Source organism: Mobula hypostoma, chromosome 2 (genome assembly GCF_963921235.1).
Source record: "Mobula hypostoma chromosome 2, sMobHyp1.1, whole genome shotgun sequence".
In the NCBI taxonomy this organism is placed as follows: domain Eukaryota; kingdom Metazoa; phylum Chordata; class Chondrichthyes; order Myliobatiformes; family Myliobatidae; genus Mobula; species Mobula hypostoma.
Window position 1 is genome coordinate 145,288,303 of NC_086098.1, and position 72,089 is coordinate 145,360,391.

Consider the following 72,089-nt stretch of genomic DNA (forward strand, 5'->3'; position numbering starts at 1 on the left):
AATCATCCTTGTGATCTTCCTCTGGAGCCCCACCAATGGCAGCGCATCTTTCCTAATATGAAAGGCCCAAAACCGTTCGCAATACTCAATGCGTGGCCTCAGCAGTGACTTACGAAGCCTCAGCATCACATCTTTGTTCTTCTATTCTAGACCTCTTGAAATGAATGCTAGCATGACATTTGCCTTCCTCACCTCCGACTCAACCTGCAAGTTAACCTTCAACGTGTTCCGCTAAAGGAGTCCCAAGTCCCTTTGCATCTTAGATTCCTGGTTTTTCAACTCTTTTAGAAAATAGTCCGCACATGTATTTTGACTACCAAAGTGCATGACCATGCATTTTCCAATATTGTATTTCATTTGAACACATTCTTGCCCATTTTTCCTAATCTGTCTAAGTCCTTCTGTGTCCTCAACATTACCTGACCTTCCACCATATCTTCGTATCGTCTACAAACTTGGCAACAAAGCCATCTATTCTATCATCTAAATTAATTATATACAGCATAAAAAGAATTAGTCCCTGCAGAACACCACTAGTCACTGGCAGCCAACCAGAAAAGGGTCGTTTTATTAACACTCGCTTTCTCCTACCAATCAGCCAATGTTCTAACTACGTTACTAACTTTCCCGTAATACCATGGGCTCTTAACTGGTAAGCAGCCTCATGTGTGGCACCTTGTCAAAGGCCTTCTGAAAGTCCAAATATACAACATCTACTACATCCCCTTTATCTATCCTGCATGCAATCTCCTCAGGGAATTTCAACAAGTTCGGCAGGCAGGATTTTCCCTAAAGGAAACCATGCTGACTTTGTACTATCTTGCCCTGTGTCACCAAGTACACCAACACCTCATCTTAATAATTGACTCTAACATCATCCCAAACACTGAGGACAGGATAACTAGTCTATAATTTTCTTTCTGCTGCCTTCCTATTTTCTCCCAAGTATGTAATTGAATTGTACAATCCGGGGTATTTCATGAGAATATGGGGAGAGCAATTTGCTTTCGGTACACAGAATCTGGAGATGCCAGAAATCTAAAGTAACACACACAAAATTTAAAAGGAACTCAGCAGGTTAAGCAGCATCTATGGAGAAGAGTAAACTGCTGACGTTTCGGGCCGAGACCCTTCATCAGAACTGGAGAAAAAAGACGAGCAGCCAGAGCAAGGAACTTAGAGGCGAAAAGGGGCTGGAGGAAGAGAAACCTGATAGCAGAGGAGGAGAGGGAGGAGGAGGACGACGACGAGGAGTACTAGGGGGAGGTGATGGTCAGGTAAGGAGATAAGATGATAGGGGAAAACAGGAAGGCAGAATGGTGAGGGGGTGGCGGGCATTTACCGCAAGTTCACGAAAAACAGGTAGCTGGACTTCCAGCCAGTATTCAAATTTACTTGGTCCATTTCTGACAACTCACTCCCCTTTCTCGATCTATCTGTTTCTATGTCCGGAGACCTCTTACCTGCTGATATCTTTTATAAAACCATTAATTCTCACTGTTAGTTGGATTATACTTCTTCCCAGCATGTCACTTGTAAAAATGTCACCAGCTTCCCTCACTTCCTGTCTGTTCCTCATCTTCTCACAGAATGAGATTTACATTTTAGAACCAATGAGATGTCTTCCTTCTTCAAAGGGGCTATCTGTCCTCCATCATCAGCATTACCCTCACCGGTATCTCTTCCATTTTGCGCACGTCTGGCCAACCCTACCTCAACAACCCCACAAGGGATAGAGTTCCTCTTGTACTCACCTACCATCCCACAAGTTCCGCGTCCAGTACATAACTTTCCATACCTTCTACCAACTTCTGGTGGATTCCACCAGCAAGCACATCTTTCCCTCCTTCCTACTTTTCACTTTCCACAAGGATCGCTCCCTACACGACTCCCTTGTCCATTCATCCATTCCCACTGATATCCCTCCTGGCACTTAATCTTGCAAGCAGAACATGTGCCACATCTGGCCCGACACCTCCTCCCTCATTCAGTACCTCAAATAGTCTTTCCAGGTGAGGCGACACTTCACCTGTGAGTATGAAGAGATAATCTACTGTGTGGGGTCCTCCCAGTGTGCTCCCTGTACTTCGGTGAGGCCCGATGTAGATGGGGCCACATTCAGGTCAGAGGAGCAAGGACTTTATGTTCCGCCTGGGCAGCTTACAACCTGATGGCATGAACATCGATTTCTCGAACTTCCTGTTAATGAGCCGCCCCCCAATTCCTTCACCATGCCTATTTCTGTTTTCCTCTCTCACTGTACTTCTTTACCTGCCCATCCCCTCCCTCTGGTACTCCTCCTCCTTCTCGTTTTTGCATGGTCTTCCGTCCTCTCCAGTCAGATTCCACCTCCTCCAGCGCTTTATATTTTTTCACCAATCAACTTCCCAGATCTTCACTTCACCATTTCCCCTCTCTCAGTTTCAAGTATGATCTACTACCTTGTACTTTCTCCTCCCCTCCCCTCCCCCCACCTTCTTGCTCTGATTTCTATATTTTTTTTCAGTCCTGATGGTCTCAGCCTGAAACATCAAAAGTTTACTCTTTTCCATAGATATTGATAAAAGACTCTAGCTATATTGCCAAGTGTGAATGGTCTGTTATTTGGCAGTATATCAGAACATAGTTGATTTCTCATCTGCATGTTAGAAGTGGAAATGCCTTTGAGAGGTGCTGCCAAGATTGTCTGGGTGTGTAATTGTAATACATTCTGCAGATGGAGCACATTGCAACCACAGTGCACTGGTGGTGGATTCAATGCGTGTTAGAATGGTAAAATAAGTAAGTGCTTAAGGTGTGGAAGGAGTCCTAGGGAATGGCGAGCGGGAGTGTTTAGATAAGTGGAAAGATGAAATGTTTACTTTGGTGGAGGGGAAGAGTGCTCAGGATAGAGGAGGAAGAAATGTTCAGGGTAGTGGACGTAATGCTCATGGTCGAGGGAGAGCATTGAAGGCAAGTTTGGTGTCATATACACAAGTATATATATACCTGGGTGCAATGAACATCTGCGGCTACGTCAATGGCGTATAGTATCACATGAGCACCTTTGACGTTGGATGTTGCCTTCTTGCGGTAAAACCTCCGAAAGGTGCTGCCAATGCTGCGGAGTGGTGTACCATTGTTATATTGGACTGAGTCCACTACTTGCTGAAGCTTCTTATGTTGCTGTGCATTCAAAATGACGTACCAGACCACGATTCACCCACTCAGGCTACATTCTACAGTGCCTCCATGGAGAATTGTTAGAGCGTGTGGTTACACTTTGAACCTCCTTGCCCCGACAAGACGGTGATAGATCATCTGATAAGCTAATGCAGATGAATTTAAAATTGGCTGACTCAGCCCACCATCAATGTCCCAATACACACTGGCACATTTTCGCTCTCCTTCCTTTCCTGAATTCAACAACTAGCTCTTCAGTTTTAATGACTTTGTGTGAGACATTGCTGCAGCACCAACCGTTCTAATTCGCTGCTATATGCTGACTCATCACCAGTTGTGACTTGTCCAACAGTGATGTTATGGGGAAGCGAATGTATACATGGTATTGGATCTGTGCTCAGCCACATCTTCATGTAAATGGACATATAGACAGCAGAGAGTGTGAAGTGTGGGCGAGGGATGGAGAGTTGGGTTGATAGTGATATAAGAGTAGTCAAGTTTGTTGGGTCCTCTAACGTTAGGAGTGATGTGTTGATAGTAGATAGATAGAGACTTCTTCCAGGTAGCATGATTAGGGACTCACGATCAATGAGATAGGAGTCAGGGTACACCATTTTGTTCTTGCTGATTACAGCACTTACTTCTTTAAGTACAATGTTGATGTCTATTTGAGGTGAGGTGTAGGCTACAGTTAGGATGACGGTGGAGAATTCCTGCAAAATGTAACATTCTTGGTAATTCACGGCCAGATGTTCCATGCCAGGAGATCAGAAATGGAACACGGTGCAGCACAATGTGTTTACCATAACTCTGCCGCCTTTTCACGCTGTATCAGGTGCAGAATTGCTGACTCCATTTTAGAAGTGTCTAAATGAGCACCGGAATCACCAAAGCAGCAATGTCTTCTGCCTCGTCTCATCTGCAGGCACTTGGAACACAGCACTCCACACTTTTCTCATCCATTTATCCAACTAAACTTCTTTTAAATTTTGCAATTGAACCTGCATCTACCACTACCACTGGCAGCTGTCCTGTATTCGCGCTGCCCACTGAATGAAGTCTCCCCTTCAGATTTCCCTTAAATATTCCATTTTTCAACTTTAATCCGTAGTACAGTCTCAGGAAAGCTTGGCGGGGTGGGGGGGGGTGGTGAGCCTACATGTATTCAGCCTATCTGTACACCAAATAATTACATATACGTTGTGTAATTACAAGATCTCACCGCCTTCTCCAGCGCTCTGGGAATAAAATCTGAGCATACTCACCTTTTTCCTGTCCTCAAGTCTTTGCTACATTCTTGTAAATTTTCCCTGCACTTTGTCAAGCCTATTGATACCTTTCCTGTACGTAGGTGACCAGAACTGCACACAATACTCCAACTCAGCCTCAACATTATCTTATACAACTTCGATAAAAATCCGAAATCTTGTACTCAAAGCCTTGATTTATAAATTCGAAAACCTTCCTGATCCTACTAAATGTGAATCCACTTTAAAGGGATTATTGTGCTGTATTTCCGGTTCCATTTGACCCACAACACACCATAGTGACCAAAGGCTCACTGCGAAAGTCCTTCCCATTTTCACGTGTGTTAAAAAAAAATGTACCTCTGACATCTTCCATAAGCTTTCTTTCGCTCACCCCAGAGAGGACATCCTCTGTATTCGCTATTGCTGCTGTGGGGAAAACACGCAGCCTGTCCCTTCGATCCATGCCTATCAAAATCCAGTAGTCCTCTATCAAGTCATCTCTCATCCTGCTTCATTAGAAGCAGAAAGTCCGATCTTGTTTAACATTTCCCAAGAAGATATATTCATTCAACCAAGAAGTGCCCTGAGAAATCACCTTTCCTGAAGCTCCCACGTCCTTCCTTTAAAGAGGTCACCAGAATTGAACACAATACTCCAAACGTGGTCCAGTAGGACTTTAATACACTTCTAACATTACCTTGTGGCTGTTCAACTCAACCCCATGTCTTATGAAGTTTAACACACTATATGTCGTATCAAAGTGCACGGTAACTTTGAGAGATCTATGGATCTGAACCACAAAATTCCTATCTTCCTCCACGCCTAAAGAATCCTGAGAGTAACCACGTACTTTGTTTTCGAGATTGATCTTCCGAAGTGTATGACTTCCCACTTTTTTCTATCTGGCATTTCAGTGCCCTGTTCTATTCTATATCGAGTCTATGGCCCCTTATAACCTACGATAATCTTTCAAAGTATCCACAAGACCAACCTGCTTGTCATTTGCACATTTCCACTTCTGCATCTAAGCCATTTATAAAAATCACCAAGAATAGAGGCCCCAGAACAGATCTATGTGAAACACCAATAGTCACCGACCTCCAGGTAGAACACGACAAATTGTTACCTTCCTTTACATTCTGTCGGAAAGGCAATACACCCAGCTACATTTTTTGTATCTCCTGTCGCGTGATCTGCTAGTTGAAAGCTTTTCAAATGCAAATATAATCCAAAGATACCAAATTGGATTAGACATTGGCTTTGTTGGAGAAGCCAGAGACTGGTAGTAGATGATTGCCTCTCTATCTGGAGGCCTGTGACCAATGGAGTGCGACAGCGGTCAGAACTGAGTCCATTGTTTCTTTTCATAAAACCGGAAGACCATAAGATATAGAAGCAGAATTGAGAAAATTGGCCCAATAAGTCTGCTCCGCCATTTCGTCATGGCTGAACCATTTCCCATCAGCACCTATCTCCTGCTTTCTCCCTGTATCCCTTCATTTCCTGACCAATCAGGAATCTATCAAACTCTACCTTAAATATACGTAAAGACTTGGCATCCACACTCACCTGTGGCAATGAATTTAAGAGACTCGCCACTCACTGGCTTAAACAATTCCTCCTCATTGCAATTGTTAAAGGACAAGCCTCCATTCCGAGGCTATGTCCTCTGGTACTAGACTCCCCCACAATAGGAATCATCCTCTCCACATCTACCCAATCAAAGCCTTTCAGCATTCTATTGGTTTCAATTAGTTTACCCCTCATTCTTCTGAATTCCAGTGAGTACATGCCCAGAGCCATCAAATGCTCTTCATATGTCAAGCTATTCACTCATGGAATCATTTCGTGAAACTCCTTTGAACACTCTCCAGTGACAGCATATCCCTTCGAAGATAAGGGGCCCACAATACTCTGAGTGAGGGCTCACCAGTGGCTTATAAAGCCTCAGCATTATATTCTAGGCTTCTTGAAATGAATGTTAACATCGTATTTGCTTTCCTCACCACAGAATCAACCTGTAAATTAACCTTTGTGGAATCCTGCACAAGTCCCTTTGCCCCTCAGATTTTGGAATTTTCTCTCCATGTTTTATTTCTTCTACGACAATGCATGACCATACATTTCCCGACACCATATTCCATCTGCCATTTCCTTACCCATATATCGTCTTTTCGAAGGGACTCACCTACCTCTAGACCTATCCGTTTCGCAAGAAACTTATCACTAGTAAAGGCAAGTTCATACATTTTATGACCCTTGACACGCTGGAACTTCCACAATAATGCTAGTGCCTTCTATAGCGAAGTCTGATACAAAATACTTATTTAGTTCATTTGCTGTTTTTTGTCGTCCATTTCTACCTCTTCAGCATCTTTTTCCAACTGCCCGATATCCACTCTCGCCTCCCTTTTACACCTTATTTATCTGAAGAAACTTAGCGTATCCTTTTAATATTATTGGCTAGATTACTTTTCCTTATTAATGACTTTTTAGTTGCCTGCTGTTAGGTTTTAAAAGCTTTCCAATTCTGTAACTTCCCACTATTTTTGCTCTATTATACGCCCTTTCTTTGGCTCTTTGTTGGCGTTGACTTCTCCTGTTAGCTATGGTTGTGTCATCCTGCCTTTAGAATACTTCTTCCTCTTTGGGACGTATATATTCTGTGCACTCTGAATTACTTCCAGAAATTCCAAGCATTGCTGCTCTGCTGTTATTCCTGTCAGTGTTTTCTTTACCAATAGCTACTGGCCAAATCCTTTCTCATGCCTCTGTAATTCCCATTATTCCGCTGTAATGCTCAAATATTACACTTGAGCTTCTCCTACTCAAATTTCAGGCTGAATTTAATCATACTATGATCACTTTTCCTTAAGGGTTATGTTATTTTGAGTTCTCTAATGAATTCCGATTCATCGCACAACACCCAATCCAGAATAGCTGATCTCCCGGTGGGCTCAAAGACAAGCTGCTCCAAAAAGCCATCTTGCAGGCAGTTTGGAAATTCCACACCCCCCGCCACCTCGGAATCCTGCACCAACCTGATTTTCTGAATATACCTGCATATTAAAATCCCTAATGACTATTGTAACACTGATGTTTTCACATTCATTTTCTATGTCCTGTTGTAATTTGTAGACCACTTCCGTACTACTGTTTGGGGGTCTCTCTGTAACTCCCATTAGGGTTATTTTACCCATACAATTTCTTAGCTCTACTCTCCAAACCTACGTCGCCTCTTTCTAATGATCTGATTTCATGTTTTACCAACATAGCCAAACCACCCATCTGTGCCTACGTGCCTGTCCTTTCGACTTAACTATGCTCCTCTTTCGCCCATGATTCAGCGATGACTACAATATCATACTGGGACATCTGTAACTGCTACAAATCCTTTTTTTTTTTGCGTGCACTGCAACCATTGAAATCTAACGTCCATCAGCCCTGTATTCACCTGTTTTGATTTGGTCCACCTTTTGCATTGCAAGGCATCCTAATGACTGCAATTTTGTCTCATCATTAGCCTCTTCTTGCTCGGATCTCAATACACATGATCTTTGTTTGTTAACCAACTACCACCTCCTCAGCACTATCACACCGGTTCACGTCACCCTGCCAAATTAGTTTAAACTCACCTGAAAAAGTCTAGCAAATCTATCGGCAAGGATATTTGAATCCCTCAGGTTCAGACGCAAGCTGTCACTTTTGTGCAGATCGTACTTTCCCCAGAAGAGATCCCAACGATCCATAAGTCTCAACCACTGCCTCTGCATCAGTTTCCCAACCACATATTCACTTGCCAGATTATCTTAATCTTATCCTCATAGCTGAGTGGCACAGGTAGCATTGCAGAGATTACTACCTTGGAGGTCCTGTGTTTCAGGTTTCTACTTAGCTCCATAAAATCTTTCTCCAGGACCTCCTCACCTTGTCTACCCATGTTGTTGGTGTTGATAAGCACTCACCCGCGCGTTTGGGAATGTTAGAATGTTAGAATAGTACAGCCATGGACCCGAGCGAAGACAACCTGACATTACCGCCAGGAAACCAAAATGCCATCTGGCTGCCTCTATCGTGCCCACAGAAACTGGTCTCCGTTGCTTTGACGATGAAACTTCTATGAACACTGAAGTCCTCTTCTCGTCACTGCTCTTTTGAGCCACAGCACCAGTTCCAGAGACCTGGTCATTGCGGCTCATCTTCCCCCACCCCACTCCAGTAGGTCCAGTATGTCATCCCCACAGCAGTATCTACAGTTGTATAATTATTATTGAGGTGAATAGCCAGCATTTTGGAAGTATTGTTTGGAGTATTGTGAGAAGTTTTGGTCACCTACCTGCAGCAAGGATGTAACTAAAGTTGAATGTCTAGAGACAATATTTACAAGGAAGTCTCCGCGTTTGGAGGACCTCAGTTACAAGGGACGATTGGATAGGTTAGAACTTTATTCCTTGGAACATAGACGATTGAGAGGAGTGTTGACAGAGATATACAAAATTACGAGGCGTTTGGGAAGAGTAAATACCGGCAGGTGTTTTCTAATCTGGTTGGTTTTCACAACGACCAGTGGTAATGGGTTAACGGTGAAATTTGAAAAATTTAAGGGGAACATGATGGGAAACCTCTTCCTTCAGAGGATGGTGAGAGAGTGGAACGAGCTGCAAGTCCCAGTGGTATGCTGCTCGATTTCAACATTTAAACTAAGTTTGGATAGTTATGTGGATGATACGGGTATGGAGAGCTACAATCGAGTACAGGTCGATGGAACTTGGTAGTTTAAGTGGTTCAGCACGGGCCATATGGGCCACAGGGCCTGTTTCTGTGCTGTGCTACCTCTCTTTGTAAAAATGGTAGGAAAATACTCGATGAGGTATAACCTAGAAATGTCTGACTTGTTTGAACTTAGGGAAGTTAAAGGAAAGGGGAAATACAATGACACGACACTCAACAGCATTGATGTACAGAAGGATTTTGCGCTTAAAGTCAATAACTCTCTAAAGGTGGCCATGCAGAATGATAGGACTGTAAAGAAGATGCGTTACATGCTAGCCTTATTCATTAGATCATGGCGCACATGTGTCAGGAACGTATGTTGCAGCTATGTATATGAAAATTTAATAAGGCTGTACTCAAAGTATTGTGTGCAATTATGTTTACTCCATTTCAAAGAGGACGTGGAAACTTTGGGCGGATCACCGAAAAAGTTTATCAGGATGCTGAGTAAATTAGATATCGTTGTTTATACAGAGACAAACATGGGTTGCTTTCTGTGGAATTTCGGAGCCTGGATGGACATGATAAAAGTATATAAAATTATGAGAGAGACGGATAGTATAGACAGTTGGAATATTTTCCCATGAAGTATACGTCGCATGCTAGGGGGCATGCATTTAAGGAAAGAGAGAGACGCTCCGGGAAGTTTTGTAGCACAATATTTTATGCCGGCAGCTGCCTGGAATGGGCTTTCAGGTGTGGTCGTGGAGCTATATATGATCGTGGTGTTTAATACCCTGTTACAAAGACGCGTCCTAATGCAGGTAATAGACGGATATAGATTATGCCAAGTGTCAGATCTTTGGCAGGTGGGAAGAGTGGGCTACATCACCTCTATCCCTCTGACCTCAATACAGGAAGCCCTGAGGGCTCTGTACTAAGTCTCCTCCTTTACTCCCTGTATACCCATATCTCTGTCGTTACCTGGAGCTCCAGTCTGCTGATTACATTTGCCAATGACACTACATTGATTGGCCTAATGTCAAACAATAACGATGTGGCCCACAGGGAAGAAGTCATCTCTCTGACACAGTGGTATCAAGAAAACAACCTGTCCCTCAATGACGCAAAAACAAAGCAGTTGGTTGTGCTCCCTCGTGTTAACCATTTAAGCCCTGGGAAAAATCCTCTGACGATCCGCACGATCAAAGCCTATCATCATCTTATATAGCTCTATCAAGTCATCTCTCATCCACCGCCGCTCCAAGAGGAAAATTTCACTCAACCTATTCTCATAAGTCATGCTCCCCAATCCAGGCAACTTCCTTGTAAATCTCCTCTGCACCCTTTCTATAGTTTCCAAATCCAAAGAACTTTCTACAGGGCCACGATTGAGAGTATCCTGACTGGCTGAATCACGGCCTGGTCTGGGAATTGTACCTATCTTAATCGCAGGATTCTTCAGAGAGTGGTCCACGCAGCCCAGCGCATTTGTAATTGTGAACTTCCCATGATTCAGGAAATTTGCAAAGACAGGTGTGTAAAAAGGGCTCGTAGGATCAATGGAGACCCGAGTCACCCCAATCACAATTTATTCCAGCTGCTACCTCCGTTAAATCGTACGACAGCATAGAAGCCAAGACGAACAGCTCCGGGACAGCCCCTTCCACTAGGCCATCAGACTGATTCACTCACACTGATTTGAGTGTATTTCTATGTTATATTGTCTGTTCTATTTATTATAAATTCTTATAAATTACTATGATTGCACATAGCACATTTAGATGGAGACGTAACGTAAAGAGCGTTACTCCACATGTATGTGATGGATGTAAGAAATAAAGTCAATTCAATTCAATTCAGTTCAGTAGAAGAGCCTACTTCAGCTTGGCATTATGTTCGGCACAGGCAGACTGGGCGGAAAGGCTCTTCGCTATGTTGACATGCTTTATGTTCCCATGTCTGTGACATGCGACAAGGGAAGAACAGCAATATATATTATTCCGGGTAGGAGCTGATTGTCAATTGGCGATAAGTAACAACATTATTTTGAAATACCATGGTCTCCCTAACGGACGTTCGTTCTCTGTACCTGAGAGAACTCGGACATTACTTGATACCGTGGCTGGGACTATGGTGAGATCGTGCCGACACGATGTTGTCTCCAAATGGCCATTTTGTGTCGCAAAGAAAATTTTTAATTAGATCTCATTGCATCATTGACCATGGAATAAATGCCTGATTACCTCCCTGTTCAGATAACTGTGACTAATCTAATTCATTACATTGCAAGTATAATCGTCTCACCGGAGGTTAGTTCCCAATATAAACGGTGGTTCTCGGAGCAGGGATTGATCGTTGGCCATTCAGAAACAGCGAGTCCACCACACAAGGCATTTCTCAGCGAGAATGGGATACTCAGTAATCTTCCAGTTCAAGTGCATTTACTACCCAGTTCTTGCGGCCATTGGAGTTATTGGTAAGGCGCTGATACGGGATAGACCACGGAATGAATGCTTTCTTTGCTGCTCTGCTCGTTGCGTATAGGTACATTTTCAGTGTTACCGCTGCAGTCAGGGGCATTATTGCCCAGTGAGGTCCACCTGACAACTTTCTCAACTTCTTGTTTGTAAGTAAATTTGCTCAATGTTTCGCTTTCAATGTCCACTGTGTCATCGCAAGTCGAGAGAAGTGTTAACAAATCATAGATTAGGTGAGTCAATGGGTCGTATGCTTTCACGAAATATACACGAATGGGGTATGATATGGTGTCACCGTACATCGGACCACATGCAAATAATGAACGGTATTGTTATTGAAATTGAACTGCGGTTGCTGGAAATATAAAACACAACCTGAAACAGTAGAAGTAATTAGACGTTTAGGAAACAACTACGTTACAATTCCTCGACCATTTCGGACTGTACAGATAAGAAAACCGAATTAGTTTTCACTTGCAGAGTTGGAGCGCGAGTATGAGTAGAACAAACAACATTTCTCTGCTGGCTGAAATCCAATAGATGAATGTGACAGTTTTAAACAAACTGAGTATCTTTGTACAGCATGTTTCATGACAGATGTGGATGGAGAGCTGCTGACCTACGGATTGGTATTCCAGATTCAATCCTGACGTTGGATGCTGTCTACAGTATGTGAAGGTCGGTCTGGTTGCGGTGTCCCAACTTCTGATCTGACGTTGGGTGTTATCCATGTGAAGGTAGATGTAACTCCGTTGTCCCTGCTTCAATAGTGACATTGGTTGCTATCGATGTGATGATTTCGCAGAGCCATAGAATTATACGGCATGAAAGCGGCTGCTGTTTACCAATATGTCCATGCCCACAAAGCTAAGCTGCTTCTATTGGTCCCATTTGACCATATGCCTGTCTATACCGTGTATACCCAGCGGATAGTATATAAGGTATATGACGTATACACAAGTTATACCCGGGGTATGCAGCATATACCTTGTGAATGCATCATTTAACTTGTGTACACTATTAATACCAAAAAGATCATAAGACCTTAGACAAAGAAGCAGAATTAAGCCATTCACCCCATCGTGTCAGCTCCGCTATTTCACCGTGGATGGTTTATTATCGCTCTGAAATCCATTCCACTGCCTTTTCCGTGTAACCTTTGAAGCCTTGACTAATCAAGAACCTATTGATCTCCGCCTTTTCCATACTCAAAAAAGCGAGAACTAGCTCACTCGTCCAGTGTACAGACATTTCAAACAGAATAGAGGAGGATGTAAAAGTGGTAGCAAATTTGCACTGCAGGTCGGGGAAAATATTACAGCTGCTCGGAGAGACGACATCCAAAAGGCTCATCGAGCGAGACAGAGCTCAGGGATATCAACTATATATTCACTCTAGATTGTACATAGGTGTCGGAATAGCCAGCGGGAGACAGATGAACAGAATTGTAGGTGTAAAAGCAACGATGTAGTTGTAGATATTGCACCGAGAAATTCCCAGATAATTCCTGGAAGGAAGACCCTTCGTGCCTGATTGTTACAGTGATGTGAACCACGCATGGGTAATTTGTCCGTTCCGAGAATCCGACATGATGGGTCGAAGAACATGAACAATCGCAGGACACTTCCATTTTATAAAAGTCCAGAAGCAAATAAACTAACATCTATTTTTACAATTATGGATATTATACAGTTTCCAATATGTCTATTCTGTAAACTTGAAAAGTAAAACGCTCTTTTATTTTATTTCTTTCAGTTAACTTCGTGTCCATTGTGATTCTGAATCGGGGGAAGTGTGGACTCTCCAAATGCATCACCTCCTATTTAGTGGCAATGTCTGCTGCGGATCTGTCACTTGTCATTCTTAATGTGATATTGACCCGAATTAATAACATCTATTTCCCAGTTAATTTCTTATTCATCACTCCAGTGTGCAAGATTAAGTTTTTCTTCTTTCAAACAGCTTTGGACTGTTCCGTTTGGTGCACTGTCGCTTTCACCTTCGACCGATATGTGGCAATTTGTTGTCAGCAGCTCAAGCCAAGATATTGCACCGAGAAAACAGCGGCTCTAATTTTAGTAATAGTGAGCACCGTCGCCTGTTTGCGATCGATCCCCTGGTACTTTGTATTTGTACCCTCGCTTATTATTGACAATGTCCCATGGTTTTGTATCGGAAGGCCAGACTATTACACATCACACTTATGGACTGCATACGAGTGGATTGACAGTTTATTAACACCACTACTTCCATTTGCATTAATCCTGGTGTTTAATGCCTTGACTGTCAAAAGCATTATTACAGCCAATCGTCTCCGAAGGGGACTCCGCACCAACAGTAAGGGAGAGAAATACGTTGACCCAGAGACGGAGAACAGGCGGAAATCCATCGTTTTACTCTTTGCTTTGTCTGCTAATATTATACTGATGTGGATACCATATGTTATGCATTCCTTAAGCTGGCCGGTTGTAAACTTTAACTATACAGACAAAAATCTGAGCAACCCCATATATATTGCGCAACAGTCTGGATACATGCTGAGGCTGCTCGGTTCCTGTACCAACACGTGTATTTATGCTCTAACTCAGACTAAATTCAGAGAGGAGTTAAGAAATGGATTAAAATATCCATTTGTTTCAAGTATCAGGTTATTTAAAAAGTAATATAAAACCGATTTTCAAACAAGTGCTAAGATTTCCGCCTCATTTATTGCTATTTGCTCCCAATAAGTTTCGCAGAAGGAACATTGTGGCTCTCACCCGGTCACGTCAGATCGCAGGCCGTTGCTAGAAACATAAGGTTCTGACCGTAAGTGATTTTCACTTTCTACACATAGGCTGCGCCTTCTATATTGTAAAAGGGCTCGACTGGATTTACAGAGAACCCAGGAAATTACAAGCCGGTGAGATTAATATCAGTCTTGTATAAGTTATTGGAAGGTATTAGGGACTGGATATATGACTGTTTAGATAGACAGGAATTGACTACGGATAGCCTGCAAGGCTTTGCGTGCGGTAGGTCATATCTAATCAGCGATAGAGTTTTCGAGGATTTTAGCAGGAATGTTAATAAAGGCAAGGTAGTGGATGGTATTCACCTCAGCAAGGTGTTTGACAAGGCCCCGCATGGGAGGCAGGTCAAGATGGTTTAGTCACTTGGCATTCAAAATGAGATAGTAAATTGGTTTGGGCATTGGCTTTACAGGAGTAGCCAGACAGTGGTAGGAGATGATTCCTTCCCTGACTGGATGCATGTGATTATAGTGTGCCACCGGGTTTGGTGCCGGATCGGTTGTTGTTTGTCATGTATATCAACCATCTGGACCAGAATATTTGCGGCCGCCACCAAGATTTGGGGTGTAGTGGACAGTAAAGAAGACTATCAAAGCTTGCAACGGGATCGAGTCCGGCTGCAAATCTGGTTGGAAATTTTGCAGAATGAACAAATTCAAGCGTGGCGTGTTGCACTTTGAGAGGACAAAACAGTGTAGGTCATTCACAGTGCACGGAAGGGAACTGCGAGTGCAGTAGAACAAAGGGTTTTGAGAAACAAGTTCCTAATTCATTGTAAATTTTCAGTGAACTCCTTCAACCGTATTTACATCCTTCATGTACGTAGGTGACCACAGCTACACACACTGCTCCAAATGAGGCCTCATAAACGTCTTAAGTATCTTCTACATTACATCTTCATTTATTCAACACTTTTATTTGTGAATGCCAATGTGCCAAAGGTATGTTTGCGAACTTATCTGCCCGAGACGCCACTTTCAATGAACTATGAACTTGTATTCCCAGACCCCTTTGATCTACCGCATCCATTATTGCCCTACCGCTCACTGTGTAAGACAAACCCTTGTTGGTCCACCCACTTGTCTGGATTGAATTCAATCTGCCATTTTCAATCAATTTTTCCAGTGGTCCAGATGCTGCTATAAGCTTTGAGAGTCTTCATCATTGTCCACGAGACCTCTAATTTCAGAGGCACTCACAAATTTGCTAATCTAGTTAACGACGTCGTTATCCAGATCGTTGAAATGTATGACAAACTGCAACAGCCCAGCACTGACCCGATGGCACTTCACTAGTCTCAGGCCTCCCGTCAGAGAGTTAACAATCTACTTCCACTCTCTGGCTTCTCCCGCAAAGTCAATCTCCGATACGTCGTGAATGCAAGCGACTGAACTTTCTTCACCAACTTCCCACACGGGGATTTATCAAATGCCTCGCTGTAGTCTACGCGGACAACTTTACTGCCTTGCCTTCATCATCTTTCCCGGTAAAATCCTCGAAAAACCCTATAAGACTGAGGATAAACGATATGCCACACACAAATTTATGCTCCTCTATCCAAATACTCATATATCCGGACCTTTAGAATAACTTCCAATTATTAAATACTGATATCAGGCTCACTGGCTTATAATTTCCTGCTTTATTCTTACAATCTGTCTTAAAACGCGGAGCAATATTAATTAACCTCCAGTGCTGCATTATCCGGTACCTCCGCTGACGCTAAGGATGACTTAAATCTCTCTGCCAGACCTCCTGCAATTTCTACGCATCCTTTCCACAGGATCCAGGAGAAGGAAGACCTTATCAGGCCCTGAGAATTTGTCCACCCTACTTCGTCTCAAGGCATCAAGCACCACCTACTCTGTAATAGGTATAGGGTCCATGACTTCGCTAATGCTTCCCTCACTTCTATAGGTTCTTTATCTGTTTCCCGAGTAGACCGAGTGAAGGAATCCATTTAAGCTGTCTCCTGTATCTTTTGGCTCCGGGCATAGATTACCATTCTGAATTTACAGAGGATCAATTTTGTCCCTTGCAATCCGTTTGCTCTTAAGATAACTGTAGAAACCCTTAGGCCTCTCCTTCACCTTGTCTGCTAGAGGGATCCTTGTGGTTATATTAGCTCTACTGATTTATTTCTGAAGAATTCGCTTGCATTTCTTATGCTCCTCATTTGTTCACAATTGCCATAACTGTTAAGTACCTCCTTTTTTTTCTTAACCAGGACCTCAGTATCTATCGAAAACCAAGTTTACCTAAACCTCTTATATTCTGACAGGCACATGCAAGCTTCGTACTCCCAAGGTTTCAATTTTGAAGGCCCCTCATTTAGTAAGTATCCTTTGCCAGAAAACAACCTGTCCAAATGTATATTTTCTTGATCCTTTCTGACACCTCAAAATTGGCCATTGTCCAAATTAAAATCACAACTCCACAATCAGACCTATCATTTTCCTTGAAAGTAATGACATTACGGTCAATACATGCAGAGTGTTCCCATTCACAGACTTCTGTCACTTGCCCTTTCTTATTCCCTAACAGAAGATCAACTACTGCAATTTCACGATGGGACTTCTACGGAGTAAATAAAGGAACTTTGCTTAACACATTTAACAAACTTTATCTGGCCTTCTCCTTTTACGGTCTGAGATTCCCAGTCAATACATTGGATTTAAAAGTCAGCTGCTGTCATAACCTTATCTTTATTGCAACCGTGTGTGATCTCTCTACAAATTTGTTCCACTGAATCATGCAGACTGTTGGGCGTCCATATTACACGTTCCAAGATTGTAAAGATCGCTCCAGTTCAAGGTAGCTCGATCAATCAGAATAAGTCCAATTCACACCAGCCAATCAATAATAGGCAATTTAGATGCATTAAGCCCCACTCACGTCCTGCTCACTTGAAAGCGTATCGAAAGAGGAGTATCTAGAGGCCCTGTCATTTGACTAACTTGTACCTGAGGAGGACGGTACGTCAGGTTTATCGTTGAAACATTTCAGGCAGTATTTGTAAGTGTGTGACTGTTCAGGGCAAAGGATAGAATGGGTAGATTTTATTACCAGTCACAAAGCCTCCACAGTCAGTTATAACGTCTCAACTCATGTAATCAATATACTGATTTATGAAGGGCAGTCTGGTAAAAGATACCTTTACCATCGCATTTCCCTGTGACGCCGCTTTCAGGGAATTATGCATCTGTATTCCCAGATCCCTTTGTCCTACCGCCCACTTCAGTGCCTAGCGATCACTAGGCAGGTCCTACCTTGGTTTCCCCTGCAGCAGTTGAGCAACTCATACTTGTCTCTACTGAATTCTATCTGTCACTTTGCAGCCCGTATCTCCAGTTGGACCAGAATGCGCCGCCATTCTTGAAGTTAGAGGCGGAGTTAAAATTACGCTAAACGGCCACTCCTTCGTTGCATCTTAGGAAACAGTTTTATTTCCACCTGTAATGTCATTGTTCTTTCCTTTCAGGGTTCTTTTGAAGACCCTGACCTGGAGTTACACGCAGACTTCGGTTCTTTGCGGGAATGGGACCCGTTCTCGTGGTTTCAGGACCGCCCGTTGTTGCTCGGCACGAGAAGGGTTCGGTCTGAGAGTCCGGCTCGAATTCGAAAGCCTAAGATCTCGGCGCTCTGGAGATAGGCGAATCGATGGTCGGCGTCACCGCAGGAGACTCGTGTATCGTCGGGGAGGCCGTAAAATCTTTCGCAGTGGGCCCGAGGACCCGAAATTTTGCGATTCCCATGCACAGAGCTCGTATAAAGCGACAAAATGGACTTTTTAACATCGCATACAAGCGGGTTGTTGTTATGTCTCCCGCTCGCTGTGAAAATGGGGGACGCCTATCTCTCCCTTATTAGGGAGGGAGGGAACCTGTGGTTTGTCCAATGCCGGATGAAATGCAACAGACTTTGGGGTAACTGCACGGTCTGCGTCTTTGTATTTGCCTAGTTGACGCTTGTGCTCGGTAACGGTTGCGTTTATTTTTTTTTGCTGGGACGGCGGCGGAGAGCTGATCGTTGCCTGCTGCCGCTTTCGCGCCGGAGGGAGGAGCTGGGGGATCTTTAGGTTTATCACGTTTAACTGTCGTTCATTCTTTATGGCTCTGCTCTGTTTTCGTGGAGGTTTGTGAAATAAAAGCACTTCAGGATGTCCATTGTATACATTTCTCTGACATTAAATTGGACCTTTGAACCTTTGAACTTTTGAAGTTGTCACAACCCGATTGCAGCGGCACACCACGAGCTACAGGGCTCCAGTCTAATAAATAACCATCTACAAACAATTTTTTCCTGCTAAAGCCATTGTGGGTCGGCCATTGTCTGACTGGACCAGTGTTAGATTGCGGAGTGGAGGCTTAGGCTTATCAAAGCTTTAGCAAGGTAAGGTTTAGGCAGATTTTATTCCTTAATTAATGATTCTTTCTTTCTTATAGCACATTTTTCGAGCTGTCGGGATGTTACAAAAGGTACTTGAATGCTCCCCTTGCGGGATGTGGGAATGCAGGGAGACCTTCAGTGTTCCTGACGACTACACCTGCAAGTCGTGTACCCAGCTGCAGCATCTGACAGTCTGCATTAAGGAGTTGGAGCTAAAACTGAATGCACTTCAGATCATTTGGAAGGCTGACGGGTTGATAGATACGATATATAGGGCCGTAGCTAGACCCCAGCCATGATACAGGAAACAGGTATCTGGGTGACTGTCAGGACGAGTTAAGGGATTAAGCAGTCAGAGCTGAGTGTCATTGCGACTGTCCCCTCAGGAACAGATAGACGCTTTGGATACTGTTGGCCTAGAAGAGGAAAGCCACAACGGTCAGGTCTCTAACACTGTGTCTTGCTTTGTGGTTCAGAGGGAGGTCGGGAGAAGTGGCGAGCTGCATTGATAAGGGATGCATTCGTTGTTGGTACCGAAAGGAGGTGCAGTGGACGAGAACTAGTTTCCCCCGTGGTATGCTGCTTCCTAGGGTTCCAGGGCCAAGGACATATCGATCGACACTATAGCAAACTAAGTAGCTAGACGAGGTGGGAGGGCTGCAGTCAGATGTCGTGCTCCACGTAGGTAGCAATGACACGTGAGGATGGGCGACGAGGTCCTGCAAAGTGAGTTCATGGAGTTAGGTGCTAAGTTAAAGGACATGAACCCAAGGGTTCTGATGACACGATTGCTACTCGTGCGACGTTCTATCGAGGCAAGAAATAGAAGGTTCAAACAGCGTAACAAGTGGCTAAGGAGTTGGAGCAGGAGGTGGAAATTCAGACTTTTGGATCATTGGACATTCCTCCACGGAATATGGGGTCTGTACAAGTGGACCTTTTCCATATGAACTGGATGGGGTCTCATCTCCTACTGGGAAGGTTTGCTTTTCCTGACGCGGTTCCGTGGTGGTATAATAGAGTTACAGAGGGATGGGAGTCAGGTCGCCAGAACACACAGTGGAACCGTAGCCGAGAAAGACATTGTTAATCCTGCATACAAAGTCAGAAATCAAAAAGTCGCAACACCTTGTATTCCGTCGGGGTAGTTTCCAACCTGATGGCATTAACATTGACTTCTCTAACTTCCGTTAATTCCCAACCTCCCCTTCGTACCCCATCCCTTATTTATTTATTTGTTTGTTTGTTTGTTTGTTTATTTATTTTTTATTATTATTATTATTATTATTTTATTTTTTCCTCTCTCTTTTTTCTCCATCTGTCCCTCGCACTATAACTCCTTGCCCATCCTCTGGGGTTCCCCCTCCCCCTTTCTTTCTCCCTAGGCCTCCCGTGCCATGAATCTCTCCCTTCTCCAGCCTCGTATCCCTTTTGCCAATCAACTTTCCAGCTCTTAGCTCCATCCCTCCCCCTCCTGTCTTCTCCTATCATTTCGGATCTCCCTCTCCCCCTCCCACTTTCAAATCTCTTACTATCTCTTCTTTCAGTTAGTCCTGATGAAGGGACTCGGCCTGAAACGTCGACTATACTTCACCATATAGATGCTGCCTGGCCTGCTGCGTTCACCAGCATTCTTTGATTGAATTTGCAGCATCTGCAGATTTTCCTGTGGTGATGGGTGATTTTATCTTTCCAGTTATCGATTGGAGTAGCATTGTATAAAAGGGATGGATTGGAAAGAGTTTGTCAAATGTGTTCGAGGAGCACATTTCAGGACATAGAAGTCTCATTACGACATAGATCTCCTAGTGGGAAGTGAAGCATGGTAGGGAAACAAGGTAATTATGGAAAAGGATAGTTCTGGTCCTCGGGTTCAGATTCTAAATTGCAGAAAGTCCAATTTATATGGTACCTGAATGGAACTAGCTCGGTTGGATTGGGAAAGGTTGGTTTCTGGCAAAGATGTATCTGCCAAGTAGGAGGTAGTCAAAAGTGACATTTTAAGAGTAGAGAGTTTGTACCCTCTTCTCAGAATAAACATGTTTAGTGAACCTTTGATTTCGAGAGATATTGAGAGGAGTCGAGGGTGCATTGTAGTTGCAGGCTGGCAGCAACAACTGAGGCACTTGAGTAGGATACGGAAAGCAAGTGAACACTTCAGGAGAGAATCAAGAGGACTGAAAGAGATAAGTTTGCTCTAGTAGTCAAACTAACGTCTTCTACAGATATTTTAAGAGCAAAGGGATAGCAAGATTTCTTTTACCCATGCAGTTCCTTAGCTCTACCCACAGTGATACAATACCTTCCAAACCTATGTCGCCTCTTTCTAATGACTGATTTTATTTTTTTTATCAACATACACCAGCCATCCTATCTGCCTACCTGCCTGTCCGTTCGATTCAATATGTATCCTTGGACATTCAGCACCCAGCTATAAGCTTCTATCGGCCATGATTCATTAATTACTACAATATCATGCACGCAAAACTGCTACAAGTTTATATTCCTGATTCCGTGTACTGCACCCAATTAAATGTAACAACATCAGCCCTGCATGCACCCTTAATGATTTTATACGCCTTTTGCTTTGCAACTCATCCTAATGACTGCAATTGTGTCTCATCATTAGCCTCTCCTTGCTCAAAGTGTCATTGCACATGGCTTTTGTTTGTTAACCAACTAACTGATCCTCAGCACTATCACCCTGATTCACATCACCCTGCCACCTTAGTTTAAACCCTCCTGAAAAAGTCTAGCAAACCTTTTCATAAGGATATTGGAGCCCTCGAGTTCAGACGCAAGCCCTCCCCTTTGTAAGTATTGCACATTCCCCAGAAGAGATCCCAATGATCCATAAATCTGAGCCACTAACACCTGCACCTGTTTCTCAACCACGCATTCACCTGCCGTATCATCCTATCCTTATTCTCACAGCCGTGTGGAAAAGAAGGCTTTCCAGAGATTACTACCTTGGAGGTCCTGTTTGCCAGCTTTTTACTTAGCTCCTTAAAATCTCTCCTCAGGACCTCCTCAGCCTGTCTACCCATGTCATTGTTTCAATATGCACTATTCACCCTCGGCCTTGTGAATGCCATGGACCCTGATCCGAGACATCGCTGACATTGCCACCAGGGATCTAAGAGGCCACCTAGATCTCCTAGTGGGAAGTGAAGCATGGTAGGGAAACAAGGTAATTATGGAAAAGGATAGTTCTGGTCCTCGGGTTCAGATTCCATTGTGCCCATTGAACCTCGTCTCCGTTCCCTTGACTATGTAACCTTTTATAAACACTGAAGTCCTTTTCACCTCTCTGCTCTTCCAGGGACCCGGTGGCTGAAGATCCCCGTCCCCTTCCCCTCCTCGGTAGGTCCAATAGGTCATCCCCGCAGCAGTATCTACAGTTGTATGCTTATCATTGAGAAGAATAGCCAGCATTCTGGAAGTGTTGCTTGGAGTATTTGAGAAATCTTTGTCACCTACCTGCGGCAAAGATGTAATCAAAGTTGAAAGACTACAGACAAAATTTACAAGGGTATGGTCTGACCATATCTTCAAGTAATCTATATTTCATATGCACTTCAAAAAGCTATTAAAGAAAGTGGCTTATGGGAAGCTGATCCAGTAGTTTAAGATGCAAGGGATCCAGAGCGACTTGGCAGCTTCAATTCAGATTTGAAATGTCCACAGAAGACGGAGGGAAGAGGTGAACGGGCTTTATTCTGACTGGCGCTCCCTGACCAATAACTGTCTGCAGGAACTGTGGTGCTACTTCTGTTTGTAAAAATGGAGGGGTATAATTTAGAAATATCTGAGTTGTTTGAACTTGGGGGGGGGTCAAAGGAGAGGAGAAATACAATGACAGGATACTCAACTGCTTTGATATACCGAAGGATTTTGCGCTTCAAGTCAATAACTCTTTGAAAGTAGCCATGCAGTGTGATAGCGCGGTAAAGAATGTGCGTTGCATGCTTGCCTTATTCATTAGAGCGTGGCGCACATGAGTCAGGAATTTATGTTGGACCTGCGTGTATAAAACTTTAATTCGGCTGTAGTCAAAGCATTGTGTGCAATTACATACACTCCATTTCAAAGAGGATGTGGAATCTTTGGGCAGGTTATCGAAGAGGTTTATCAGGATGCTAAGTAAATTGGGTGTTGTGGTGTATACAGAGATGACATGGGTCGTTTTCTCTAGAATTTTGAACACTGTGGGGACATGATGAAAGTTTATAAAATTATAAGTGACACGGACAGACTAGACAGTCTGAACATTTTGCCATGAAATACACGTCGTATGCTAGACAGCATGCATTGAGGCAAGAGGAAAACGTTTTGGGAAGATTTGTAGCGCATCATTTCATGCTGTCCACTGCCAGCAATGGGCTTGCAGGGCTGTTCGTGAAACTATGTATGATAGTGGTATTTAATATTCTGTTAAAAGGTCGCGTCGACATGCAAGTAGTGGGGGTATATGGATTTTGCCAAGTAGAAGAAACTACTTCAACTTGGCTTTATGTTCGTCACAGGCATCCTGGGCGGAAGTGCCCTTTGCTGCGTTATCACGTTCTACGTTCTCTTTTCTGTGACATGCGGCACGGGAAGAACAACATTATTAATTCTGGAGAAGAGCTGATTGTCAATTGGCGATAAGTGACAATATTACCTTGAAAAATCCATCGTCTCCCCAACAGACGTTCGGTCTCTGTATCTGAGAATACTGGGTCATTACTTGACTCCGTGGCTGGGACTGTGGTGATATTGTGCCTTTCTGATGTTGCCTCGAACTGGCCAATTATATCACAAAAAAAAAATCTTTAATTAGATCCCATTGCATCATAAACCTTGGAATAAATGCGTGATTACCTCCCTGTTCAGATAACTGTAACTAATCCATTTCATTACATTGCAAATATATTCGTCTCACTATAAACGGTGGTTTCTTTGAACAGGGACAGATATTTGGCCAGTTGGAAGCAGCGACTCCACCACACGAGGCATTTCTCAGAGAGAATGGGATACTCAGTAATCTTCCAGATCGAGCGCATTTACTATCCCGTTCTTGCGGTCATTGGAGTTTTTGGTAAGGGCGTTGCTCCGGGATCGATCGCGGAATCAATGCTCTTGAGTTGCTGCTCCTCTCATTTTGTAAAGATATATGTTTAGTGTTCCTGTTTCAGTCGGGGGGATTATTGCCCAGGGAGGTCCAGCTGACAACTTTCTAAGCTTCTTGTTTGCAAATGAATTTGCTCAATGTTTCACTTTCACTGTCCGCTCTGTCATCGCAACTCCAGAGGGGTGTTGAAAAATCATTGATTAGGTGAGTCAACGGGACGTATTGTGCTTTCACGAAATGTAGAAGAATGGTGTATAATAACACGTCACCGTACATCGGACCACTTGCAAATAATGAACTGTGGGTGCTGGAACTATGAAACAAATCCTGAAACAAAACACGTTCAGTACAAAACCTGAAACAAAACAAGTTCAGGAAACAATTTACCTTTCAGGTCCCCGACCGTTTCGGACTGTACAGCTAAGAAAACCGAATGAGTTTTCCCTCGCAGTGTCGGAGCGGGAGGATAAGTAGAACAAACAACAGCTCTCTGCTGGCTGAAACCCAATGGATGAATGTGGCAGTTTTAAGAACACTTTGTGCAGCATGTTTCATGACAGCAGTGGAAGTCGCGCTGCTGACACACAGATTGGTGACACAGCTTGAATCCTGACATTGGGTACTACGATTGTGAAGGTAGATCGAGCTCCGTTGTCCCTGCTTTAATAATGAGCCACAGAATCATACAGCATGAATACGGTTGCTCCTTACAAATATGTCCATGACGGCTAAACTAAACTGCTCCCATTTGCCTATTTCACGATATGCCTATCTATACGGTGTATACCCAGCCGTCGATAGACAAGGTATATGATGTATACATAATGTATGTGCCGGGTATGCAGCATATACCCTGTTAATACATCATATACCTTGTGTATTCAGTTAATTACAAAAGATCATAGAACCTTAAGGGAAAGGAGCAGATTTAGGCCATTCACCCCATCGAGTCTGTTCTGCCATTCCACCGTGGCTGATGCATTACCCCTCTAACTCCATTCTCCTGCCTTCTCTCTGTACACTTTGATGCTCTGACTAATCAAGAACCAATCAACCTCTGCCTTGACGAGACTATAAAGCAGGAGTCTGCGCACTATTCCAGTGTTCAGACATTTCAAACTGAATAGAACGGGATATAAAATTTGTACTGCTATTCAGGGAAAATATTACAGCTTCTCCTGGAGACGGCATCCAAAAGACTCATCGAGTGAAACAGAGCTCAGGAATGCGAACAATGCATTCACTCAAGACTGTACATAGGCCTCCGAATAGCCAGCGGGAGACAGATAAACAGAAATGTCGGCGGACTGTCAAAAAAATCTAAAAGCAAGTTTGTAACTGTAGTATTGACTTTAAATTCTCAGATACTTCGGAGAGTCACTTCATGCCTGGATTTTATAGTAATATGGACCACACACCACACTTCAATAACTCTTGCCAGTCTTGGAACAGACATGATGGGTGGAAGAATTTGAACAGGCGCTGGACTCTTCAATGTTGTAAAAGTCGGGAAGAAAATAAACTGAAATCCACTTTCACAAACATGAATATTATACAGATTCCAATTTATCCAATGTCTGTTCTGTAAATTTAGAAAGTAAAACGCTTTTTTGTTTTATTTCTTTCAGTGAACCTCGTGTCCATCGTGATTCTGAATCGGGGGAAGTGTGGACTCTCCAAATACATCACCTCCTATTTAGTGGCAATGTCTGCTGCAGATCCGCCACTTGTCATTCTTAATGTGATATTGACCCGAATTAATAACATCTATTTCCCAGTTAATATCTTATTCATCACTCCAGTGTGCAAGATTAAGTTTTCCTTGTTTCAAACAGCTTTGGACTGTTCTGTTTGGTTCACTGTCACTTTCAACTTTCACCGATATGTGGCAATTTATTGTCAGAAGCTGAAGTCAAGATATTGCACCGAAAAAAATAGCCGCTGTGGTATTAGTAGTAGGGAGCACCGTCGCCTGTTTGCGATCCATCCCCTGGTACTTTGTATTTGTACCCCGGGTTATAATTGACAATGTTTCATGGTTCTGTGTTGAAAGTCCGGACTATTACACATCACCCTTATGGACTGTATACGAGTGGATTGACAGTTTATTAACACCACTACTTCCATTTGCTTTAAACTTGATGTTTAATGTCCGGACTGCCAGGAATATATTTACAGACAAACGTCTCCTTAAGGGACTCCGCACCAACAGTAAGGGAGAGAACCACGCTGACCCAGAGACGGAGAACAGGAGGAAATCCATCGTTTTACTCTTTGCTTTGTCTGCTAACTTCATACTGATGTGGATAACATATATTGTGCATTCCTTAAATTGGCCGGTTGAAAACTTTAATTATACAAACAAACATCTGAGTAACCCCATATATATTGCGCAACAGATCGGACTCGTGCTGAGGCTGCTCGGTTCCTGTACCAACACGTGTATTTACGCGCTAACTCAGAATAAATTCAGGGAGGAGTTAAGAAATGGATTAAAATATCCATTTGTTTAAGGTATCAGATTACTTAAAATATAATATAAAACCGATTTTCAACCAAATGCTAAAATTGCCTCCTCATCTATTGTCATTTGCTCCCAATTATTTTCGCAGAATAAACATTGTGGCTTTCACCAGGTCATGCAAGATCGCAGGTTGTTGCAAGAAACATAAGGTCCTGATAGAAGGCGATATTCACTTTCTACATATTGACCGTGACTCCTCTAATGTAAAAGGACCTGATTGGATTTGTAGAGAAGCCAGGAAATAATAGGCAGGTGAGCCTGATATCAGTCGTAGGTAAGCTGTTGGAAAGTATCAGGGACCAGATATTTGAGTGTTTGGATCGACAGGGGTTGATTATGGGTCGCCTGCACTGCTTTGTGCGTGGTAGGTCGTGTCTAATCAACGATAGGGTTTTCCAGGATTTTAGCAGGAAAGTTGATAAAGGCAAGGTGGTGGATATTATGAACATACACGTCGGTTCTGGTACGTCTTCTCCCAGAATGGCTACCCAAAATAACATCTCCTCCAAAAAAATACGTATTTCGCCCCGTTAAACCGCCAGATACAAAATCTCTCTATAATACTTGAACTGGTAAGGGGGACAAGAATGGGGAAAATGGATGGAAACAAAGAAGCGCCATTGCAGAGCCTGTAAACGAAGCAAATACGGAGAACAGCTCTCCTACACAGGCACAAGGTGTCGAAGTTAACGCTAACGCTCATTCAAACAAAGAGGCCAGTTTAGCAAAAGTTCTGAAGGAGATGCGGGACTTCCGTAAACACATAAAACAACAACTAAACGATATTAAATCTGAGCTCGCAAACGTTAATCAGAAAACAGCGGAAGCCGAGACACGAATTGAAAAGCTGGAAGATCGCGTTCAAAATGTGGAACACGAGCTAAGCAAAATGATAAAAGTGATGAATCCACAAGAAAATAAACTACTCGAGCAAGAAGAGTGGTCTCGACGGAAGAATGCAAGAATATATAATGTTACCGGAGAAAAAGATGGGTCGTCTATGGTGGAGTTTGTGGAAAGATTACTACGGGACGTGCTGGAGATTCCGCCGACTACGGAGCTTGACATCGAGAGAGTACATCGGACGCTCGCCCCGAGAACCTCCGGGGATAGGGAAGACCAGCCACGGTCAATAATTAGATTAGATTATGACGACACACAGTTCTCTTTTGTTGTAATTTAGTAATGCATGCATTAGGAAATGATACAATATTCCTCCAGTGTGATATCACAGAAACACAGGACAGACCAAAAACTGAAAAACTGACAAAAAACACATAATTATAACATATAGTTACAACAGTGGAAGCAATACCATAACTTGATGAAGAACAGGCCATGGGCGCGGTAAGAAAAAAAGTTCAAAGTCTCTCGAAAGTCCCACATCTCACGCAAACCGGAGAAGGAAAAAAAACTCTCCCTGCAATTTCCGACCACAGTGTGACTCTGAGTCCTCCGAAAACTTCAAGACTCCGACCAGCCCTCCGACACCGAGCAATCGAGTCTGAGTGCATAGGTCCCTAACAGCTTTCTACACCTAGACACTGTAATATTGTCCTATCCTCGTTTACTAAATTTCTCAAGCTCTATCAGATTACCTGTGATGCCACTTGCAGAGAATTATCTATCTGTATTGTCACGTACCCCGTGACGGGTTAAAGAACCAGCGGAAATGGAAAACACCTTGGAGTTTGGTATTACTATTACCTATCGCTATTTCATTAGTAACTACGCAAAACAGTAACATAAAATCAGATAAATCAAACAGGTTAACAATGATTATATATGTAAGAGTGGAAATATAAAAAACAAGCTTCTTCAAGCCTAGGGGTAGGTGGATACAATCTTACGGTGATGGGTAAAGGGAATCAGTTCAGTTCGTGGTATTCATTTGAGTAGTGATGGAGAGAGAGAGGTGTCTAGTTCTTCAGGTGAGCTGATGCCGTCGATCTTCCCGTTGTCCTCCAAAACTTCTAAGTTAGCCAAATTTCACCAACTTAAAACACCGTCTTCAAGTGATAGTATCCCAACCCAGGCAAAGGTTAGACACACAGGTCGCTCTTTCACGCACTAATAATCACAGATCGATCCCTCACAATCGACGCTCAGTCCCACACTCATGGGCACCTGTACAGAATAGTGGTAACTTCACCACATCTTAGTGAGTCTGCGTGACCTGTAAAACAGGCAAGTACACTGGTTTAAATACTGTTGTGCTGAACACCAACTGTCCATTAAGTAGGGCAACAACTCACACTTGTCTGCGCCAAGTTCTATCCGCCATTTTGCTGCCCAGTTTCCCAGTTAGACCAGAACTCGCTGCAAGTTTTGATACCTTCCTCGCTGTCCACTACGCTCCCAATCTCGTTGTCATCCGCAAGTTTGCTGATCCAGTTCACCATATTATCATTCAAACCATTAATGTAGATGACAAGTTGTAGGGAACGCATCACCTATCCCAGTGGCACACCACTAGTCGCAGGAATCCAATCTGATGGACAACCATCTACGAACACATCTCGGGCCTTTTCTACTAAAGTAACATTAAATCGAAATGTACTACTTAATCCTGAATGTCTTCTTGATCAGCCTCTTATGCGGGTGTTTGTCAAATAGTTAACTGAAGTCCATGTGGACAACATCTGCTGCCTTGTCTTCAGCAATTTTACTGCTGATCTCCTAAAAAAAAATCTTAGATTGGTCAGTCACAACCTACTGCGCTAAAGCCATATTCGCTGCATCTAATCAGATCTGACTATTCAAATATTTATATATGCTGTTCTTCAGAATATTTAAAAATAGTTTACCCACTCCTCATTAGGCTCACCGGCCTATAATATATTAGGTTATTGTTAGAGTGTTTCTTGAAGAACAGAATAACAATAGCTATATTCTAATCCTGCAGTGCCTCAACTGCACCTAAACAATTTTGAAATATGTCTGCTCGCTACCCTGTAGTTTCTGTACTTGCCTACCACAGGGTCTGGTCATTCTGTTCGCTGAATTCTCTAAGTGCGGGACAGCAGCAGTTAACGGAGGGTTATGTTTCTTTAACAGGTGATAATCAACCCACATCCTCCAGCCGCCGTCCGATTTCTTCACTAACCAGCACTGTTAAACTCGGAGGTTGCAAGCATGATCACACCCTGCTTTAACAACACTGCTACGGTGTCTGAGCGCTCAGTATATCTTCTTGGTATTCTGTACAGTTTCACACAAACCACGCCCCTCGGTAGCTATATACTAATAGGTTCCGTTTCAGTTTCCATCTGATTTTTCTTAGGGAAACCATGTTGATATCAGCATATTTGATCATGTACCCCAACTACCTCAAAACCTCGTATTTACTAATGGACACCAATGCCGTTGACCTGAAAACCTACACAAAATAGTGAACACGGGCCGGTCAATCACGGGAAAAGCCGTCCCTATTATTGAGCACATCTATACAGAGCCCTGTCACAGGAAAGCAGCATCGATTGATAAGTACTACCGACATGCAGGCAATACTTTCTTCTCTTTGCTGCCGTCAGGAGGAAGGTACAGAAGCCTTAACATCTGCACCATTGGGTTCGGGAACAGTTATTGCCTCTCAACAATGAGGGTCTAGAAGCGGAGGAGATAACTTCACACAACTTCACTCAACCCATCCCTGAAACGTTATCACAACCTATGGACTCACTTTCAAGCACTCCTCATCTCATGTTCTCGATATTTATTGCTTATTATTTTTATATTGTTATTTTTTTCTCAGCTTAAACTAGTAAAACCTAAGGTAAGAACATTGCCAAGCACACCCATTGCTCAATTGCTAGGAACTTTCAATCTATTCTAGTGATGTTTAGCATTGTTGCTTTCTGGAGATTTACACAAATATTCATTTATAGGCCTAATTGTGTAATGATATTGTGTCATGAGCCCTGCGGGCCTCTGCACTTGTATTTGCTCATTGTCGTCTTACCCAGCTGGTGCCGTAGTGGTATCAGCACTGGACTTCGTGGCAGATGTTTCTGAGTTCAAACCTAGACGGGTCCCAACTTAGGCAGCAACACTGTCTGCGCGGAAGAAAGGTACGGCAATGTACTTCCGTATCTTGCCACAAAAACCCAATGGAACCTTGAAAAGCTCAAACAAATAAAAAGAGGGGTAGCCCAAGCAGAGCGGCCAGTGGAGAGCGTCCAGTGAGTGAGTGGGCCAGTGGAGGAATGGAGCTTTGAGGCTTTGGCTCGAGAGGCATCGGCGAAAAGAGGCGAACAACGAGCTTTCTCCTAGAGAGTTAAGGCCGGGTAAATTTCTTTAATTAATCTAATTAATTTAGGAGTTGGTAATGGAGGCAGTAGATAGGGCAGTCCAATGCTCCGATTGTAAGATGTGGGAAGTCAGGGACAGCACAATGTCTCTGATGACTACATCTGCAATAGGTGCATCCAGCTTCAGCTCCTGTCAAACCGAGTTAGGGAACTGGATCTGGAGCTGGATGAACTTCAGATCATTCAGGAGGCAGAGGCAGTAATAGATTGGAGTTTCAGGGAGACAGTCACCCCTAAAAGTCAGGAGACAGGTAACTGAATGACAGTCAGGAGAGGGAAGGGGAATAGACAGAAAGATCAGAGCACACTTAAGGCTGTTCGCATCAACAATAAGTATACTGTTTTGTATACTTTTGGTGGGGACGACCTACCAGAGACAAGTTGTAGTGGTCGCGTCTCTGCCACCGAGACTGGACCTTCTGCTCAGAAAGGAAGGAGGGAAAAGAGGAGAACAATAGTGATAGGGGATTCGATAGTTAGAGAACAGATAAGAGGTTCTGTGGGAGAGATCGAGAATCCCGGATGGTCTGTTGCCTCACTGGAGCCAGGATCTCCGATGTCTCGGATCGAGTTCTTGGTATTCTCAGGAGAGAGGGTGAGCAGCCAGATATCGTGGTCCACGTTGGGACCAATGACATAGATAGGAGTAGGGATGCGGTCCTGTAGAAGGAATATAGGGAGTTAGGAAAGAAGTTAAAAATGCATGGGTGGTACTCTCGGGATTGCTGCCTGTGCCATGAGACAGAGAGGGTAGGAACAGAAAGTTATGGCAGATGAATGCGTGGCTGAAGAGTCGGTGCAGGGGGCAAGTATTCAGATTTCTGGATCATTAGAATCTTTACTGGGGAAGGTCTGACCTGTACAAAAAGGATGGGCTGCACCTGAACTGGAAAGGGACCAATATCCTGGCGGACAGGTTTGCTGAGCTGCTGCACAGGGTTTAAACTAGTTTGACCGGGAGTGGGAATCAGAAGGTGAGTGCAGAGATTAGGGTAGAAGGACAAGGGCATGATGCTATGTGGTCTGAGTGGGTGAGGAAAGACAGGCAGGGGACAAAACATAAATGTAGCCAGTTATTGGGGTTGAAATGTGTCTATTTCAACGCTAGGAGTATTAGGAATAAAGGGGATTAACTTAGAGCATGGATCAGTACGTAGAACTATGATGTCGTGGCCGTTACTGAAACTTGGCTGGAGGAAGGGCAGGATTGGCTAATGCAGGTACCGGGGTTTGGGTATTTTAAAAGGAATAGGATGGGAGGTAGAAAAGGTGGGGGAAGGCGGGTAGCATTACTGGTCAGGGATAGTATCACGGCTATAGAAAGGGAGGACGCTGCAGAGGGAGTGTCCACTGAGTCGGTGTGGGTGGAAGTCAGAGATAGGAAGGGATCAATCACTGTGCTGGGAGTAGTCTATAGGCCCCCAAATAGCTCTCGGGACACCGAGGATCAGATAAGCAGGCAGATTTTATAATGGTTCAGGATATACAAGGTTGTTGTTATGGGTGGTTTCAACTTCCCTCATATAGACTGGTACCCCCTGACTGCAAACGGGAGAGATGGGGCTGAATTTATCAGGTGTGTTCAAGAAGAATTCTTGACACCGGATGTGTACCGGCCGACGAGAGGAGAGAACATACTGGATCTAGTTCTGGGTAAGGACCCTGATCTGGCAGCAGACCTCTTGGTGGGGGAGCATTTTGGTGAGAGTGACCACAACTCCCTTAGCTTCAGCATAGCCATGGAAAAGGATAAAAACAGACAAAATGGAAAATTGCTTAACTGGGGAAGGGCTAACTATGAAGCGATGAGGCAGGAACTAGCGAGAGTAAATTGGAAACAGATGTTCAAAGGTGAAACCACAAAAAGTAATGTGGAGGAAGTTTAGGGACCACTTGTGCTGGGCTCAGGATAGGTTTGTCCCACTGAGACAAGGAAAAAAAGGTAGGAAAGGGGAACCACGGCTGACGAAACACGTGAGGCAACTCGTCAAGAGGAAGAAGAAAGCATGTGTTAGATATATGAAGCAGGAAGCAGGAGGGTCTCATAAGAAATATAGGATAACCAGGAAGGAGCTTAAGAAAGAACTTAGGGGAGCTCGAAGGAGACATGAGAAGGCCTTGGCATGTAGGGTTAAGGAGAACCCCAAGGCGTTCTAAGCGTATGTGCAAAACAGAAGGATAAGGTAAGGTATTGATGTGGATAGAGAATTGGTTAGCAGACAGGACGCAAAGAGTGGGAATAAATGGGACCTTTTCAGAATGGCAGGCAGTGACTAGTGGGGTACCGCAAGGCTCAGTGCTGGGACCTCAATTGTTTACAATATATATTAATGACTTGGATGAGGGAATTAAATTCAGCATCTCCAAGTTTGCGGATGACACGAAGCTGGGCGGCAGTGTTAGTTGTGAGGAGGATGCTAAGAGGATACAGAGTGACTTGGATAGGTTGGGTGAGTGGGCAAATTCATGGCAGATGCAATTTAACGTGGATAAATGTGAAGTTATCCACTTTGGTGGCAAAAATAGGAAAACAGATTATTATCTGAATGGTGGCCGATTAGGAAAAGGGGAGGTGTAACGAGACTTGTGTGTCATTATACACCAGTCATTGAAAGTGGGCATGCAGGTACAGCAGGCGGTGAAAAAGGCGAACGGTATGCTGGCATTTATAGCAAGAGGATTTGAGTACAGGAGCAGGGAGGTACTACTGCAGTTGTACAGCGCTTGGTGAGATCACAGCTGGAGTATTGTGTGCAGTTTTGGTCCCCTAATCTGAGGAAAGACATCCTTGCCATAGAGGGAGTACAAAGAAGGTTCATCAGATTGATTTCTGGGATGGCAGGACTTTCATATGAAGAAAGACTGAATGAACTAAGCTTGTACTCGTTGGAATTTAGAAGATTGAGGGGGGATCTGATTGAAACGTATAAAATCCTAAAGGGATTGGATAGGCTAGATGCAGGAAGATTGTTCCCGATGTTCGGGAAGTCCAGAACGAGGGGTCACGGTTTGAGGATAAAGGCGAAGCCTTTTAGGACTGAGATTAGGAAAAACTTCTTCACACAGAGAGTGGTGAATCTGTGGAATTCTCTGCCACAGGAAACAGTTGAGGCCAGTTCATTGGCTCTATTTAAGAGGGAGTTAGATATGGCCCTTGTGGCTAGGGGGATCAGAGGGTATGGAGGGAAGGCTGGTGCAGGGTTCTGAGTTGGATGATCAGCCATGATCATAATAAATGGTGGTGCAGGCTCGAAGGGCCGAATGGCCTACTCCTGCACCTATTTTCTATGTTTTCTATCTTTAAGAATGAAGATGGGGCCGCTAAAGGATAAAGAAGGCAACATGTGCCTGGAGGTGGAGGAGGTTGGGGAGGTCCTAAATGAATACTTTGCTTCAGTAGTTACAAACGAGAAGAACCTTGATCAGGGTGAAGTCGAAATAGAACAGGCCTGTGTGCTGGGCAATGTGGAGATTAAGGAAGAAGAATTGTTGGATCTTCTTAAAAATATCAAGATTGTTAAGTCCCCAGGGCCGGTCGTGATATACCCCAGCTTGCTGTGGGGATTGAGAGGAAAGATCGCTGGAGCAATAGCTATGATCTTCAAATCCTCTTTGGTTGCAGGGGAGGTGCCGGAGGATTGGAGAATGGCAAATGTAGTTCATTTTCTTTTTCAATCTCTTTATTAATTTAAGAATATATAAACAAAACATAGCAATGATACAAATAATAGGAGATAAATTGTTACACTTACAAACAGTAATTGTAAAGTCCAATATTGAAATTTGACAAAACTCCCAATCATATAAAACTAACAACGGATAATACAGAACAAAAAAAAACTAAAAAAAAAAAACATGAAAAAGAAAAAAAAACAAAACCAAAAAAAACCCCGACCCAAAAGAAAGACAAAATTAATCAACTAAACTAAAAGATTTGGGCAAATCTAAATACTTAAGAATGAAAAAGAAGAAAACCTTAGTGCCGATGACTCCACTCCCCTCCAACAACAATACAGAGAAATAGAATAGGTTTGGAAATAAAGATATTACATTAAGTGAAAATGCTGAATGAATGGCCTCCAAGTTTTTTCAAACTTGATGGAAGGGTCATAAACTGCACTTCTAATTTTCTCCAAATTCAAACACAGCATAGTTTGTGAAAACCAATGAAATACCTTAGGAGGGTTAATCTCTTTCCAATTCAATAAAATAGACCTTCTGGCCATTAAAGTAAGAAATGCAATCATTCTTCGTGATGAAGAGGTTAAATTATTTAAGTCTATCATTGGTAGTCCAAAAATAGCAGTAATTGGATGCGGTTGTAAGTCTATATTTAAAACCGTAGAAATAATATCAAAAATATCTTTCCAATATTTCTGCAACAGGGGACATGACCAAAACATGTGGGTTAGAGAAGCTATCTCGGAATGACATCTGTCCCATATTGGATTAATATAAGAATAATAACGAGATAGTTTATCTTTGGACATATGAGCCCAGTGCACGACGTTAAACTGTATCAATACATGTTCAGCACACACAGAGGATGAATTCAACCAACTGAAGAATTTTTTCCCATTTTTCAGTCGGTATATTAATCTCAAGTTCTCTTTCCCAGTTAGCTTTAATTTTATTAGAAGCATCAGGACATAAATTCAGAATTATATCATATATGATTGCTACAACACTTTTCTGAGAGAGATTTAAATCTAAAATTTTTTCCAAAATATCCATTGGATATGGATGTGGGAAATTAGGAGAAACAGTAATTAAAAAGTTCCTAATCTGTAAATATCTGAAAAAGGGAGATCTGGGTAAGTTATATTTATTAGAAAGTTGATCAAAAGACATAAAACAATTATCCATAAATAAATCGCGAAAAGATATTATACCTTTAATTTTCCAATCAGAGTAGGCTTGATCCATCGTGGAAGGTTGAAAAAGAAAGTTTGACAAGATAGGACTTGCTAGGATAAATTGATTAAACCCAAAAAATCTTCGAAATTGAAACCATATACGTGAAGTATGCTTAACTATTGGGTTATTCATTTGTTTAAATAATTTAAAAGAAGTAAAAGGAAGTGAAGTTCCTAAAACCGAACCCAAGGAAAGCCCTTGTAATGAATTAGATTCAAGATTTACCCAATGAGGGTTTAAAGATACGACCAGATCTCGTAACCAAAATTTTAAATATCGAATATTAATTGCCCAATAATAGAATCTAAAATTCGGGAGGGCAAGCCCCCCCCCCCTCCTTTTTAGACTTCTGTAAATACCTTCTACCTAACCTAGGATTTTTATTCTGCCAAATATATGAGGAAATTTTTGAATCTACATTATCAAAAAAAGATTTTGGGATGAAAATTGGGACTGATTGGAATATATACAAAAATTTAAGCAAAATGATCATCTTAATAGCATTAATCCGACCAATCAAAGACAAAGAGATTGGCGACCATTTGGTAAATAACAGTTTAATCTGATCAATTAAAGGTAAAAAATTAGCTTTAAATAAATCTTTATATTTTTTCGTAATCGTTATCCCTAAATATATAAATGAATCATTAACCAGTTTAAATGGTAAAAATCGATAAATAGGTACATGCTTATTTAAAGGGAATAGTTCGCTCTTATTAAGATTCAATTTATAACCGGAGAAGTTACTAAATTGAGCTAACAAATCTAAAATAGCAGGAATTGACTTCTCCGGGTTAGAGATATTTTGCAGCAAATCATCTGCATATCATGATAACTTATGTATTTCATTCCCACGGGTAATACCAACAATATCTGGCGAATTACGAATAGCAATTGCCAAAGGTTCAAGAGCAATATTGAATAGCGAAGGACTAAGAGGGCAACCTTGCCTAGTGCCACGAAAAAGACGAAAAAAGGGAGATCTATAATTATTTGTACAAACCGAGGCTACCGGGGAGTAATATAACAATTTAATCCAAGATATAAATGTCGAATTAAAATTAAATTTCTCAAGAACATTAAATAAATAAGGCCATTCGACTCTGTCAAAAGCTTTCTCAGCATCTAAAGAGATAATACATTCCGGGGTGGTAAATGAAGGGGTATAAACAATATTCATCAGCTTCCTAATATTAAAGAATGAATAGCAATTCTTAATGAATCCGGTTTGATCCATAGAAATAATTTGAGGTAACACCTTCTCCAATCTAGTTACTAGAATTTTTGAAAAAATTTTAGAATCTACATTCAAAAGAGATATCGGTCTGTATGATGTACAATCAGTAGGATCTTTATTCTTTTTAAGAATTAAGGAAATAGAGGCTTCATAAAACGATTGTGGTAATTTACCTAAACTGATTGCTTCCTTGAATATTCTAGACAACTTAGAGGAAAGGATGGAGGAAATTTTTTTTTTAAATTCCACTGTAAACCCATCCGGACCGGGTGCTTTACCAGAATTCAAAGATGAGATTGCAGTTATTATTTCTTCCACTGAAATGGAAGTTTCTAATGATAGGGACTCTTCGGGTGATAATTTCGGAAAACCCAATTTACTTAAAAAGTCATGCATAAAATTAGAATCATGAGGAAAATCAGAGTGATATAAAGAGGTATAGAATTCTTGAAAGGTTTGATTTATCCCAGCATGATCCACTGTGAAAGTATCATCCTGTTTACGAATCTTAGTAATTTGACGTTTAACCGAATCAAATTTCAAATGGTTAGCCAGTAATTTACCCGATTTATCACTATGAATATAAAAATCACTCCTAGTTCTCACTAATTAATTTTCAATGGAGGATGTTAATAATAAGCTATGTTCCAACTGGAGTTCAACTCTATGTTTGTACAACGCCTTACTGGGAGAAATAGCATATTTTTTATCGACTTCTTTAATTTTATCAACCAACAAAAGTATTTCATTGTTATCACGTTTTTTCAAACCAGCCGAATAGGAAATGATCTGACCACGGATATAAGCTTCAACGGCATCCCAAACAGTTCCATTAGAAACTTCGTCTGTAGTATTAGGTGAAAAAAAGAAATCAATCTGCTCCTTTATAAATTTGACAAAATCTTGATCTTGAAGCAAAATGGGGTTAAATCGCCATTGTCGGCTAGTACAGGAGGTGTCCATTAACTTAATGGAAAGTTTCAGTGGAGCATGATCTGAAATAACAATACTGTCATAATTACAATCAAGTACATCTGGAATCAAACGGGAGTCAATCAAAAAATAATCAATTCGGGAAAAAGAACGGTGAAAATGTGAAATAAAGGAGAATTCCTTGTCATTTGGATGTAGAAATCTCCAAATTTCTAAAATCCCAGAATCCAACATAAAAGAATTAATAATAGTAGCCGGACTAGCTGTGGATCTGTCCAACATGGGATTCAGACATAAATTAAAATCACCACCCATTATCAACATATACTCGTTTAAGTTAGGAAAGGAAGTGAATAATTGTTTAAAAAATTCAGGGTCCACATTCGGAGCATAAACATTCACCATAGCGACTTTTTTATTAAAAAGTACCCCAGTAATTAACAAAAATCTGCCATTAGGATCCGAAATAATATCTTGATGAATAAATGTAATTGAAGGGTCAATAAAAATTGAAACGCCTTTAATTTTGGCTTGAGCATTTGAGTGGTATTGTTGAGCTTTCCAAAACTTAAAGAAGCGTTGATTATCCTCTTTCCTTACATGAGTCCCTTGTGCAAAAATAATATGAGCATTCAGTCTTTGGAACACTTTGAAAACCTTTTTCCGTTTTATAGGATGGTTTAAACCACTTGTGTTCCAAGAAACAAAATTAATAGTATGAGCCATAATTAAGAGTTAACCCTTTGGTAAGAAAAGGGTTAACCACAATGTGAACTCATAAAACCGGAAGAGGAATACATGATTAGAGAGGAACCGGAAATCTCGACACTGCGGACATCTTGGTAGTTCTGAAACAGCCCAATAGAAAAAATTAAAAAAGAAAAAGAGTGACCCACCCCCCATCCCCAAGAACCCCGTACTTAGCCAGAAATGGCTGAAGAAGCTCTAACTAAAACTAATTCTAACCCCATTTCTGCAGGGGGCAACTCCAAAAATATATGTTAGATAAAAGATCTCCCAGAAACTAATGCATGTAAAAAATAACCAATATAATAATTAATCTACATAATAAAAATTAGTAAAATATATAAATTAAAAAAGCAGTCAGTACCTATAATTAGTTATAAACGAATAAATAAAAAATCGCTTCTAAAATGAAAGGATTATGGGAAGAAGAAGCATAGGAACATGGCGTCCCAAAAAAGAAACAAAGGAGGTTAAGGAAAAATCAAGACAAGTCGCCATTTTGATTATGCAAAAACCAGAAGTAGGAAACATGTAACTAAAAATGATCGTCGAATCATATCATAAATAATAACGAAAAAGGAAAAGTTAAAACAAAAAGTTAACTAAAAAAAACTGATGCTAATTTACAAAAGATAAATAATCTATATAAGTTATAAAGTAACAACTATAGTAGTAAATAAAGAACAAAAATCTTAAACTTAAAATAAACCTTCATCGCGCAATAATAAGAGGTTCATTTTATAAAGAAAACACCAGAAGAAGAAAAAAAATTGGTGCTAGAAGCACCCGACACAGATTAAGAGAGGGTATCTGTATCAGAAGGGAACTTATCATCCAAAAAGCTTCGGACAGCAGTCGTGGAATGGAAAACACGACGATTTCCATCCGGAAGAGAGATTCTGAGACGTGCAGGATACAATAGTGCCAGTTTGAGATTTTTTTGATAGCATTCCGACATTAGAGGTTTAAAAGTCAGTCGTTCCTTCATCACTTCAAGACCGTAATCTTGAACTATCCTGAAGGAATGCTGGCGATACTTGATCATCCCTTGTCGACGAGCAACCTGGAGAAGTTGTTCTTTAACATTGACATAATGGAAACGAAGAATAACTGGTCTAGGTTCAGAAGCAACCGCTGCCGACTTTGTCCACGGTATAGGATGGGCGCGGTCGAGTAATGGAGGATCATTGGGAAAAACTGACCCGAACGAATCCTTTAAAAGTTGAGCAAAGAATATTGCAGAATCTCCAGCCTCAACATCCTCGGGTAAACCGATTAGACGTAAGTTTTGTCTTCTCGATCGATTCTCGAGATCAATAACTTTGGATTTAAGTTGTTGGAGTTGTTTAGTAGTCGAAGCTAGATTCTTCTCTGAGATCTCGACTTTTGTGTCCGTCTTCTGAGATTTAGTATCCAGTTCAGAAATTTTGGCATCGTGTTTCTGAACATCAGAATCCAGGGATTTCAAAGAGTCCATGATTTATTTTAAATCTTCATTGAGGCTTTGGCGTTGTTGTTCAAATTGAGCCGATAAGCTATCAGATAACTTTATCCGCTGCTGCTCCAACATTTCCTCCATAACTTCGTAAGTTAATTCCGTTTGTTTAGAATCACCTTTCTTCTTTGCTCCGTTCCCATCAGCGTCTTTCCCATTTTTGGTTCTAGATACCGTACTCATTTCTCTAAACTCGAGATTTGCAGTCGACGAAAGGAAATCAATTAATCAGTAAATCAAGAAGATAAAATAAATCTTCTGGTGTACTTAAAGTTGATTAGATCAAGGAGATCAAAGGTTGAAAAGAATAACGGGGATGGAGCGAAGCCAAAGAAGCCACCTCACTCCATGAGCGCTCCCTGCAGACTCCGGCAAATGTAGTTCCCTTGTTTAAAAGAGCTAATAGGGAGAATCCTGGGAACTATAGACCGGTGAGTCTTACGTCGGTGGTCTGCAAACTATTAGAAAGGAATCTTAAGAAGAGGATCTACGAGCACTTAGAGAAGTACAGTCTTCTCAAGGATAGTCAACATAGCTTTGTGAAGGGAAGGTCGTGCCTCACGAGCCTAATTGAGATTTTTGAAGAGGTAACAAGAGAATTTGATGGGCGCAGGGCGGTAGATGCGGTCTACATGGATTCTAGCAAGGCATTTGACAAGGTCCCCAACGAGAAACTCACCCAGAAAGTCATGAAGCATGCAATCAGTGGAACCTTGGCTGTTTGGATAAAAAGTAGCTTAAAGGAAGAAAGCAGAGGGTAATAGTGGAAGGGAAGTATTCTGCCTGGAGGTTGATGACTAGTGGAGTGCCGTAAGGATCTGTTCTGGGGCCCCTGCTCTTTGTGATTTCTATAAATGACATGGAAGAAGAGGCAGAAGAATGGGTGAGTAAGTTTGCGGATGACACGAAGGTTGGAGAAGTTGTGGATGGAGCTGCAGGTTGTCGAAGGTTGCAAGAGGATATAGACAGGATGCAGAGTTGGGCAGAAAAGTGGCAGACGGAGTTCAATCTGGATAAGGGTGAGGTGATGCATTTTGGAAGGACAAGCTAGAAGGCTGAGTACAGCAAACAGGAGGAAATCTGCAGATGCTGGAAATTGAAGCAACACACACAGAATGCTGGTGGAATGCAGCAGGCCGGGCAGCATCTACAGGAAGAGGTACAGTCGACGTTTCGGGCCGAAACCCTTCGTCAGGACTAACTGAAAGAAGAGATCTTAAGAGATTTGAAAGTGGGAGGGGAAGGGGGAGATCCAAAATGATAGGAGAAGACAAGAGGGGGAGGGATGGAGCTAAGAGCTGGAAAGTTGATTGGCAAAAGGAATACAAGCCTGGAGAAGTGGCAGGATCATGGGACGGGAGGATTAGGGAGAAAGAAAGGGGGAAGGGGGAGAGTAGCACCAGAGAAGGTGGAGAAAGGGCAAGGAGTTATAGTGAGAGGGACAGAGGGAGAAAAAAGAGACAGAGAAAGAAAGGGGAAAATAATAAATAAATAAGGGATGGGGTACGAAGAGAACGAGGGGCATTAACGGATGATAGAGAAGTCAATGTTCATGCCATCAGGTTGGAGGCTACCCGTGCGGTTGTTCCTTCAACCTGAGTGTGGCTTCATCTTGACAGTAGAGGAGGCCAAGGATAGACATATCAAAATGGGAATGGGACGTGGAATTAAAATGTGAGGCCACTAGGAGATCCTGCTTTCTCTGGCGGACAGAGCGTAGGTGTTCAGTGAAACGGTCTTCCAGTCCGCGTCGTCTCCCGCCAATATACAGAAGGCCGCACCGGGAGCACCGGACGCAGTATATCACACCAGCCGACGCACAGGTGAAGTGTCCCCTCACCTGGAAGGACTATCTGGGGCTCTGAGTGGTGGTAAGGGTGGAAGTGTAAGGGCATGTGTAGCACTTGTTCCGCTTACAAGGATAAGTGACGGGAGGAAGATCGGTGGGAAGGGATGGTGGGGCGGACGGGGACGAATGGACAAGGGAGTCGCGTAGGGAGCAATCCTTGCGAAAAGCAGAAGGGGGGGAGGGAAAGATGTGCTTGGTGGTGGGATCCTGTTGGAGGTGGCGGAAGCTACGAAGAATTATATGTTGGACCCGGAGGCTGGTGGGTTGGTAGATGAGGACAATGGCTCCGGTCTCATGATCCTCTCTCTTCTCCAGCCTTGTATCCTATTTCCCAAACAACTTTCCAGCTCTTAGCTTCATCCCTACCCCTCCTGTCTTCTCCTATAATTTCGGATCACCTCCTCCCCCTCCCACTTTCAAATCTCTTACTATCTGTTCTTTCAGTTAGTCCTGACGAAGGGTCTCTGCCGAAACTTCGACTGTACCTCTTCCTATAGATGTTGCCTGGCCTGCTGCATTCCACCAGAATTTTGCGTGTGCTGAGTACAGGGTTAATGGTCGGTTGCTTAAGAGTGTGGATGAACAGAGGGACCTTGGGTTTCAAATGCATACATCCCTCATGGTCGCTCCATAGGTTGATAGGATAGTTAAGAAGGCCAATGGGATGCTAGGCTTCATTAATAGGGGGATTGATTTCAAGAGTAGAGAGGTCATGTTGCAACTCTACAAAGCTCCGGTGAGACCACACTTAGATTACTGTGCTCAGTTCTGGTCACCTCATTATAGGAAACATGTGGAAGCTATGGAGAGGGTGCAGAGAAGAGTGACCAGGATGTTGCATGGATTGGAAAACATGTCTTATGAGGCAAGGTTAGCAGAATTGGGATTTTTCTCTTTGGAGCGTAGAAGGATGAGAGGGGGTATAGTAGAGGTCTACAAGATTATGAGAGGCATAGATAGGGTGGATAGCCAGTACCCTATTTACCTGGGCACGATTAGCAAACACCAGAGGGCATATGTACAAAGTTAAGGGAGGGAAGTTTAGGGGATACATCAGGGGTAAGTTTTTTACACAGCCGGTTGTGAGTGTCTGGAATGACTTGTCAGGGATGGTGGTGGAGGCTAAGACATCAGGGGCATCTTGGACAGGTACATGGATGAAAGAAAAATCGAGGGTTACGGGGTAGTGTGGGTTTAGTACGTTTTTTTAAGAATATATGGGTCGGCACACATCGAGGGCCTGTACTGTGGTGTTTTATTCCAGTGTCTAGTGTCTAGTGAACCCGTCAGACTCCGACTGAACAAGAGTTTTATCTGGAGCTGTTTAGCCTTTGTGAATTCTATTTAATCCTGCCAAGTTCATTGTGACTGCCACGGGTTCCACTGTTATTATTTAAAACGGACTCCGAATTAGCGCTATCGCAAGATCCTCGGGTCTCAAGAATGTTCATCTTCCTGACCAACCTCCCAGGCGGTACCTTGTCAAATGATTAACTAAATTCCATGCGGATAACATTTAGTTTCTTGCCTTCATCAACTTTCCTGGTGATCTCCTTGGAAAACTCTATTAGATTGTTTAGACACATCATACCACGCACAAAGCCATGCTAATCAGTCCTGACTAGTCAGATATTTGTTTATGCTGTCCTTCAAAATACCTTAGCTTAACCACTACTAATATTAGGCTCATCGGCCTATAATTTCTTATCTTATTCTTAGAGCGTTTCTTGAACAATGGAATAACAGCTGTATTCCAATCCTCCGATACCTCACCCATGGCTGGACACGTTTGAAATATCTCTGCTAGGATGCCTGCAATTTCTGCACCTGCCTACCACAGGATCAGACGCAATACCTTGTCAGATTCGAGGGATTTATCCACAATAATTTGTCACTAGACCATAAAAAACCCTGCTCTGTATTCTGTGTAGTGAGTATCTCCTCGTTGCTGCACTGCCTCATGCCTCTTGACGCTCTCTCCTTTTCCCGAGTAAACACAGATGTAAAAGTAAATTTACTATATCCATTATCTCTTTCGACTTCCGACTAGATAGCTGATCACACTTCTGTTCAAGAGGACCAATTTAGTCCCGTAGTATCATTTTATACTTAATATATCCGTAGAAGCCCTTGGGATTTTTGGAAGTCAAATGCCCTCAGGACATTTTTGTGCTACAGTTCCAGAGTAGACACCGTATTGCGTAGAGGGAATTAACAGAAGCGAGATAGGGTGTCAACATATTCTGCACGTACAGTTCTCGATGAGAACTGATGCTGAGTTGTACAGAGTTATACATCTCTCGTTAAATGCACATGCAGTTCAACTCTTTGAGTGATTATACAGAAAGTTTGCAGTTAATAGCTCATCTCCTTCTACCTTAGTCTACGGACATACCAATCACCCCTGCTGTAGACACTTACTGGAAATCCAAGATCCATATGCTCCACGACCGCTGGACTAAGTGTATAAATGTAGAGGGGACTATGTTGGAAAATTAACGTGCCAGGTTTTCTAAAAGTGACTTCTTCTACTTTAGGCCACGAACTTATCAATCACCCTTCGTAGCACATTTTTCGAGCAATAGGAATGTTAGACAAGATACTGCAATATTCTTGCGGGATGTGGGACGGCAGGGAAACCTACAGTGACTCCGACGAATACACCTGCCAGAAATGCACCCAGCTGCAGCATCTAACAGACGGAATGAAGGACTAGGAGCTAAAACTGGATGATCTTCAGATCATCCGGTACGTTGATTTCTCGATAGATACAACATACAATACGGTAGTTACACGCAAGGTGCACGAAACAGGTAACTGGCTGACCGACAGGAGGAGTAAATGGGTTCAACCGCCTTGTATACTATTGAACTAGCAGAAGAAAGCCACAAAGGTCAGGTCTCTGACATTGAATCTGGCTCTGTGGCTCAGAAGGGGTGTGGGGAGAAGAAGTGAGCTGTAGCTATAAGGGATCTATTAGATTCAAAGATTCAAAGATTCAAAGAACTTTATTGTCATTCTAACCATACATCAGCTCTGCAGGGCAGAATGAGACAGCGTTTCTCAGGGGCAGTGTAATCATAACATAACAAACCCAACACTAAATAATAAACATAACAATAAATAGTAAAACACAACAGCTACATATCAGTTAAAATCAGTTATAGGTGTCCAGTGCAAGTTAAAAGTGTCCAAAGCAGAGTCAAGTAGAGCAGCTATTTAGCAGTCTGACTGCCTGTGGGAGGAAGCTGTTTAATAGCCTTGTGGTTTTAGTTTTGATGCTCCTGTAACGTTTGCCTGATGGCAGAAGAACAAACAGTTCATGGAGAGGGTGTGAGGGGTCTTTAATGATGTACTGTGTCTTCTGGAGGCATCGACTCTGAAAGAGGTCTTGGACAGAAGGTAGGGAGACACCAATAACCTTCTCTGCTCCCGTAGCCACCCTCTGCAAGGCTTTTTTGTCGACAGCGCTGCAGCTGGAGTACCAGGTTGTGATGTAAAAGGTCAGCACACTCTCAACCACGCCTCTGTAGAATGTAGTTAAGATGTTAGAGGGGAGTGATGCTTGTTTAAGCTTCCTCAGAAAGTGCAATCTCTGCTGGGCCCCTTTCACAATCCCAGTAGTTTTCCTGGACCAGGTGAGATTGTCCGAGATCTGCACCCCAAGGAACTTGATGTTTTCCACTCTCTCCACTGTGGAGCTGCTGATGCTGAGGAGTGTGTGCTCAGGCTGAGACCGTCTGAAATCGACGATCATCTCCTTGGTTTTGGTGACATTAAGCATCAAGTTGTTATCCCTGCACCAGCTCTCTAGGTGTTTGACCTCCTCCCTGTACATAGTTTCATCATTTTTACTGATGATCCCCGCCGCTGTGGTATCATCTGCAAATTTAATGATCAGGTTCTCCTTGAATCTGGATGCACAGTCATGTGTTAGCAGTGTAAACAGCAATGGGCTAAGCTCACAGCCTTGTGGGGATCCAGTGCTCAGTGTGATGGAGTCGGAGATGTTCCTGGCAACATGGACTGACTGTGGTCTCTCTGTCAAGAAATCCAGAATCCAGCGACACATGGCAGTGCGAAGGCCAAGCAGCGACAATTTCTCCACTAGTCTCTGCGGGATGATGGTATTGAACGCTGAACTGAAATCAATGTACAGGATTCTGGCATAAGTGTCTTTGTTGTCTAAGTGAGAGAGAACTGTGTGCAGTGTGGTGGATATTTCGTCCTCCGTTGAACGATTTGGACCATAAGCAAACTATAGAGGATGCAGTGATGAGGGGAGGCTGGCTGTGATATGAGGTTTGACAAGCCGTTCAAAACATTTCATCACTATGGGGGTCAGGGCAACGGGACGGTAATCATTCAGACAGGCTACAGCTGATTAGTTGGTGGAACTGAAATGACATGTGAAGATGGGTGACGAGGTCCTACAAAGTGAGTTCAGGGAGTTAGTGCTAAGTAAATTACAGGAATCCAAGGGTTGTTTTCTCAGGATTTCTGCTCGTGCGGCGTAATATCCAGGCGAGAAATAGGAAGTTCATACAGTTTAACAAGTGGCTAAGACGTTGGTGCAGGAGATAGGGATTCAGATTTTTGGTTCATTAGGCTTGTACAGAAGGGTCTGTTTACATTTAAACTGGAGGTGGGACAACATCCTTGTAGGAAGGTTTGCTCTTTCTGCAGGGAAGAGGTGGTACTGGTTTCAGGTGGAGTTGCAAGGGGATGGGAACCAGAGGGCTAGAACACATGGTGGAGTGGTTGTGGGGAAAACTGTTGTGTAAGCCTGCAGACAAAGTCAGGAATCAAAAGGTCGAGCAGGGTGCGCCTAATGTTTTGAGCTGCGTATATTTCAATGCAAGTAGAATTGGAGATAAGGCGGACGAGCTTCGGACATGGATCAGCACTAGAATTATGACATCTTAGCCATCACTGGGAATTAGTTGCAGGAAGTACATACAGTGTTCTGGGATTTCTTTGTTTTAGACGTGTTTGGGGTGGGAGCTAGTGCCGAAATTTCAGGGGCCCTGGATGATACACTTTGTGAGAACCAAGCAGGGTAGGTTTTACACCATGAGCGGTAGGGTCTTGGGAGTGTGATGGAACAGAGGGAATACAGATCAATAATGCCATGCATGTGGAGTCACAGATAGACAGGGTTCTAAAGAAAGCTCAATGGCACATTGGCCTCCATAAATGAATATATTGAATACAGGAGTTGTGAAGTTATGTTGAAAGAATGTAAGATGTTGGTAAGGCCTATTTTGGAGTATTATGGGCAGGTAGGACATCCACCTGCAGAAAAGGTGTAAATAAGATTGAAAGAGTACAGAAAAAATTACAAATATGTTACCAGGACTTGAGGCCCTGAGCTAAAGCGAAAAGTCCAATAGGTTAGGACTTCATTCCCTAGAACATAGAACACCCAGGGGTGATTTGATAGATGTATACTAAATTATGAGGGGTATAGACAGGGTAAATGCAATCAGGCTTTTTCCTCCGAGATTGGGTGGGAATACAACTGAAGGTCATGTGTTCAGAGTGAGAGCTGAAATATTTAAGAGAAACAAGATGGGGATCTTCTTGACTCACAGGGTGGGGAGCGTGTGGAACGAGCTTTCAGCCGCACTGGTGGATGCGGGTTGGATTTGAACACTTAGAAATTTGGTTAGAAGCTTGGAACCGGAGTAGGTTCTAGAGGGTTATGATCCGGGTGCATGTCGATGGGCCCCAGCAGATTAATCTTTCGGCATGGACTAGACACGCTGGAAGGTTTGTTTCTGTGATGTCCTGAAGATCTCGCCCTATGAATCCATAACAAAGGGCAGATCTATGCGCATACCGCTGGAACAATCTGGAAAAGAGTGCTCGGTCTTGCTTCCCATGTGATTACAAATGAGAATTGGAGGAGCAAATCTGCAGAGATATAGCAGGCAACTGCAGGAAACATAAAGTTGTGGTGGTAGACGATTTTAATTTTCCAAATATTGATTGGGACTCCCATACTGTTGGAGTTTGTAAAATGTGTTCGGGAATGTTTTCTAAAACAATATATAGAGCTACCAACTAGAGGGGATGTAATATTAGATCTCCTATTAGGAAACGAGTTAGGACAAGTGACAGAAGTGTGTGTAGGGGAGCACTTTGGTTCCAGTGATCATAACACCATTAGTTTCAATTTGATCATGGATAAAGATAGATCTGGTCCTAGGGTTGACGTTCTAAATTGGAAGAAGGCCAAAATTGAAGAAATGAGAAAGTATCTAAAAAACGTGGATTGGGACAGGTTGTTCTCTGGCAAGGATGTGATCGGTAAGTGAGAAGCCTTCAAAGGAGAAATTTTGAGAGTGCAGAGCTTCTAAGTTCCTGTCAGGATTAAAGGCAAAGTGAATAGGAAGAAGGAACCTTGGTTCTCAAGGGATATTGCAACTCTGATAAAGAAGAAGAGGGAGTTGTATGACATGTATAGGAAACAAGGAGTAAATAAGTTGCTTGAGGAGTATAAGAAGTGCAAGAAAATACTTAGGAAGGAAATCAGGAGGGCTAAAAGAAGAGATGAGGTTGCCTTGGCAGTCAAAGTGAAGGATAATCCAAAGAGCTTTTACAGGTATATTAGGAGTAAAAGGATTGAAAGGGGTAAAATTGGTCCTCTTAGAGATCAGGGTGGTCGGCTATGTGCGGAACCAAAAGAAATGAGGGAGATCTTAAATGGGTTTTTTGCATCTGTATTTACTAAGGAAATTGGCATGAAGTCTATGGAATTAAAGGAAACAAGTAGTGAGATCATGGAAACTGTACAGATTGAAAAGGAGGATGTGCTTGCTATCTTGAGGCAAATTAAAGTGGATAAATCCCCAGGACCTGACAGGGTATTCCATCGGACCCTGAAGGAGACTAGTGTTGAAATTGCAGGGGCCTTGGCAGATATATTTAAAATGTCGGTGTCTACGGGTGAGGTGCTGGAGGATTGGAGAATGGTGCATGTTGTTCCGTTGTTTAAAAAAGGATCGAGAAGTAATCCGGGAAATTATAGGCCGGTAAGTTTGACGTCGGTAGTGGGTAAGTTATTGGAGGGAGTATTAAGAGACAGAATCTACAAGCATTTGGATAGACAAGGACTTATTAGAGAGAGTCAACATGGCTTTGTGCGTGGTAGGTCATGTTTGATAAATCTATTGGAGTTTTTCGAGGAGATTATCAGGAAAGTGGATGAAGGGAAGGCAGTGGATGTTGTCTACACGGACTTCAGTAAGGCCTTTGACAAGGTCCCGCATGGGAGGTTAGTGAGGAAAATTCTGTCCCTAGGTATACATGAAGAGGTGGTGAATTGGATTCGACATTGGCTCAATGGAAGAAGCCAAAGAGTGGTAGTAGAGGATTGCTTCTCAGAGTGGATTCCTGTGACTAGTGGTGTGCCACAGGGATCAGTGCTGGGTCCATTGCTATTTGTCATATATATCAATGATCTGGATGATAATGTGGTAAACTGGATCAGCAAATTTGCTGATGATACAAAGATTGGAGGTGTAGTGGACAGTGAGGAAGGTTTTTAGAGCCTGCAGAGGGACTTGGACCAACTGGAAAAATGGGCTGAAAAATGGCAGATGGAGTCCAATACAGACAAGTGTGAGGTATTGCAGTTTGGAAGGACAAACCAAGGTAGAGCATACAGGGTAAATGGTAAGGCACTGAGGAGTGCAGTAGAACAGAGGGATCTGGGAATACAGATAAAAAAATTCCCTAAAAGTGGCGCCACAGGTAGATAGGGTCGTAAAGAGAGCTTTGGTACATGGGCCTTTATTAATCGAAGTATTGAGTATAAGAGCTGGAATGTTATGATGAGGTTGTATAAGGCATTGGTGAGGCCGAATCCGGAGTATTGTGTTCAGTTTTGGTCACCAAATTACAGGAAGGATATTAATAAGGTTGAAAGAATGCAGGGAAGGTTTACAAAGATGTTTCCGGGACTTGAGAAACTCAGTCACAGAGAAAGGTTGAATAGGTTAGGACTTTATTCCCTGGGGCATAGACGAATGAGGGGAGATTTGATAGAGGTATGTAAAATTATGATGGGTATAGATAGAGTGAATGCAAGCAGGCGTTTTCCACTGAGGCAAGGGGAGAAAAAAAAACAGAGGACGTTGGTTAAGAGTGAAGGGGGGGGGAGTTTAAAGGGAACATTAGGGGGGCTTCTTCACACAGAGAGTGTTGGGAGTGTGGAATCAGCTGCCAGACGAGGTGGTAAATGCGGGTTCTTTTTTAACATTTAAGAATACATTGGACAGATGCATGGATGGGAGGTGTATGGAAGGATATGGTCCGTGTGCAGGTCAGTGGGACTAGGCAGAAAACGGTTCGGCACAGCCAAGAAGGGCCAAAAGGCCTGTCTCTGTGCTGTAGTTTTTCAATGGGTTCTATCGTTTCTAAATTGATCTTGTGATTCTGGCGACAGAGGAGTGGAAAATAATACGTTGCCCAGATGTATTACAGAGTACTTTTATCTTGCTCACTGTGACATTGTTCCCGTTAGGGTCACTATGTGCAGGACACAACAGTTAACCGGGGGTGGGGGGGGGGGCGTGATAATTTAACTGGCGATAATCAACTGACCGGTCCAAATTGTCTGTTTCGGTGCTGTACCTTTCTATGATTCTATGATACTCTCTGACCGTATCTGCAAATAATCTATATTTCATGTGGACTTTAGTAAGACATTTAACAACGTGCCTTATGGTAAGCTGATCCAGTAGTTTAAGATGCATGGGGTCCAAAGTGACTAGGTAGTTTGGTTCTGATTTCACATGACTATAAAAGACAGAAGGTAGAGGGGGATTAATATGAATGGTGGTCTCTGGCTAATCATTCTCTGCAGGAACTATGTTGTTATTTCTGTTTCTAAGTAAACTAGATACAAACAACAATGGATGGGTTAGTAAGTTGGTGAAAGTCACAAAGCTCGGTGGAACTATAGATATTGCCGAACATAATCAAGTGATTCAGCAGGATACAGTCAAGTTGTAAAAATGGTAGGAAAATAGTTGATGGGGTTTAATCTTGACGTCTGTGTTTTTGCATTTCGGATAATCCAACGACAAAGGAAAATACCCAGTCAATCACAGGACGCTCAGTAGCAATGACATATAGAGATATTTTGTTCTTCAAGTCAATAGCTGTCTAAAAGCAGCCATGCAGGCTGATAGGGCGGGAGAGAATGTGTATTGCATGCATCCCTTCTTTATTGGACCATGGCGCATCTGAATCAGGAATTTATGTTCGAGCTATGACAGTCTAAATCTTTCTTCCAAGCAGTATATATCGTATGCTAGAGAGTGTGCACTTAAGGCGAGAGGGAGACGTTTAGGGGATATTTGTAGCGTAACTTTTATGTTGGCAGGTGTATAGAATGGCCTTGCAGGGTTATTCGTAGCAGTATATATGGCAGTTGTGTTTGAAGCGCTGTTAGATAAACAGGTCAATATGGAGGTAATAGAGGTACATGGATTATGCAAAGTAGAAGAGACTACTTCAAATTGACACTATGTTCGGCACAGGCGTGTTATGCCGAAGGGCCCTTTGCTATGTTGCAATGTTTTATGTTCTCTGTTCTGCGACAGGCAACAAAGGAAAAACAATGATATATATTCTGTGGAAGAGCTGATTGTCAATTGGCGATAAGTGACTACATTATCTTGGAAAAAAGTCTCCCCAACAGACGTTCGGTCTCTCTATCAGAGAGAACTGTGTCATTACCTCATTACGTGACAGGGACAATGGTTGAATCGTGCTTAATTCATATTGTCTACATTTCCACACAACACATGGATATTTGTATCACAAGAATCCTTTAATTAGATCTCATTGCATCACAAACCTTGGAATAAATGCGTGGTTACCTCCCTGTTCAGATAACTGTGACTTATCTAATTCACTACATTGCAAGCGTAACTGTCTCACCGGAGATTAATTCCCAATATAAACAGTAGCTTGTTTGAACAGAGATTGATAGTTGGCCATTCTGAAGCAGCGAGTCCACCACACGAGGCATTTCTCAGAGAGAATGGGATACCCAGTAATCTTCCAGATCGAGCGCATTTACTACCCTGTTCTTGCGGCCATTGGAGTTATTGGTAAGGCGCTGCTCCGGGATCGAATGCGGAATCAATGCTCTTGTGTTACTGATCCTCTCGTTTTGTAAAGGTACATGTTCAGTGTTGCCGCTTCAGTTCGGGGGATTATTGCCCAGCAAAGTCCAGCTCACAATTTTCTAAACGTCCTTTTTGCATTGCAAGTAAATTTGCTGAATGTTTTGCTTTTTCTGTCCGCTGCGTCATCATGACTCTAGAGGAGGTTGGAAGATTCATTGATTACGCGAGTCAATGGGTCGTATTGTCTTCTAATGATATGTACACGAATGGAGTATGACCTGGGTTCACCGTACATCAGACCACATTCAAATAATGAAGGGTTTTGTTGGTGAAAATGAACTGCGGTTGCTGGAAATATGAAACAAAACTTGAAATAGTCGAGACACTTGAAAGTTCGCGAAACAACTTACATGTCAGGTCCTCGACCGTTTCGCACAGTACAGTTAAGGAAACCGAATTAGTTTTCAGTTGCAATGTCGGAGCGAGAGGATCAGTAGAACAAACAACAGCTCTCCGCTGACTGAAAACCAATGGATGAATGTGACAGTTTTAAACACACTGAATATCTTTGTGCAGCATGTTTCATGACAGCAGTGAAGGTAGAGCTGCTGCCTCTCAGATTGATGTCACAGCTTCAATCCTGACGTTGGATGCTGTCTACAGTATGTGAAAGTCGTTCTAGCTTCGGTGTCCCAGCTTCAATACGAACGTTAGGTGCTGTTTATGTGAAGGTATCGCAGAGCCGCAGAATCATAAAGCATGAAACGGCAGCTCCTGACCAAACTGCCCATGCCGAGCAAGCGAAACTCCAATTGCCTCCAATTGACCATGTACCTATGTATACCTGTGTATATAACTTTACATCTTCCTTATGCACGCATTAACAGTTTAAGTCCCACAGCATAATATTCAACAATTGCTTTTCACCTCTGCCATCAACAACGCACTGGAAGAATTCAGCCAGTGTTTCTTGATACAAAAACAGCAAAGATGGTTTATTTGTCCTATGTACATCGCAATAACCAAAACAATCCGAGGATTATGGTGGGGGCAGCCCGCCATTGTCGCCACGATTCCGACGCCAACATAGCATGCTGTCAGGTCATTAACCTAACCGCAAATCTTTGGCATGTGGGGGGAAATCCATGTGATCACAGAGAGAACATATGAACGCCTTACAAACAGCGAAGGGAATCCAACTCCGATCGGTGGTCACGGGTGCTGTAAAACGATTGCATTAACCACTTCGTTATCGTGCCGCTCGTTACATTTCCTAACACTTCCCAGGGATATACTGATTCCTTTCTCTTAACTTATGTCGATAATGTCCTCCAGCTATGTGTAATTTATGTTAATTTAACGTTTTATTAAATTAACCTGGAGAGTTTCTGAAGTGCCCTGTTGCTGCTAATGCTGCAAAAAGATTATTTTCATTGCCTTTATACCCTGTGTATACAGTATATACCTTCTGTATGTAGTAGGTACCAATCAATCATAATATTATGAGACAAAGGAGCATAATTGGGCAATTCGCCACATCGTGTTTGATGATTTATTATCAGACTGATGACTGATTTATTATCCCCCTCAACTCCATTCTCCTGCCTTCTCCCCTGAACCTTTGACACTCTGATTAATCAAAAACCTATCAAACTCCGCTTTGAATATACCCAAAAAAAAGGACAGATTCCTCACTATTCCACTATTCAGACATTCCAAACAGAATAGAGAGAGATATAAAAAATGTAGCGAAGTTGCGCTACTGATCGGAGAGAACGTCATAGCTGCTCCGAGAGACAACATCCCTAAAGGCGCATTGAGTGAGACAGATCTCAGTAATGAGAAACATGCTCAAGGTTGTACCATGGGTCAACGAATGGCCATCGGGAGAAGGAAGAACAGAAATGTAGGCAGGTTTTGAAAAAAATATAAAGGCAGAATTATAGCTGCAGTATTGACTTAGGTTCCCAGATGTTGTTTGGAAGTCCCTTCATGCCGGAGGTGATGCGGACACACGTAGGCAAGTCGGACTGTTCTTGGAACGGAAATGGTGGGTCGAAGCACCTCTTCATTGCTGAGGTTTACAGTCATATGTACCGCTCGTAGTAACTTGGGTTTGTCCTGGTACGGACAGGAAGGGTCGAATGATCTGTTGAGGCTCTGGATTCGTCGATAATGTAAAAGTCCAGAGGAAAATAAACTAACAACGTTTTTTACAGGTGACTATCACAGCGATTCCAATTAATCCAAGGACGGTTCTGAAAATTTGGCAAGTAAAATACTCTTTTGTTTTATTTCCTGCAGTTAACTTCGTGTCAATTGTAATTCTGAATCGAGGGAAGTGTGGTCTCTCCAAATGCATCACCTCCTATCTAGTGGCAATGTCTGCAGCGGATCTGACACTTGTGGTTCTTAATGTGATATTGAATCGAATTAATAACATCTATTTCCCAGTTACTTTTCTGTTCATCACTCCAGTGTGCACGATTAAGTTTGTCTTATTTCAAGCAACTTTGGACTGTTGCGTTTGGTTCACTGTCGCTTTCACCTTTGACCGATATGTAGCAATTTGCTGTCAGAAGCTCAAGCCAATATATTGCACCGAGAAAACAGCAGCTCTAGTTTTAATAATAGTAAGCACCGTTGCCTGTTTGCGATCCATCCCCTGGTACTTTGTATTTGTACCCGGCGTTATTATTGGCAATGTCCCATGGTTTTGTGTTGAAAGTCCAGACTATTACACATCACCTTTATGGACTGTGTATGAGTGGATTGACAGTTTATTAACACCACTGCTTCCATTTGCATTCATTTTGGTGTTTAATGTCCTGACTGTGAGGAACATTGTTACAGCCAATCGTCTCCGCAGGGGACTCCGCGTCAACAGTAAGGGAGAGAACCGCGCTGACCCAGAGACGGAGAACAGGAAGAAATCCATTGTTTTACTCTTTGCTTTGTCTGCCAATTTTATACTGATGTGGATACCATATGTTGTGCATTCCTTAAATTGGTCGGTTGTAAATTTTAATTATACAGACAAAAATCTGAGTAACCCCATATATATTGCGCAACAGACCGGATACATGCTGAGGCTGCTCTGTTCCTGTACCAACACATGTGTTTATGCTCTAACTCAGAGTACGTTCAGAGAGGAGTTAAGAAATGGAATTAAATATCCATTCGTTAAAGCTATCACGTTATTTAAAAAGTAATATAAAAACGATTTTGAATAAAATGCTAAGATTGTTTCCTCATTTACTGTCACTTAGTACCAAGCATTTTTACAGAATGAACAGTGTGGCTTTCACCAGGTTACCTGTCTCCTGAACTCACCGTAAATACGACCCAATGATGAACTGGGCTTCTACATTCCTCAGGCGAGAGTGAGTGCCCTCAACACCAAATCGGCGTTTAACTGAGTGTTGCATCAAAGAGCGCTGGGAACGTGGTGTTATCGCTGGAAAACATTCTGATTGATTCCCAAACAAAGAAATCTTCTTCGATTCACAGAAACATAAATCGTTGCTGCATCGAAACATGGTGTTTAGCCGAATTTATCCATCCCATCCAGGGTTCCAGAGCTAGCCCCAATTGCCCGGGCTTGCCACGAGCAGCGGGAAGAAGATTTTTCTTTTAGCATCTAGATGTTAAGTGGGGCAGTAATTTCTTAAAAATAGATGAAGTCGAGTCATGTCAAGTCAATGTTGTCATTTAACTACATACGTTGTATATACGTGATAAAGTCAAAGAAGCCAAAGTTTCTCAGCAACAGGGTGTAAAACATAGTGGTACTCATAACACGCATATAACACACAATAACTCAGGAAAGTAGCAATTGAATCTACAAATGAATGAATTACACATGGATAACAAAGTAAAGTGCATAAATTAGGTGATAAAACTGAATTAATTAAGAGAACATTCAAGATATTGTACTATGGGATTTTCAATGTAAGAGGAAGGTATAGTGTTAATACCATGATGTTTAACAACATTAATCTACAGAAGGATCTTGAGGTTCAAGCCCATTATTCACTGAAAGTCACCATGCAAGTACATAGGGTGAACTACAACCTGGGAATTATCCCGTTCCACACAACTCAGAACTCTAAGTCCAGGTAATTTCAGAATAAATCATAAACATACGCACATCTGCAGATGCTGGAGAACCAGACACACACACAAAATGCTGGAGGAACTCAGCAGGTTAGGCAGCATTTATGGAGGGAAATTTTGGGACAAGACTCTTCATCAAGACTGGAAATGAAGGACTAAGAAAGTAGAATACGAAGGTGGAGGTGTTGGGGAGGAGTACAAGCTAGAAAGTGATAGGTGAAGCCAGGAGATGAAGTGACAAGCTGGCACTGATAGGTGGAACAAGTAAAGGGCTGAAGAAGAGGAATCTGTTTGTGAGATAAGAGTGGATCGTGGGAGAAAGGTATGGAGGAAGTGCACCAATGCTCAAAAATTAAAGTAAAATTATTATCAAAGCACTGTACATTTATATGCTATGTACAACCCAGACATTCAAGAAACACAATAGGATCAATGAAAGACCGTACCCAACAGGCTGGGCAGGCAACCAACGTGCAAAAGAAAACAAGCTGTGCAAATAATAAAGAGAAAAAAAGAATAATGATAATCATATATAAAAATATAATATCAAGAACATGAGTTGAAGAGATCTTGCAAGTGAGTCCATAGCTTTTGGTAAGAGTTCAGTGTTGGAGTGCTGTTTTTTTATATTTGTTTTTATTAACATGTAGCAGGGAATAGGCCCTTCGAACCACGTCACCCAGTAACCATTGATTTAATCCCATCCAAATCACAGGAGAATTTACAATGACCAATTACCCTACAAACTGGTACATCTTTGGACAGTGGGAGGAAACTGGAGCACCTGAAGGAAAGCCACGTGATCATGGGGAGAACATGAAAACTCCTCATAGGCAGTTATGGGAACTGAATCCAGGTCGCTGGATCTATAAAGCGTTGCGCTAACCACTGCGCTACCATGTCGCCTCCAGTAATAAGTGTTCCTGAAACTGATGGTGTGAGTCTTGAGGCTCCTGTACCTTCTTCCTGATGGCAGCAGTGATAAAAGCGATTGGCCTGGGTGGTGGGGGTCCTTGATGATAGATGCTGCTTTTCTGTAACAGCTCTCCACGTACATGTGCTCAATGGTAGGGAGGGCTTTACACATGATGGACTGGTGTGCATCCATTACGTTTTATTTATGATTTTCCATTCAAGGGCATTAGTGCTTCCATACCAGGTTGTGATGTAACCCGTCAATATACTCTTCACCAAACATTGATGGAAGTTTGCCGAGGTTTTAGATGTTATGCAGAATCTTTGCAAACTTCTAAGGATGTAGAGGCACTGCAGTGCTTTCTTCGTAGTTGTATTTACATGCTGAGCCCAGGAATGGTAGGGGAGTGGGAATCAAATTAAAGAGGCTAGGCGAGAGGAGGTTAGTTCACAACAGGGGGATGGGAACCAGTGCAGAGAGACAGAGGGGTGTAAAGTGAGGGTAGAAGCAAAAAGTAGTAAGGTGAAAAGTAAAAGTGGCAGGCCGATAAATCCAGGGCAAAAATCAAAAAGGGCCACTTTTCAACATAATTGTATAAGGGCTAAGAGTGTTGTAAAAGTGAGCCTGAAGGCTTTGTGTGTCAATGCAAGGAGCATTCGTAACAAGGTGGATGAATTAAAATTGCAGATTGTTATTAATGAATATGATATAGTTGGGATCACAAAGACATGGCTCCAGGGTGACCAAGGATGGGAGCTCAACATTCAGGGATATTCAATATTCAGGAGAGACAGACATGAAAGAAAAGGAGGTGGGTGGCGTTGCTGGTTAGACAGGAGATTAACGCAATAGAAAGGAAGGACATAAGCCGGGAGGATGTGGAATCGATATAGGTAGAGCTGCATAACACTATGGGACAGAAAACGCTGGTGGGAGTTGTGTACAGGCCACCTAACAGTAGTAGTGAGGTTGGGGATGGTATTAAACAGGAAATTAGAAATGTGTGCAATAAAGGAACAGCAGTTATAATGGGTGTCTTCAATCTACATATAGATTGGGTGAACCAAATTGGTAAGGGTGTTGAGGAAGAGGATTTCTTGGAACGTATGCGGGATGGTTTTTTGAACCAACATGTCGAGGAACCAACTAGAGAGCTGGCTATTCTGGACCGGGTATTGAGCAATGAGGAAGGGTTAATTAGCAATCTTGTCTTGAGAGGCCCCGTGGGTAAGAGTGACCATAATATGGTGGAATTCTTCATTAAGATGGAGAGTGACATAGTTAATTGAGAAACAAAGGTTCTGAACTTAAAAAAGGGTAACTTTGAAGGTATGAGACGTAAATTAGCTAAGATAGACTGGCAAGTGACACTTAAAGGGTTGACGGTGGATATGCAATGGCAAGCATTGAAGGGATTAAAGGCAGATAAATCCCTAGGGCCAATTGGTCTGCATCCCAGAGTGCTTAAGGAAGTAGCCCAAGAAATACTGGATGCATTAGTGATAATTTTTCAAAACTCGTTAGATTCTGGACTAGTTCCTGAGGATTGGAGGGTGGCTAATGTAACCCCGCTTTTTAAAAAAGGAAGGAGAGAGAAACCAGGGAATTATAGACCAGTTAGCCTAACATCGGTGGTGGGGAAACTGCTAGAGTCAGTTATCAAAGATGTGATAACAGCACATTTGGAAAGCGGTGAAATCATCGGACAAAGTCAGCATGGATTTGTGAAAGGAAAATCATGTCTGTCGACTCTCATAGAATTTTTTGAGGATGTAACTAGTAGAGTGGATAGGGGAGAACCAGTGGATGTGGTATATTTGGATTTTCAAAAGGCTTTTGACAAGGTCCCACACAGGAGATTAGTGTGCAAACTTAAAGCACATGGTATTGGGGGTAAGGTATTGACGTGGATAGAGAATTGGTTGGCAGACAGGAAGCAATGAGTGGGAATACACGGGACCTTTTCAGAATGGCAGGCGGTGACTAGTGGGGTACCGCAAGGTTCAGTGCTGGGACCCCAGTTGTTTACAATATATATTAATGATTTTGGATGAGGGAATTAAATGCAGCATCTCCAAGTTTGCGGATGACACGAAGCTGGGCGGCAGTGTTAGCTGTGAGGAGGATGCTATGAGGATGCAGGGTGACTTGGATAGGTTAGGTGAGTGGGCAAATTCATGGCAGATGCAATTTAATGTGGATAAATGTGAATTTATCCTCTTTGGTGGCAAAAACAGCAAAACTGATTATTATTTGAATGGTGGCCGATTAGGAAAAGGGGAGGTGCAACGAGACCTGGGTGTCATTATACACCAGTCATTGAAAGTGGGCATGTAGGTACAGCAGGCGGTGAAAAAGGCGAATGGTATGCTGGCATTTATAGCAAAAGGATTCGAGTACAGGAGCAGGGAGGTACTACTGCAGTTGTACAAGGCCTTGGTGAGACCACACCTGGAGTATTGTGTGCAGTGTTGGTGCTCTAATCTGAGGAAAGACATCCTTCCCATAGAGGGAGTACAAAGAAGGTTCACCAGATTGATTCCTGGGATGGCAGGACTTTCATATGATGAAAGATTGGATGAAGTAGGCTTATACTCGTTGGAATTTAGAAGATTGAGGGGGGATCTGATTGAAACGTATAAAATCCTAAAGGGATTGAACAGGCTAGATGCAGGAAGATTGTTCCCGATGTTGGGGAAGTCCAGAACGTGGGGTCACAGATGGAGGATAAAGGGGAAGCCTTTTAGGACGGAGATTAGGAAAAACTTCTTCACAGAGAGAGTGGTGAATCTGTGGAATTCTCTGCCACAGGAAACAGTTGAGTCCAGTTCATTGGCTATATTTAAGAGGGAGTTATATATGGCCCTTGTGGCTGAAGGGATCAGGGAGTATGGAGGGAAGGCTGGTACAGGGTTCTGAGTTGGATGATCAGCCATGATCATACTGAATGGCGGTGCAGGCTCCAAGGGGCGAATAGCCTACTCCTGCACCTATTTTCTATGTTTCTATGAAAGATCCTCTGAAATGATAAGACTGAGGAATTTAAAGTTGCTGACTCTCTCCACCTCTGAACTCCAATGAGGACTAGCCCATGGAACTTTGGTTTCCTCCTCCTGACGTCAATAGTCAGCTGATTCGTCTTGCTGTCACTGCGTAAGAGGTCATTGTTGTGGCATCACTCAGCCAGATTTACAATCCCAGAATCAAAATCAGAGCGAGAAGCATATGTAATGAAATTTGTTTTCTATGCAGTAACAGTACAGTGCAACACATAATAATAAAAACTATGAATTACAGTAAGTATATATATTAAGTGGTTAAATAAGTTCTGAGGTAGTGTTCATGAGTCCAATGTCCATTCAGAAATTGGATGGCAGGGGGGTAGAAACTGTTCATGAATCACTGAGTGTGTGCCTTCAGGCATCTATGTCTCCTTCCTGATGGTAGCAATGAGAACAGGGCATGTCCCAGGTGACGGGGGTCCTTAATGATGGGTGCCAGGATGCCACCTTTTTAAGAGATCACTCCTTGAAGGTGGCCGGCGTCGGGCACGATGTCGGACTCTCCACTTCTCCCTCTCCCTTATCAGTTCATCTACATTAGCCGCGCTGATGTCTTCTAGGTGCTTGCTTATCATAGTCTTGGGAGGGCGTCCAGGGTTCATCTTCCCATGCTTGGGCTCCCATATGATGACTAAGCTGGCAGGTAGCTCGGGGTGGCGTAGACAGTGCCCTCGCATCGAGGTGGTGAGCATCGGTAGGTCGTCATAGAGCTCGAAGTTCGTTATGTGCTGTTGCTAACAAACGCCAAGAGCCATCCGGAGCATTCGTGTATAGCAACCATCTAGAGACATTCGCATAATCTTAGTGAGTGTCCACATCTCGCATCTGTACGTGAGAATGGACTCTATGACTGCTGTGACGATCCTCTTTTTAAGGTCTCTGGTCAGGATCGACTTCCAGAGTTCTTTCATGTCGTTCACAGCCCCCCACGCCAGCGCCTTCTGTATCTTTATGTCCTTCTCCAAACTCAACATTCTTGACCGACGCCGGGCCTCCTAGGCCTGAGTCGACGTAGTAGTAATAGTAGTATTAGTAGTAGCCCTTTACGGTGTCCTGGATACTACGGGGACTAGTGCCTCAGAAATATTAACAACCAGGAACTTGAAATTGCTCAGCCTTTGCACTTATAATTCCTCGATGAGGACTAATATGTGTTCCCTCACCTTATCTTTCTGAAGTCCACAGTCCGTTCTTTGCTCTCACTGATACTGAGTCCAAGGTTGTCGCTGTGACACCACTCAATTGACCACTCAACTAGCTGATATATCACCTTTGATTGGGACAGTGTCAATGGCGTCATCAGAAAATTTCAATATGGCATTGGAACAGTGCTTAGCCTCACAGTCATAAGTATAAAGTGAGTAAAGCAAGGGGCTAAGTACACAGTCTTGTGGTGCATTTGTGCTAATGGGCATTGTGGAGGAGATGTTGTTGCCAATCTGAACTGGCAAGAGTCTGAAAGTGAGGAAATCGAGAATACAATTGCATAATGAGTTATTGAAGCCAAGGTCTGAAGCTTATTGATTAGTTTTGAGGGGATGATAGTATTGAAAACTGAGCTGACTTTATAAAGAGCATCATGATGTATGCATCTTTGCCGTTGTTACATTCCAGGGTTGAGTGAAGAACTAATGAAATGGCATCTGATATGGACTTGTTGTATTGTTGGGCAAATTAGAGTGACTCTAAATCAGATTCAGTGGGGAGATGGGAAGCAGGTGAGGAGAAGAGAAGAGGTAAAAGGGGAGCCAGAATGCAGAATTGAAGAAAAGGGAAAGGAGAGTCAAGAAATTAGCAGAGGTTAGAGAAATTGGTGTTCCTGCCATCATGTTTCAAGCTACCAAGATGGATTATGAGGTGTTGCTCCTCTAATATTAGGGTGACCTATCTTGGCAATGCAGTAAACCATGGGCTGACATGTCGGAATGGGAATGGGGATTAGAATTGAAATGGTTGGCGACTGAGAAATCCTGCTAAGTGTATATGGAGTGAATATGCTCGACAAGGAGGTCCCCCAGTCTATGTCGGGTCTCACTATTGTTGAGGAGGCCAGATTGGGAGAACTAGATGCAGGAGATGATCCCAACAGATTGGCTGGTGCAGTGTTGCCTCACCTGGAGAACTGTTTAAGGTCCCAGACGAAGGAGAGCGCGGACGTGAATAGGCAGGTGTAGAATTTCTTCCACTTGAAGGTATGATGGTATTGAATTTGCTGACCACAATATTCTCAACTCAGGTGAAGACTTTAAGTCCGGTGAGATATAAATAGCCACGGGTACCCTCACTAAAGGGAGATTTGTGAAACTAACTTCCTTGAGTACATAAAACTCCCAATTTATTTATGGATCAGATATTGTGCTATGTGATTGTCTCCATCGGCTCTGCAAGCTTTCTTGAAATGAACAACTTTCCAGTGTTGACTGCTTTGAAAGAAGCAAAAATTAAATAAACCATTGTTTTAACTGCACCTTTTGGGCGGCAATAAGCCAGGTGCAGTGATCAACATCTTGCTTTCTACAGATAATCAAGATAATCAGATGTTCAAGTTCAAGTTTAATTGATATTCAATCATATATGAATACCTATGAGTACAGCAAAATGAAACAGTTTACTCTGGGCCAAGTTATAAACACAGCACAAGGCACAAATAACACATGAAGATAGCAGTGAGATATTCAGACAATCCCACCACTGCCTGTAAGGAGTTTGTTCGTTCTCCTCCTGAATGTATGGGTTTGTTCTGAGTGCTCTGGTTTCTTCCCATAGTTCACAGACATACTGGATGGTAGGTTAATTGATCATTATGTATCAGAGGTCGGTAACTTTTTTTGCCTTTTGCGGGCCGAATCGCGTATTAATGAGTGGACGGTGGGCCAGATAAATGACATAAAAACTTGAAATATGGAAATTATCCATTTTAATACTTCTAGTTATGTTTTGCCTCAAATTAATGAATAACACATGCTAGAAAATCATTTGTGCTTAACCAAGGATGCCAATTAGTAACCATAGAAATCAGTATAGTTTTTCTGTCATACCATTGCTGGTGCCCCATCAGTTGTGATGCCAATTAGCTTCAAGACATTTTCTGACATTATTTTCAGCAAAACTTCAAAATGTCTGCTCCAGTAACCGTGTTCTTCATGGGAATTAATTGAATAAACTCCTCAAAAATATGAAAAGCTGAGGTCACTCCTCGCAGAAACACTGCAAGTTGAATGGTGTCTCTCAAGTCTATACTCTCATCAAGCGCAATTGAAAAAAATACAATTCGTTGCAGGCATCCCTTAAACAACTTTTAACATCTGCTGACATTTTTTTAACTCGCCGTGTGATCGTTCTTGCTGACAGGCTGATAGATGCAAATAAAGATTTCTTTTCAGGACAAACAATATCCACCACTGCCAGTAAACATTCTTTGACAAACTATCCACCTGTAAAAGGCTTCATCTTTTCTGCAACACGTTTTGAGACTTCATAGCTGGCACGGGCATTTCCTTCACTTTCACTGCTTTTTCGGCACTCAGCGTCTACCTCCCTGCGTTTTGCATTCATTGCTATTGGAATTTTTTTCTCTGATTTTATTTCGAAACGCAAGTTATTCAACAAGTATCGTATCACATGTAAATGTCTGGATATTTAGAGTGGCTTTCTTGTTAAAACACGCCAAATATCCAGATATTTACATGTGATACGCTGTTTCTGTTTACAAATTTGAACGATCCTCTCTGAAAACCTGCACGTGCCCGGAGATTATCTAATACATATTCATAAGGTAGTCTGCCTTTTCATCATTAATGTTTAGTTTGGAACAAAACGGAACTTGGGGCCAGTGGTACAAGACGCCATGCATGTCCATCAGTGTGGTCGCGTTAAACACTCAGAGTGAGGAAAAATCGTTCGCGGGCCGGATAAACATAGTATCTCAATATTTGCTCACGGGCTGGTCAAAATACCTTCGCGGGCTGGATCTGACCCGCGGGCCGTAGGTTGCCTACCCCTGTTATAAATGGTCCTGTCATGAAGCTAGGTTTCAATTGGAGAACTACAGGGCGATGCAACTTGACGACTGGAAGGGTACCTTCCACACTGTATCTCAATAAGAAAAAGTAAAATTTTAAAAAGAGTCCAAGTCCCTGAGTCCATGAGCTTTGCAGCATTCTGCCGTCAAATACGATACCGCTTTCTTCTGCCGAGTGAACCGTAGGGGCAGCACTGCCTCCAGCATGGGCGCCGCGACACATCGCCTCCGGCACTCCAGTGGAGCGCCCAACTCTATCGCCTCCCCCGGGTGGCTGCAAACAAGTGACCCCATAGCCCGAGGTCTACTCTTCGCTATGACCAAGGCCATGCAGTGCCTCGCCATTCACTCCTGCCAATAAACCGATGAACTAGGCATACAGCATTCCAATTCAATGTCCAACAGGGTCTTGTGATCACAAGAAAAATGACCAAGATGGTCACTCATGTGCCTGTTAGGAGACGCATCTCAAGGTTCTATAACGTATATATACTTTGATAATAAATGTACTTTGAACTTTGAACTCACTGTTAGACCTATCACTTCTCCATCCATTCCAGTAGGCTACCAGTGTTAGACAAGTTGTCTTTGATCTGATGGTCAAGGAACTCATTGAGTACTTCCCAATGTATGGAATTCTGTGTGATATTCACTGAGGAGTATTTAATTCCATAATCTCAGCTGCACCAAATCTCGAAGTATATTACCATTATAGTTTTCCACAAATACGGAACAACAATACATCAGTGTCCATATTTGTCCATCTTTAAGATCTCCTTCCTCACAAAAATTTCTTGACATTTTCTTGATACAAGTTCGAATCACTCTCTCTGTTTCAAGTAGTTCATCATGTCAATGTCTTTCAAGAAAATGAGGATAGTTCAACTCTTTCACAAGGGAGTACACATTGTTTTCGATGTGGTGCATGACTTTACTCTGGTTGCCTGAAAATTAGTCTTAAAGCAAGTTATTACTTGTGTATTACGTTCTTCTTCTGCTCAAGAATTAGTAATCTCACATTTTAGTTACAGAGAATTATATCCATCAATTACATGATTTCACAATATCATAATATACGTAAGTGGTGAAGCATTTACAAAAGTAAGGGAAACTACAGTTCTTCTGTTGAGGATTCTGTCTATATCTATAATTCTTGGGTCCCAGAGAAAGATGTCAGAACCTAAGAGTTCAGTATGTTGCTCCCGTTGGAGCGAACTCCCCATTGGTGTGCTGCAACGTAACATTCTAACAACAACAATTCATTCTGCATAGCTTTCTTCCCATTTTGGTGTTGTGAACTATGGATTCATGTCTTCAAGTTTCTCATTGGGTATAAACGAGAAGAATTGTCACACCTTCCCAACTTTTGTGTTTTCCCAGAAAACATGAGCTGAACAAGGTCTGTTCTCTCAGTTCATGGGATTTTACCGACTGAACTAGTAACATTAAATAGCAGTGTTGGGTGACTTAGTAATTTTACCTTTTGCATTGTTGGAGGACAACATACGCACTATATACTTAGAGTCACAGAATCATGGAGTTAAAGAGTCATAGAGTCGTTGAATACTAAAGCAAGAAAGAGGCCCTGCAACCCATCTAGTCCATGACAATCCATTAATCTGTCTAGTTCCATCTACCTGCACCGAGAACATACCGTTCCATACTCCTCTAATTCTTGTACTTGTTCAAATTTCTCTTAAATCCTGAAGTTGAACCCACATCCTCCACGTGTGCTTCCAGATTGTTCTATACTCTAACCTCCCTCTGGGTGAAAATGTTTCCCTTCATGTTCCTCTTAAGATTTCACCTTTCACCCTTAACCCATGACCTCTAGTTGTAGTCTCACTCAACCTCAGTTGAAGAAGTCTGCTTGCATTTACCCAATCTATATCCCTCATAATTTTGTATACCTCTATTAAACCTCACCTCAGTCTTCTAATAATAAAGTCATAATCTATTCAACCTTTCCCTATAACTCAGGTCCTCAAGTCCCCACAAGATCCGTATAAAATTTCTTTGAATCTTTCAATCTTATTTACATCTTTCCTGTAGGTAGGTGACCGAAACTGCACACAACCTCACCAACATCATGTGGAATTTCAACATAATATCCCAACTCCTCTACTCAATACATTGATTTATGAGGACCAATGTGCCAAAAGGTTTTTGTACAGCCCTACCTACTTGTGACACCACTTTCAAGGATTTACGGATCTGTAATCCCATATTCCCCTATTCTACCGCCCTCCACAATGCCTTGACGTTCATTGTGTAAGACCTGCCCCGAGTTGTCTTCACAAAGTGCAACATCGCACACTTGTGTGCAATCTGTTCCATTTTCAGCCCATTTTTCCAGCTGGTCCAGATCGCACTGCAAGTTTTAATAGTCTTCCCTACTGTCCACGACACCCCCAATCTTGGTGTCATCTGGAAACTTGCTGATCCAGTTTGCCATATTATAATCCATATTGTGGATAAGAGTCTGCAAAGGAAACCTAAGAGAGGAGGTGTCTCGTTCGTCTGATTGTGTTGAGGCAGTTACTCTCATCACGTACACAAAAACATTCTTTCAATTTAACTGAGTTTCCTCTAGCCATTGCTGATGAATATCGAGACATGTTAGAACATGCTTTGTTGCATCCAATATAAAAAGTTCCTTACAACTGGACGTGCATTTCTGTCTTGAGGTATGTAACATAGATCAAATAACCATATTACTCCAAGAGTCGTTTCCTTTATGTCACCCGGATCGGATATGGACCAAGTGCGGAGTGAGAGACATGGAAGCGGGTCCATATTTCACAGACTTTAATGCAAACACTCTTAAAAGGAAAAGAAAATAATAAACACCAGATCAAACAGGGCCGTTAACTAAAACTCTCAAATGAAAAACGAAGTCTACAGTGCAGCTGAAAAGAACAATTAAGAATAAAACGATTACCGCTAGTTTACAGAGTCAGTTGACTCGACAGTGCAATTACTCAGGCAAGGCCGAATACAAACAGGCAGCAAAGCGTTGCTGTGCTGTGTCCAAATCTCGACAACACTACGACGGAATGAATGAAGTAAAATATTATCACAATGAAATAATAATTAGCTGACACGTGCATATTCACGAGCACAGTTGCCGTATCTGCTGCGCTGTTGAATTCATGGCTATGACACTTAATAAATTTTAAAAAAAAACACGACTGATCTTCTGATAGCCGTATATCTGAACAACTTTTGTCATCGGAAATTTAAACCTTCCAAGTGAACCAAAGGGTAAAATCAATGTTACTATGAGAGTAAATAAGCACAGGCAAGGCATGGCTGTACAGGTAGTTTTACTGCAAGAAACGTACTTTTTAAATCATGAAATTTTTTATGGCTGAATCTTTTTTTCATCCTTTCTGCCTGTTGATAATAGCACCATGCGACTGAATGCATAGCAATAACTGAAGGTATGTCTGTGCCTGTAGTATTGTCTACTTGGGGAGCAATGTTATTAATGTAATGCCAAAATTTTGCATTAACAATTGGTCTCCAACAATAAAGTTTGTCATAACCTTGTTTCCCCATTTCCAGCTTGTCATCAATGTCCATTGGAAATATAAGACCATAGGACCATAAGTTTCAGAAGCAGAATTAGGCCAATTAGCCCAAGTTTGTTCCACCATTCCATCATAACTGATTCCGCATCCCTCTCTTGTCATCTTGTCATGTTAATTCAGTTTCACGTGAACTCCCATGAACTCTCTAAATTCCTCGAGGAAAGCTATATCAAGTGTAGGCGATGGTTGGCCTAAGTTAGCAATTTAGGTGGAAATTATACCTTAACAAATAAGGTGTAAATTTTTTGCGCACTTCTATTTTCGCTACTGGCATGTTGTTAATAGAATTTGCACTTCAGGGACAAGTGTAGCCCATCTTTCTATCTTGATGTTCCTTATCCATTCCTAATAAGCCCGAATTGCTCCCTACATATATATGATTTTTTTTTCTTTTTTTTTTGCCACTTGGGTAATTTCACATGCGTAGGATATTTCCTCGGATACATTTTTTAAAAAAATTCTGGAGACACACCTCCCAGCTAAGCACCATTAATGCAGTGAAACTAACTTCCTTGAGTACATAAAACACCAATTTATTAATACGTCTGTTCTCAATATGCTAACTGGTTGTCTCTATCCGGACTGCAGACTAACTTCAACTGAACAACTTAGCCACTGTTGTCTGTTTTGAAACAAACCAAATTAAATGAACCATTTTCTGAAACTTTACCTCTTGAGCAGTAATAAGCCAGGTACAATGATCAACATCTTGCTTTCTTTGGACGATGTGTCTGTTTGCAAAGCGTTCTAACTTAATGCTGATTATTGCTTTCTATTTACATTTAGAACTGAAGTCTGGCTCACATTTAAGATAAAAACTCAACAAAGAATATTAGTCAGAAGCTTAACTTATAACAGTTTTATCTTTACAAGTGGCAGCTGCTGTGCTTAGAAAGTCAAGCTTGGCAAAGTAGATGCCCCCGGTCCAGGAAGTGATTATCTATTACACAAATCTGGGCAGGAAAGCTATTAGTGTGGAAGACTGAATGATGAATGGACATGGAACTCACGGAGAGACTGATCCCAGCAGAAAGCAAAAAGTTGGGAGGGGAGTAGTGGTAGTGGGGAGATATTTCTTTTCGTGTTCGGATTCCATGAAGATGGAAAAGGTTGTTTAAAACGACGTGCTAGATGCGGAGGCCCATGGACTGTTAAATAAGGACAAGAGGAACTCTATCACTGTTAAAGTGATGATGACAGCCAGGAAATGAGGAAGATGCGGGTGAGGGCGGCACCAATGGGCAGTAAGAATGGAAATCTCATTCTTCGGAATTGGAGGACCTGGCTAATGTTCCAGAAAGGAAAGCATCATCCTGGGAACAGATACAATAGAGGTGAAGGAACTGAGAAAAAGAAATGGCATTCTAACATGAGACAGGGTGGGAAGAAGTATGGTGAAGGTAGCTGTGAGAGCCAGCAGGTTTATAAAAAGCATCGGTAGAAAATTTGTCTATACAAACTCGTCGAGAAAGGGGAGCGTGGTGTCAGAAATGTGAATTTAGGGTGAAGGTTGGAGGCAAAGTTGATGAAAATGACGAACTCAGCACGGGTGCATGAAGCAGCACCAATACTGCTCTAATGTGTAAGTTCAATAATGTACCTACTATATAAAGGTGACCAAATCTGTACACATTACGCCATGTGTCTCCATGCTAATATCTTATATTACTGCAAAATGCCTTCCCAATTACTGACCTCAGTGCCCTCATTGAACACATCTATCGTAGACTCGGGAAAGGCTGGGTTAGATCCCCTGTTGGACAACCAACTGCTCAAAGATCCATTGCATATTTTCAGTATGATAACTTCAGACATAGCAGCATTGCCCCCACCTACAGTTTGAAAAGGACTTCATGGTTGCACAAGTCGGTATAACACTACAGGAAACCACCAACATTGTTGTCAGAGTCGTAGATGGTATTTACATTTTTCGAGGTGGAATAGGAGTGGAGGATAAGGTGTTAATTTTGAAAACTAATTATCGGGTCCACAGATCTGCACACACTGCAGGCAATGAATAAGGTCAAATATCTTCATTTGATAACGTGAAGGGTATAAAGGTGCGGCAGCATCTTCATTAATGCTGACATTTCATAACCATAAGTGATAATATCTTTAATGGTAAATCGTTATAATACATACTATTGCATCACAAGTCTTGGAATAAATATTGAGTTTCCTCCCTGTTCAGATAACTGTCACTAATCCACTTTATTGCATTACAAAGGTAATCGTCTCCCCGGGGGGGGGGGGGTTTCCCAATATAAACGGTGGTTTCTCTGAACACGGATTGATATTTGGCCATTCAGAAGCAGCGAGTCCACCACATCAGGCATTTCTCAGCAAGAATGAGATACCCAGTAATCTTCCAGTTCGAATGCATTTACTACCCAGCTCTTGAGGCCATTGGAGTTATTGGTAAGGCACTGATCCGGGTTCACCGCGGAATCAATGTTTTTTTGTTGCTGCTCCGCTCGTTTCGTATAGGTACATGTTCAGTGTTACCGCTTCAGTCAGCGGGATCATTGCCCAATAAGGTCCAGCTCAAAACTTTCTAAACTTCTTGTTTACAATATAAATCAGTGTGATGAATTTCTTATCCTTTCGCTGACGGCTGAGTCATTACAGCTCCGGAAGAGTTCGGAGATCAATGAACCATTTATATATGTACAACAGTACAGCACAGAAACACGCCGTTCGGTCCACAAGGTGCGTGGCGGCCAGCGTGCCTCCACTATACCGCTGACTCATTTGCTGAGTGAACAGAATGCATTGAAAGGTGAGATCGGGGAGATTGCATTGTATCCCACTGCACAATGCAGAAACCGGGCGTTATTAACAGCAACGGGGGTACCTGATTGGGATAGATGATCGTCTTTCTGACACATACAGAATCACAGAGAATAATACAGTACAGAAACAAACCATTCAGCCGATTCAGGCTAATGGTGATGGCCGAACAAACCCATGACTGGATTCACTGGAAGAGATTCTTGGACTTTCTTATCAGACCTCGCCGTTTGATCTGTCACTAGCTTCAGCGCGCATTCCAGTTGACATTCAGTTTCGAGGAGAATCGGTTGACGGAGGAGTGTCAGTGGGATTCAGGAAAAGTCTTTCCTGGTCTGTTGACCTGTTCACATCAGAATTCAGACTTGCAGTCAACGCTGAACAGCCTCAGGGACAGTCTTTCCCGACTGCATATGCCCGCACAGTGTCACATTCCGAGGTCTGTCCATCAGTAGAACATAGTACTTGGATGCATGGATTTGTGAGTTCCCATGTCCAGTACTGCTCGGTTGTTGCTTGTCAGATCCGGGGCTCACCCTTCCATTGTCCACGCGGAATTGTCGCAACTTCAGTCTGGGAGAGGACGATGAATTGATTTCTATTTGTACGAGAGTGGTTTTCATATCTGGTATGTGACCGGGTATCTGATGCTTATATCAGCCCAGAAACTAACTGCTTCTGTCTAATTCCTCCGCTTGCAGTGAATTTCGTGGCGATTGTGATCCTGAATCCAGGGAAATGTGGTCTCTCCAAATGCATCACTCGTTACCTGATTGGAATGTCTGCAACAGATCTAATACTGGTCATTATCAATGTAATATTGAATCGAATTAATAACATACATTTCCCAATTACTTTCCTGTTCATCACTCCTGTGTGCAGTTAAAGTTGTTTTGTCTCTGGCAGCTTTGGACTGTTCTGTCTGGTTTACAGTCGTTTTCACCTTTGATCGATATGTGGCAATTTGTTGTTTGAAGCTCAAAACAAGGTTCTGCTCCGAGAAAACTGCGGCTGTGGTTTTAGTAACAGTGAGCACCGTCGCCTGTTTAAGATCCATCACCTGGTCATTCATTTATGTACCCGGGGTGATTATTGACAATGTCCCGTGGTTTTGTATCGGAAGTCCAGACTATTACACATCACCATTTTGGATTGTATACGAGTGGATTGACCGTTTATTAACGCCACTTCTGCTACTTGCATTGATTATTACAGCCAATCAGGTCCGCAATGGTCTCCGCATCAACAGTAAGGGAGAGAACAGCGCTGACCCCAGAGACAGAGAACAGGAGGAAGTCCATGGTTTTACTCTTCGTTTTGTCCGCCAATTTTATACTGATGTGGATTACGTATGTTGTACATTCCTTAAAATGGCAGGTTGCTAACTTTAATCATACCTACAGAAACCTTAGTGATCCTGTATTCATTTTCCAGGAAATTGGGTTCATGCTGAGGCTTCCTGGTTCCTGTACCAACACGTGTATATAGGCTCTAACTCAGAGTAAATTCAGAGAGGAGTTGAAAAATGGGGTTAA